A 72,089-nucleotide genomic window follows, 5' to 3' on the forward strand; every position below is an offset into this window, starting at 1 on the left:
CAGTGACACATCTGGGGAGAATGAGCATAACCTTTTACTGAAAACTCCAATTGAGGTGAGGTTTTCGGCATTAGAAATCCAAGATCCAGAGCTACAACTTTCATGTTTACCAATTTTTCAAATTATGAATTAAAAATAGAGTTTCGGAGCGAGCAAGATGAACCATTTGCGCAGGTCAGGCGCGCCCGCGCCTAGAAGTTGAGCGGCCGCGCCTTTCCTTCGAAATTCATGATTTTTTTATGTTATTTTAGGGTCCTAAATTCATGATTATGATCTTCAAAGGCTTATAAAATATATTTAAGAGTTTCTATGCAAAACTTTTCAAGTTTTAAGTCAAGAACGACAAAAACGACTTACGTGGATCGATTACGCTATGTGATGCATGTAATGTCTAAGTTTCATTCATGAAACCTATGTTCAATATGAAAGTATGATTTTTATCATCTATGACATGCATGAAGTTATTGAGTAAAGTTTTATGTTCATGAAATGAAAGTTATGATGGAATTTACGATAAAACAATGATGTTTCATAATGAATGAAATGATATGATAAATGATGTTAAGATGAAGCATGATATGATATGTTGATGCATGAAAATATTTTGATGTCTTATGTGTCTTTGTGGTGGCAAACACGGGATTGGTGCTCCGGTTTGGGCTCCGGAGAGGGCCTTTCCAAACATGGCTCATGAGACAGATAAGTACACGGGACTGGTGCTCCGGGATGAGCTCCGGAGAGGGCCTTTCCAAAGAACGAATGTTATGAGGCTTAGTGTCATATGCTTGTTGATCAACAGGAACTACGAATGTGCCCATTATGAAGGTTGCCACAATTTCACATAATTCATCACCCCAAAATGATAAGTTTTTATGTTATGTTCATGGTTTATGTTCATGAATAATTGTATGCTCAAATTACATGATTTACATTAGATGTTATGTGTAAACGTTCATTTAAGAATGAAATGATAAAGTTTTGAGAATATGCATGAGGTATACTTTCAAGATTTAAAGTTAAGTAAGTTGATGTCCAAGTTTAAGTTTCTTGCATCTTTTAAGAGTTTTGAAGTTCATGTTCAAGATTTTAAGTTTAAAGTTCCATGATGTTTACGTTAAAGTTCCTCAAGTTCAAGGTATCATGTTATGTATGTTCAAGCTATTTTAATTTTAAAATATTTTGAAACAATAATGATATTGATATGAATATTTTAATCTTGCTTAGTCCTTTAGACTCACTATACTTGAATGGTGCAGATGGTTTAGCAGTTTTGATTTAAAAAGCTTTGGTAGCACGGCTGAAGAGTCCAAGAGGCGAAGACATTGCATGACACAATAGTTCAAAAGCTCTGATGTATTTAAAGCAGAAAGATTTACTTATATTTATTTATGTTATGTTGTTACAATATTTTATGTACGATGTTTAAAAGTAATGATTTTATTATTTTCATTGTCAGTCTTTTAAAGACGAGTTTTGAGGATTTCAAATGTTTCGTCTTTCAAATGTTTATTTTAGTTTGATATTTGTTATGAAATTTCCTCGATTATTTTAAATGTATTTGATGTAGTAGTATGTTTATAGTAACTCACATTCCCTTATCCCATTTAAATATTTGAAGTAGGTTTTGACGTGTCGTATTTTAGAAGGTATTTGTGGTAGGGTTGCATCCGTGTTTCAAATATTTTGTGTGTGGTGGAGTCACGAAATTATATTGTTACTAGTTATACTTTAAAATTCATTTTGAGTTAGCGTGATGCACTCCCTACATCATTAAAAAGTTATGAAAAATTTTATCACTCTTTTTCCGCAACTCTTTTATTAAATGTTTTTAAATACGGGACGTCACATTAACTCTACTTGAATTGATTTATTTCAACATGAATGTGTAATTTAATTAACATATGTATGTATATATATATATATATATATATATATATATTAATAACTTTAAAAATCTAATATTTTTTATATTTAAATATGAACTCGTGATATAATTATTTATCTCAATAGGTCCTTACACAAATTAAAATATATAAGATTTTTTAAAATAATACGTTTATTCAGTCTACAAACAAATAAAAATCAAATATCTGGTGTTTCAATCTCTTAGTATTTAATTAAGATTTTTGTTGAATTTTTTTAAAAATATTTGTGTAAAAATATATTCACTTTATCTACAAAAAAATAGAAAATATAGTATTTTGGTATTTCAATTTTTTTGGAAACTGAATCCTTATTATCTAATATGTACATACTTTGTCAATTTTGATCTTATCATTTATCCACAAGAAAATAGAAAATAAAGTATTTTGGTATTTCAATTTTTTTGGAAACTGAATCTTTATCTAATATGCACATACTTTGTCAATTTTAACCTTATCATAATAATCAATTTTACATATAATATAAATATTGTTTTACGTTTATGCCCTAACTAAAATGTTGTTTTTACTTTCATAACCCTATATATTTTTATATGGTTTTTCTTATAGTGTAAATAAAAGGACAAAGTTGTTATTTCACAATTGTAAAAATTAGACCTTTTATTCACACTTTTAAATAGGTATAGATTAAATATGAACTCGTGATATAATTATTTATCTCAATAGGTCCTTACATAAATTAAAATATATAAGATTTTTTAAAATAATACGTTTATCCAGTCTACAAACAAATAAAAATCAAATATATGGTGTTTCAATCTCTTAGTATTTAATTAAGATTTTTGTTGAATTTTTTTAAAAATATTTGTGTAAAAATATATATCACTTTATCTACAAGAAAATAGAAAATAAAGTATTTTGGTATTTCAATTTTTTTGGAAACTGAATCCTTATTATCTAATATGTACATACTTTGTCAATTTTGATCTTATCATTTATCCACAAGAAAATAGAAAATAAAGTATTTTGGTATTTCAATTTTTTTCGAAACTGAATCCTTATCTAATATGCACACACTTTGTCAATTTTAACCTTATCATAATAATCAATTTTACATATAATATAAATATTGATTTACGTTTATGCCTTAACTAAAATTTTGTTTTTACTTTCATAACCCTATATATTTTTATATGGTTTTTCTTATAGTGTAAATAAAAGGAAAAAATTGTTATTTCACAATTGTAAAACTTTGACCTTTTATTCACACTTTTAAATAGGTATAGATTATGATATTATGCATGAACATCTTTCATGAATCTAAACTTAATTATATTAATTTTATTTTCACTCATTCTTTTTGTATTGAAAAAAATCTATAAAATTAGTAAAAAAAATATTTTCTAGAATTTAAATAAAAATTTAAAAGTAAAGCGCAAAATGACCCGAAAAATTAAAGTTTTTATTAAGTTAAAATTTGATTTCGCTAGTAATACCACATCTATGTGGTCATAAAATTTTTTAAAACTTTATTATATATATATATAAACCAAATACAAATTTTTAAGAAATTAAAACACATCTCACAAGTATGTAGCTACGTCACCGTCGCATATTGTCGTCACTTAGTACATGGCCCCCCCAAAATTACGATCCTGGATCCGCCCCTGGATGAAGTGATTATAGGCATGCAGATGGAGCTGATTGTTTCTTCTCTGGAGCTAAAAAAAACTAGAAATCAAACAAGGGCTGTTAATTAAAAAATTATAAAAATAGCTGAAATGGATTCTGAGCCAGCAGCAGTCATGATATCAGTATCAATCAAGAAATATAAAATACAAACAATTGAACTGCGAAAAAAATTCAAAATCAAAACAAAATTATTAATCATGGATGAAGTGATTATAGGCATGCAAATGGAGCTCATTGTTTCTTCTCTGGAGCTTAAAAAACTAAAAATCAAACAAGGGCTGTTAATTAAAAAATTATAAAAATAGCTGAAATGGATTCTGATCCAGCAGCAGTCATGATATCAGTATCAATCAAAAAATATAAAATACAAACAATTGAACTGCGTAAAAAATTCAAAATCGAAACAAAATTATTAATCATAGCATACAGGACGGAACCAGCGGGCATGCCCCCCTCAACTTTTGATCCAATTTCTTTTAATTAAACAATTGAAATCATTGTTTAGCTCGTAGGGCTCTTGCTTTTTGTCGAATTTTGAATATTCTCGTGGACATGGGCGGCTCTATTAAGAGGCAAGTGGTCGAGGCAGCTGCCCCCTATATTTTGATGTGAAAATACTATATACTCGTAGATTTTTAAAATTAATATTATACACCGAAATGAAACCAATGATTTAGAATAAAAATTTTAGCTTTTTATGTGTCAATTAAGCATTGTCTTCATAATCGAATAGGAGATGAATATCCGAATGATAATTATTTACTTATATTGTATCTTGTCTGTGTTGATTATTATATAGGTCATTTTTTATTTTTTATTTTTGGTCTCAAATATATAAGATTATATTATATATTTAATTAGCAATATTGTTTTTGCACTTTAGTTTACTAATATGTAGTATCTCTATTAACTATGTCTTGAAAAACATGTAACTTTCTTTTGATTGAATTAAATAGAGATATATTAGGAAGTTTGTATGTAAAATTGTCTTTTCAATAATTTTTATTAATCTATATTTAAAAAAAATGTCCATATATATAATTGGGATTGAAGGACTATTTGTTTTTTTTTTAATCTTTAGCTCTTTGTCTCCCTCGACAAAATTTCTGGATCTGTGCATGCTCGCAGAACTATCCCATTAATCTTATCCCAAAGGTGTGTGATCCGTCTTCGATGAATGATTTTAGACCGATTAGACTATGCAATACTTGTTACAAAATTGTATCTCGGGCTATTATTAACAGATTTCGGCCTGTTCTCGCACAAGTTATTGATGATTATCAAAGTGCTTTTTTGTTCCGGAGAGATTAATTTTGGATAATATAGTTGTAGGATTTGAGTGTATACATCGGATTAAAAATAATAAGAAGGCTAAAACAGGATATGCTGCACTTAAGATAGATATGAGTAAAGCATATGATCGGGTTGAGTGGAATTACTTAAGGGTTGTTTTGTTAAAATTGGGGTTTGTTGAAAGATGTGTGAACTTAATAATGTGTTGCATCACTTCGGTGTCTTACTCTTTTCGATTAAATCACTCTATTTATGGTACTATTCTTCCTCAGCGGGGCCTTCGACACGGAGATCCTCTATCTCCCTTTTTGTTTGTCTTGTGTGCTCAAGGATTATCATCTATTTTTACAATAGTTGTGGCTGGTAGTCGATTTAAAGGAGAGAAGATTGGAAACTCTTGCCCGATTGTTTCTCACTTATTTTTTGTTGATGACAGTTTAGTTTTTTTCAATGCAAAGAGGGAGGATTGTGTACAAGTTAGGAGGTGTTTACAGATTTATGAGCGAGCGTCGGGGCAAGTGATGAATTATGATAAGTCTGCCATCACTTTTAGTCCGAGTATTCAGCTCAGTCTATGGAGGTGATTCAACAGATTTTATCGGTTAACATAGTGAGTGGGCATGATTTCTATTTGGGGCTGCCAACTTTTTCTCTTCGTAATAAAAGGCTTTAATTTTCTTATCTTCGGGAGAGAGTGTGCCAGAAAATACAGAGATGGAGCTCCAACTTTATATCCATGGGCGATCGAGAGGTCCTTATCAAAGCGGTGTTACAGGCGTTATCATCCTACGCTATGTCTTGCTTTCGTATTCCAGTTTTAGTTTGTTGAGGTATTGAACAAACTTGTGCAAATTTTTGGTGGAATGATCATAGGGAGGGTGAAAGGGGTATGCATTGGATGAAATGGGTAGGGATATGTAAACTGAAGCGGCTGGGTGGGTTGGGGTTTCACAATCAGATAGTTTTTAACGTAGCTTTATTAGCAAAGCAAGTATGACGAATTATCCAATTCCTAATTCTTTTTTGTCTAAGGTTTTAAAGTCGAGATACTTCAAACACACGGATATAATGAAGGCAAAGTTAAGAAATAATCCGTCGTACATTTGGCATTCTATTCTATGGATTCATGAGTTGATTGCGAAGGGAATGTACTTGAGAGTGGGAGACGGGAGCTCAGTTTCTAATCAAGTGGACCCTTGGGTCCCAGGTCTCTATTTATTTATATATAACCCCATTGTAGACATGGAAGCTTCAACAAAAGTGGCTACATTATTGATATAGCAAGGGAATGGGATGAAGCAATGGGGATGTAGTGACCCGCATCGTGATCAACTACTAATCAAAAACTTAAGCTTGCAATAATCTTATTTAAACATGGTCAGAAATTAACAGCAAAAACCTTTAAATTTATACAAACCCAAGCAAAATAAATCCGAATAGTAAAATTATTACAACAAAATCAAACCATGGATTCTTAGTATCAAATTAAAAAGTTCTGATACAACCCTGAGAAGAAACAAAAATCTTCAACAGTTGCCACAACCCTGAAACTAAGTCCGCCCTGAGCCTCCTGCTCCGTCCAACCTAAGATCTGCCCCGTCGAATGGGGTGTACAATAAACACAAAAATATGGGCGTGAGAGACTACGCTCAATACGAGAATATGAGTATACAAATACTATATGAGCATGAATTCAAGTGTACGAGGTAACAAGACTCAAGGTCAAGAAACTCTGATCAAACAGACTCGGCGCCAAGGTATGTAGAACTTTGTGTCGTCGCACCAGGAGGTGGCTCACACACACTACTGTGGATATCGGTGACCTAATCACGAATACACGTGTCCAACCATCCACTAACACATTAGGGTAACCACACAAATACAGGCTATCTCAAGGATAAAATCTCAATATGAATATGCATGAAGCATAATATCGTGACATAATATATGCAGATAAAATCATACCATATAAATAATTCAACACATAATACATGCATACTCAGTCAGGGTATCTCGAACAATACTTTCGTACCTCAATATTATTAAGCAAACTACACCAGCTCTATTGTCCAAGCCTATAATCACGAGATTAATATATCACTAATTATCATCTAAAATCCTTAACTAAGCTAATAGATACTCCCAAACTATTTATAGGAACTCGGATTATACCTTCGTCCGTCGTTAGCCCGTTGTTGTCGAGAGTCCCACCTCGAAGGCCCTACTCTGCTACAACTCCGGTAGCGCCTCCCTATCCCCCGACCCTCGATAACTAAGGCTAGAAAGCCCCTAAACCACTCAAGAAATGAGAGAGATATTTGTAAATTTGCAATTGAAAATAAATCCCTGATGCCCTATTTATAGGCCGAGATCGGATGTTCCAAAATCACGATCGTAAGTTTCGATCTCCACATGCATGATACGTTCCGAACTGACACGATCAAAAGCTCCGATCCTTACTTCGGAAGTTCCGATCTCATGCATGCAGCTACGTGTGCAGACGTCAATGACACGTCACAAGTGCGCATGGCCTAACTCGATCGGAAGTTCCGATCTCACCTTCGGATGTTCTGATCTAGCTTTTGAACACCATCGTTTGATCCGATCACTTCGGATCTTCCAATCTCATTCGGACCTTCCGAACTTTGTCCAAGTTCACTTCGACCCTTTGACCATATCTGACGTCCTAAAGTCGATTTCTTGGTCCGATTAATCAAATTAAAATCACTTAATTAAGTTTAACCATTTAATCTTGTAAAATGAGATTGAGTTACTACATTCTCCCTCACTTAAGAGATTTCGTCCGTGAAATCAACTCTTGAGTAAACGAACTCAAAACTGAACAAAATATCCTTTTATTACCACTAAATATTTTACAAGATACAGTACTTAAAACAAAATTACTATCAAAACAACTCATAATGTTCCAAACGCATGTGACTCTCTAGTTTCCAAGTGGCTTCCTCAGTGCCTCGACACTGCCACTGAACTAGAACGAGATGAATGACCTTGTTCCGCAACACTTTATCCTTATGATCCAGAATACGCAATGGTCTCTCCACATATGTCAAATCTGAATCCAACTATACCTCAGACGGCTATAAAATATGAGACTCATTTGCCACATACCGTCGCAATAGTGATACATGAAACACATCGTGGATGGTAGATAAATATGGTGGCAAAGCAAGTCTGTTGCTAAATCTACAATACTTTCCAAAATCTCGAATGAACCAATGAATCTCGGAGATAGTTTTCCCTTAAGACCAAATCTCAAAATCCAGCGGAACGGTGAAACTTTCAAGAAAAGTTTTTCACCAACCTGGAATTGCAAAGGTCTACGCTTGGCATTAGAATAACTGGCTTGTCGGTCCTGTGCAGTTATAATGCGTCTCTTGATCTGATCAACTATATCAACGGCCTGCTGAATTAGTTTAGGTCCTTCCACCTATCGTTCCCCAACTTCTTTCTAGAATAATGAAGTACGAAATCGTCGCCCGTACAACGCTTCAAATGGTGTCATACAATACTGCGGTGATAATTGTTGTTGTACGCGAATTCAATCAATGATAAATGATCTTGCCAAACTGGACCAAAATCCATAGTACAAGCTCGTAACATATCCTCAAGAATATGGATCGCACGTTTTGTCTGCCCATCTATCTCTGGGTGATACCTTGTACTCAAACTGAGAGTAGTGCTCAATACGCTGAAAACTCCCCCTGAACCTCGAAGTAAACCTGAGGTCTCTATCACTGACAATACTTACAGGTACTCCATGGAATCTTACAATCTCCTAAATGCACAAGCGAGCCATGCGATCAAAAGTTTAATCTCGGTTATAAGGAAGGAAATGCGCTGACTTGGTGATTCGATCCACCACAACCATATAGCATCACCATTCTTCGAAGACACTGGCAAATGGGTCACAAAGTCTATTGTGATAAACTCTCATTTCCACTCAAAGCATCAGCAGTAAGGTTAGCACTCCTGGATGATATTTAATCTCACAATCATAATACTTCAGCAAATCCATCCATCGTCGATGTCTCATGTTCAATTCAGCCTGGGTGAACAAATACTTGAGACTCTTGTGATCAGTGAAGATTTTAAATTTCTCGTCATAAAGATAATGACGCCAAATATTCAGTGCAAAGATGATAGCTACTAGTTCAAGATCATGCATTGGATAATTCCCTTTAGAAGCTTATGCAATCACATGTTCATTCTGAGTCAGAACACAACCTAACCCTTGTAGAGAGGCATCGGTATACACAACATACCCTCCAGAACCAGACGGTAGTCCCAATACAGGCGCAGAAGTCAACCGTCATCGAAGCTCACAAAAATTCTCCTCACACTCTGAGAACCACTCGAAAGTTACGTCTTTCCAAGTAAGTTGCGTAAAAGGTCGAGCTAACAGCAAGAAATTCGCGATGAAACGACGATAATATCCTGCCAGACCCAGAAAACTACAGATCTCAGTCACGGTCTTTGGGCGCAACCAATTCAACACAGCATCAATATTGCTCGGATCAACTGAAACTCTCTGGCTGGATATAACATGGTCAAGAAAAACCACGCTATCAATTCAGAAAACTCCAACTGCACACGTACGTGTCAGCTAGAGCTGAGACATTGACACACGTCATCATTTTTTGGGTGACGTGTGTCAATGTCTAGCTGACACGTATGCAGTTAGACCAAAATCACTGAAAATTAAAACTTAATGTACCAAAATCAAATTTTGAAAAGTTAATGGACCAAAACTAAAACATGGACAATTTAATGGACCGAAAAAAGTATTTTCCCTTATTATTTTGCATACATGTTAATTATTATATTATGTTTTTTAATTACTTGTTTTAAAAAAATTCCGTCACCACTGATGAAAATTTATGACTACGTCCCTGATAGCAAACTTACGTTGTGGATGATTTGGTTAATTTCAAGACATTCATAGTCATTCATCTTCATCCGATGAGAAAAGGAGCTAGGGAATTTAATCGGGCCAACTACTTTCGTGTCCGCATCCCAATTGTCCTGGCAAAACCTTCTGTTTTTTTTATGTACGTAGTTCATTACAGTTAAAGGAATTGATCTAAACATAAAGTAATGTCATGAATTCGGGACGTGGGAACACAACAACAACAATAACAACTACTTGAATTTTTATCTTATTTTCATTTGAAGAGATAAATTGGGGCTCCGATAACAACCCTAGTTTGCCTTCATTCAATTGCTACGTACCAAACATATTGATTAATTGTTGCATGAAAAATTTACACAAAAAATGGTAAAAAGAAAAAAAATATTAATTTTAAGGTTTCACCATTTCTTGGAATTTATCAGTCAATCTTGAAAGTTTAAGCAATCTCTTTTCAAATATATATTATTAGTTAAATATTTTATTTGCATATTAAAAATTGGAGAGGAGAGAATATATTTGAGAATTATGAAGTAGATCTTCAGAAAATTGATTTAAGATTTGCCTTGTGTTTTTATCATTTTATTTTTTACTTGAAAATGTTATAAAAATAAAAGTGATTATTTTTATTTATTAATAGAAGAACGATTCTTAGTTAAAGAATGAGATTTTGTTGAACTATTGGAGTTGGCCAGGAAGGAGAGCAGCGGCAAATAATTTTGAATTATTTAACTAGAACAACTAATTATATTCAAAATTTTGGGAGGTGTGGAGCAGTGGTGAACTGTTGGTCCCAGGTGCGGCATCACGAGATAGAAACTATGAAAATTGAAGAATAAAATAGACACCAAGATTTACGTGAAAAATCCCCAAAAATTATTAGGGTAAAAACCATGGGCAAGACCAAAAGATTCCACTATAATATTTGGATAATTACAACCTCTCTTTGTGTTTTCAAAGAGACACACACTCTCTTAATACAGGAAAAAATCTATCTCTCAAATATTATAGAAACACACTCAAATGTATTGAATGCTATTTAATCTGAAGGAAGAGAACTCGAAAGATGGGATGATCTTCATTCCAAGAGAATGCACATATTTATAGGTGCAATCCCTTGGTTATAAATGAGAAGGAAAATTCTACATTGAATTTTCCTTCCTTTTTGTACGCACAAGTGTAATGCATCAAGCCACTTGCTGCCACCTTCTGCCACATGTTGCCAACACTTTTTTTGTTTATTATTTTATTAATTGCTGACATTTCTCCCACTTGGAAATTTGATTGAGAATCAAACACATCTCAACATATCCTTTCAATCTTGCCTTTCTCTGCTGTTTAAGTTTCTGCTAGGCCACTTGAGGATCTACACCACTCAAACTTCTCTGTGCTCACTGGCTTGGTCAGAATATCAGCAATGTTATCCTTCGTATGGATATTTTGCATATCCACACTTCCTTAATCTACTACTTCTCGTAAAAAGTGAAATTGTCTTCAATGTGTTTAGTCCTGGAATGAAAGGTTGGATTTCTTGCAATGTGCAAGGCACTCCGACTATCACAAAACAGAGGAATCTTTTCTTGTTTGTGCCCAAGCTCCTCCAATAACCTTTTAATCCATAATGTCTCCTTGCAAGCTTGAGTAGCTGCCATGTATTCTGCCTCCGTTGTAGATAATGCCACAACTGTTTGCATTTTTGAAACCCAGCTGACTGCACCTCCTGCAACTGTAAACACATAACCAGTAGTAGATTTTCTCTTATCTGGATCACCTGCGTAATCTAAATCCACATATCCCTTGAGTGTAAAATCTGATCCTCCAAAACATAATGCAGCTTCCGAGGTACCCTTAATATATCTAAGGATCCTCTTAACCGTGTTCCAATGCTCTTGTCCAGGATTCGCCATATATCGACTGATTGCTCCCACTGCTTGAGCAATGTCTGGTCTAGTACAGATCATAGCGAACATTAAACTTCCCACTGCTGATGCATACGGTACTCGAGACATCTCCATCCTCTCTGCTTCACTGCTATGACACATCTCAGAAGATAACTTGAAGTTAATAGGAAGAGGGGTTGAAATTGGCTTACTATCTTGCATGTTGAAGCGCTGCAAGACTTTCTTCAAATAATTTTTCTGGGAAAGCCAAATCTTTCTATTACTTCTATCTCGGTGAACTTGTATCCCTAAAATCTTGTTTGTTGGTCTCAAGTCCTTCATATCAAATTCCCTAGTCAATTGTGCCTTCAATTCTTGGACCCGATCTTTGTTGGGGCCTGCTACCAACATGTCGTCCACTTACAACAGCAAAATGATATAATCATCACCAGACCTCTTGAAATACGTACAAGGGTCTGAACTGAGTCTGTTTTACCCAAGGCTCATGATATATGAATCAAATCTCTTGTACCAACACCTCGGCGCCTGTTTGAGACCGTACAGAGATTTGTTCAACCTGCAAACCAAGTTCTCTTTGCCTTTTTCTGCAAAACCTTCTGGCTGGAGCATATAGATTTCTTCTTCAAGATCGCCATGAAGAAATGCCGTTTTCACATCTAGTTGTTCTAGATGTAGGTCAAACACCGCACACAATGCCAATACTACCCTGACTGTTGAAAGTCGAACCACAAGAGAAAATATCTCATTGAAGTCAATACCTTCTTTCTGAGCGTACCCTTTGACAACCAATCTTGCACGATACCGCTCCACTTGGTTATTGCCATCACGCTTGATCTTATAGACCCGTCTGTTACCGATAGCTTTCCTCCCTCGTGGTAGTGTAACAAGATCCCAAGTTTTGTTCCTGTCCAATGCTTCTAATTCTTCCTGCATCACTGTCATCCACAGGGACACATCCGAGCTTTGAGTAGCCTCATGGAAACTCGATGACTCACCATCCTCTGTTAATAGAAAATATGCAATGTTGCTTTCAGTGGCATAATCTAAAAGCCAACCTGGTAGTCTTCTCTCTCGAGTTGACTGCCTCACTTTGGAAACCTCTGACTCAACTTGTTCTTGTTCCTCATGCTCTAGTACTGCTTCACAAGAAACTTGATCTTCGTCATTTTCCACTTGAATTATAGTAGTTTCTGAATTCAGTGTGTCTTTGTCTCCCTTCACTTTATCTTCCTCGAAGATAACATCTCTGCTTATGATAAGCTTGTGGACAGTAGGATCCCACAAGCGAAACCTCTTTACTCCATCAATATAGCCCAAGAAGATACACTTTCTGGATTTGGAATCCAACTTCGATCTTTCTTGCTTATTGTACAAAAAGTACACCGGACTTCCAAATGTATGTAGCCAAGAATAATCAGCTGGCTTGCCAGTCCACACCTCCATCGGAGTCTTCAAATCAATCGCCACTGAAGGAGAACGATTGATGATATAAGAAGCGGTTTTGACTGCTTCTGCCCAAAATTACTTGGCTAGACCCGCAGTACTCAACATGGCCCTTGTTCTGTCCAACAAAGTTCTGTTCATCCGCTCTGCCACTCCATTCTGCTGAGGCGTGTAAGCTGTCGTGAACTGTCTTTTGATGCCCTCGTGCTGACAAAATGCATCAAATTCATCACTGGTATATTCTCCTCCATTTTCAGTCCTCAAACACTTGATTTTCTTGTAAGAATCAAGTTCAACCCGCTCTTTGAAAACTTTGAAGACTTCGAAAACATCTGACTTCTTCTTGATTGGATATACCCAACATCTCCTAGAGAAATCATCAATAAACGAGACAAAGTATCTCGCTCCTCCTAGGGACACCACCGGTGCTTGCCAAACATCAGAATGAATCAGCTCCAATATGCCTTTGCTTTTGGCAGTATATGTGTCAAACTTTAATCTGTGTTGTTTACTGGTAACACAATGCTCACAAAAGGGTAGAGTCACTTTTGTAAGCCCCGACAACAGCTTCCGTTCTGAGAGAATCTTCATTCCTCGTTCTGACATATGTCCGAGCTTTCTATGCCACAACACTGTTGATTTTTTCCCCAAACCAATTGATGCAACAGCTAGTTCCACCTCTTTGTGTGTTTCCCCCAACAATACATACAGATTTGCAGCAACCTTTTTCGCCTTCATAACCACAAGCGCGCCTTTCACAATCTTCATGATTCCTTTTTTGATACGGGTTTTGTACCCAATATAATCCAATTGCCCCAAAGACAAAAGATTTTTTTTCAGGCCCTTCACATGTCGTACCTCTTGTATGGTGCAAATAGTACCATCAAACATTTTGATTTTAATGGTACCAACCCCAGCGATTTCCAAGGCAGGATCATTTCCCATGAATACAGATCCTCCCGAGACTGGTTCATACTGATCGAACCATTCTCTCCTTGACGTCATATGCCATGTCGCTCCTGAATCCATAATCCATGCATCACAAAATCTGTGTCTGCCTTCCGCAACTGTTGCTGCTTCGCTGAATAATATTTTACCACTGCCTAAAGTACTGGCCACATTTCCTTGAGATCTCTTTTCGATGCTCTTCGTACACTCTCTCTTGAAGTGCCCTTTACCGCCATATTTAAAGCAGTAAATATTTTTCTTCTTATTTCTTGACTTTGATCTACCATATCTGTGGCTCCCACTGGAGCCACGCTCCGTCAATCTTCCTCTCGTCATCGGTAAAGCCTCTGCTTGCTTCGACGTTGCCAACCTATCTTTCTTGTTCCTTCGACGACTCTCTTCTCCAAGAACCGCAGTTAAGACGTCGTTAAAATTTAAATTATCCGAAAGAACATTGTTGGTAACGTTGATGATGAGCTGATCGTATGAAACCAGTAAACTTTGAAGTAGAAGCTCCGCATGTTCTTTTTCCTCTATCTTATGCCCCATAGAGTTGAGCCGGGAAAATAGAGTATTCAGTGTGTTGATATAGTTGATCATCGATGAGGATTCCGCCATCTGAAGAGTATAAAGTTTTCTCTTTAGGAAAATTTTGTTGTGTAGTGACTTGACCTCGTACAGTTTTGCCAAAGTATCCCAAATAACTTTTGCGTTTTTTATTTCAAAAATACTTGACAAAACTTCATTCGCTATAGTCAAGTGCAAATTGGCAACAGCATTGTGATTCATCTCATTTCACTTTTGATCATCTGTGATCTCCGCCGGTCTATCTCCAATAGCTTCCAAGCAACGCTCCTTTGTTAGAATTGTTTGTACCTTCAATTTTCACAGCAAAAAATTGCTCTCATTGAACTTTTCTATCTCGTATTTTACCGCCATCTTGACTACAAGAATCCTGCCTTATAAAATTTTCAAAAAATATTTTCTGATGTGAAAGATCAGTCACAGCTGCAACCACAGAGCATACTCTGAATTTTAAGAATTTTATGCCAAGGCTCTGATACCACTTGTTGGTCCCAGGTGCGGCATCACGAGATAAAAATCATGAAAATTGAAGAATAAAATAGACACCAAGATTTACGTGAAAAACACCCCAAAAATTATTAGGGTAAAAACCACGGGCAAGACCAAAAGATTTCACTATAATATTTGGAGAACTACAACCTCTCTCTGTGTTTCCAAAGAGACACACACTCTCTTAATACAGGAGAAAACATATCTCTCAAATATTATAGAAACATACTCAAATGTATTGAATGATATTTAATCTGAAGGAAGAGAACTCGGAAGATGGGATGATCTTCATTCCAAGAGAATGCACATATTTATAGGTGCAATCCCTCGGTTATAAATGAGGAGAAAAATTCTACATTGAATTTTCCTTCTTTTTTGTACGCACAAGTGTAATGCATCAAGCCACTTGCTGCCACCTTCTGCCACATGCTGCCGACACTTCTTTTGTTTATTATTTTATTAATTGCTGACATGGACAAAGTTAAAGCTAGGAATGGCAAATGAACAAAATCGAGTCGAAGAATAGTAAATTTGATTTCAGTTCAAATTAAGTATATTCAAGTTCGAGCTCGATTTGATGTTCGAAAATTTTAAATATTTTGGTTCGAACTCAGATCGAAATGAAGTTCGAGTTCGGCTAGAAATATTCGAACTTATATGTGAACTATTCGAACTATTGCTCGGATATTAATGCTCGAAAACTTCATTTGAAAGCTCAAAATGTGTATATATTTATTATATTAATAAAATATTAAAGCTCACGAGGAGCTGGCGAACAATTGAATAAAATAATTTTAGCTCGAATTCAGCTCGAAAAATATTTATCATGCTGGCTCGAAAAGCTCGCGGGTCGGCTCGATTCGTATACACTCCTAAGTTATGCGAGGAATTTATAGAATAATTGACACACGTGTGTATACATGTATATATACATACATAAATTAATTAATTAATGTCAGTGTAATTAAATTAACTTTTTAATAATTAATTTTTTTAAAACATAAACGCATGATTTCGACGGAATAGTTTAATGGAATGCAACATTCAGTTTCTTTGATCATTTGACTTGTTTTTCCAGCTCTAGTCAAAACAACACATGGAGGTATGATAATAATATAATAATAATAATAATTCACATGCATGCATGCATGCAAATAATAAATATATAAAAGTATGTACCTTATCAATCGTATATTAATATTTGTGTGATGATCAAGAGTTCCATTTTCTGTACCAATATTTTTTTTGAACGAATTTGTCATATAAAGTTTGTCCAGTATGATTTATATACCTAGATTATACCTTTAATTAGAAATGTGTAGTTTTTTACTTAAAAAAAAGTGTAGTTTCTTGATATTTAGGTAGTATTTGGGAGATCTTCTAGGAAGTATTTTTTCAACTTTTCATTCAGAAAATTTGGAACTTTTGTAAAATTTTGTGAAAAAAAATAATTGAAAAGTGCTTTCTAAAACATCTCTCAAACACTGCCTTAAAGTTGCTCCCTGTAAGTAGACTTTGGTTTTCTTTATTGAAAGTGAAAGTGACGAGGGGCCTCAATATCATGACTGCTTGAACAGGAAGAAATTGGTACCTTATATTTTTATTATTTTATACTTTTGTCATTGTCTCATTGAAGTTGAATATAATGTATAATTAATTGATTCTTGGTTCCATTTTCTGTGATTTTTTTTAATATTGCCATCTTATTTCGAGAATTTTGGTAATTTGGGTATGCTTTCTACTAATCCACCATTCCTAGTTAAATAATATCTATATCAAGGTAATATTTGTAAATATTTAAAAAAGTGATTATGGACTTTTTTTTTTTTACTAAATTTCTCAATTTATAAAGAAAAGTTCATAAATACTTTTTCAAACACTATCTAAATTAAATATAAATACGACTTAATCGAACCCATTAGAGGGGGAGGGCAGAAAAGAAGTTATACCAATAGATATATACTCCCTTCCATCGGCAATACTCGAACTCGATATTTTGCTCGAATCCGACCAAAACGCAACAGGGACGAAGTCGAACCACGACTTTAGGAGGAAAATATATCTTAAAACCATGTACCTAATTTTCCAGAATTGAAAGTTTTTTGAAAAATTTCAAGTAAATTTTTTTTAACCAGACGTAGCAAATCGGTCTCATGCATGAAAGTGGAGATGGCTCCATCATCGAAACAAGAGTTGGCTTGGGTGCTATTAATTACTGGGTGTTTATAAAATGAGGTGAGTCTATTTTTGGTAGGGATGTAAACGAGTCGAGCCGAGCTTTTGAATGTTCAAGCTCGGTTCATTTATAAACGAGCCGAGCCCGAGCTTATTTAACGAATATGTTCATGGCTCACGAGTTTATTCGAGCTTTTATCGAGCCTAAACGAGGTTAATATATTTAAACTATAAATTTAAATATTCATTAAATTAATTAAAAACTAAATTATATATTTGAAAAAAATATAATAATATTATTAAAATTTTTAATTTTATTCTAATAAATTAATTTTTATAAAATTTTCAATATTTTTCATAAGTAAAGTGTAAATTTAAAAATTAAATATCAATACTATTATGTTTTCGTCTAAGAGATGATTTACGATCTTGTTAACGAGCCTGTTAACGAGCATCTTCACGAGCTAACGAGCCGAATATTGTAAAGCTCGAGCTTGGTTCGTTTGCCTTAACGAACCTCATTAAACGAGCTCGAACGAGCTTTTAACGAGCCGAGACTCAAACAGTTCGCGAACCGTTTGTCTCATTTACATCCCTAATTTTTGGCTTTATCACCTAGATCGAACCCAAACCTATCTATCCCCAGTTAAGAGAAGCTTATGACACTGCATCGATTAGTTTATCAATTCTAGCTTATGTTGTTTATATAACTCAAAAGGTTCAAAAAAATATAGTAAGAAGGCAATCATACATTTGTGTTTTTTTAAAAATATATATATATATATTGAAGGTGGTTACTAATAGTACATTTAACATACCAATTATGTTAATGAAGAAACTGTCTCTTAATATATATAAGGGGTGGAAACAACAAATTAAAAGTATACAAATCCATTCACATGTCCAAAGCAATAGACAATTTCCGTTTTGTAAATTACATTCAGTTCAAGAAATCTAATCACTAATGATCAAGCCAAACATTGCCTCTCAAGGCGAATTCGTGTACATAGAGTTGGCTTCCTCAGCAGAGCTCACCAGACTGGACTGAAAGAACATTTTTAACTGAAGGTAATGGGCTGAACACGTGCTTAATTCTCAGGAGAAGATGCAACACTAATTCCGCAGAAAAGTGAAGATGGTAAAAACGACTCAACTAGGTTTCTATAATGGGCGATAGACCAAGTATTCCGAACTGGTGATAAGATAAGTAAGTTTTAACATACATCAAGGGGGAAAGAACATTCATTTCCCTGATTTTTCCGGGCACAGGCAGTTGTACCGATGCAAATCATACCTTCCAGTGTCCATTTGGGTTATAATCCTTTACGGCTTTACATGTTCCCTTATAAACCGCTCTAGCTGGGCGACATCACCCGTTAGACCAGATGCTTCTGAAACTATGACTTTGTTGACGCACTGAGAAAAAGTGAAGGTTTCTCCAGGTACTCCAAGGGAATGTTCACTAATAATATCTGCTGAAGATAGTGCAGTTCTTGATGCACGAAGCTTGTCACTGAATTAATTTTTAAAAAAAAAAAGTAAATTGATAATCCACTATGCAGGGTGAAAGAGAAGTCTAGCTGGTAATTATTGATGCTAATATGTAATGATGGCATTATTTATCCTGAAAACTTGTCAATTCTGAAGGGATTTTCCAATCTTTTAACAGTCAAGTATCTAGTTTGGTTTCATCAATCATTTTATGTCTCTATATGATGCATCACCTCTCTCCTCCAATTTAATTTAATTGATAAAATGTATAAGTTTTGTGTACAAGAAACACATCATTGAACGTGACGTGTAAAATTTTGGTGATTGAAAGCCTTTTGGTATACAAATAATCTTACATTTCCTTCTCCAGCTGTTTTCTGATGAAATCCTTTGTGTGGGCAGTAACTTTATCGACCTTGTTGCACAGTAATAGTAATGGAGTCTTTTTCTTGACAACAGTTGTCTTGGTCAAAATCTCATATAGATACCTTTAGCGAAACAGATAATAACTTTAGATGCTAAGATTCAATCTTTCAAGCGGTTCACACTCACAAGGTTGTGTATGCATGTGTATACACAGACAAATTAAGCTGTTGCATACTCTGAAGCAGAACGGATGTTTGGCAAGAAATCGACAGCATCCACCACAAATACTACACTGGCTGCCTGAGGCAAGAACTCATCTAATTTGGGTCGAAGCCGTGAATGGCCAGGAACATCAACAATGTGAATAGGCTTTATTTTTCCTTTCTGCCAAGTAGCCAAAACAAGTTTTAGACAGATTAATTAAATTTCTCAGTTACTTGTTTCAGGAGACAATATGATAACAAATCAATACTCCAAACCAAATGATCCAAACAGTCAGTTCACAGAACATTAATATAACCTTATTTCATATTAAGATTCAAAAATTTACTATATATTCAAACTCCTCATATTTGCAGATATTAAACAGCATTACCTTAGTCACCTCAGAGTGTAGAACAAAAGTTCCTTCATTTGGTTCCAGTGAAGTCACAGTACCCTGATGAGTGGATCCATCTTGGAGCTAATGGGAGCAAAAAATAACCGATAGGCCATAAGAGACATAAATTTCAGAAAAGCACTTCACCCCAAATATTTGAGCGTAGTGATCCAAAACAAAGTTTTATGCTTTTACCTGATAAAACAGAACAGTTTTGCCGCTTCCACTAAGCCCAGTCAGCACAATAGTGTTAGATGATATACGCTTGACCAGACGAACTAGAAATCAACAATATAATAGTTAAGCAAATCACATTAAACCATAAGTGGTGGAGCAACTGTAACAGATGATGTGTATAGAAAATGAAGCGGAGTAAGGCATAACCACTTATGTGAGCATAATACTGATGTAAACAAATGCCTCTAAGTAATGGAATGCAGTTCCAGAGAAAATATTCCTAATACGATTTTGTTTAAGTGATAAGGAAGGAAGAAAAATACGAAAAAAGAACAAACTGTATGTTAATATTGAAACAACAGAGTACTCTCTGCAAGCAGAAATTATATCGTTAAATCGCAAAGCTCAATTGAGAAAGAACACTGCAATTAATGGCTAAACAGCGTGTACAGAAAGTCCTACGAACAAAAACAGACCACCCTCCCCACCCATAAATGAAAATTTTCCTAAAAACTCAAAATTTTCACTAGGTTGCAACAAAATTAGGTTTTCGTTATGGCACTGAAACGGGGCAGGCTTACTGATTACTAGCAACAGAGTCGTTAGTAAGATTGCTCCAATTGTGGCGTACAACTGAGTTGGCGGAACTTTGTGAACAAATTCCTGGGTTTCATTCAAAAACCGCTGAAATTGGATCTTCAGTTCCACCATCTTCTCTTTATCCATCTTTATGCCTCTGTCAATAAGCACAAAAATCAAGACACTTTTTGGAAAATTCAATGAAATTAACGTAAACTAATCGAGCATAAACAAGAAATTCAAACCGAAATCCGCCTGATCAATGCTACGACCAGAGATCGGAATATTCTTGCAGAGGATAAAAAAACCTTAATTCTGTATTTCCCTCGACACACCTAAAATCCTAATGAACTCATTTGTCCTAGGTGCACTTTAATCGTATCCTCATCTAAAAACATTTGATTTTCACATTTTTTACGATTACACGGACAAAGAAGTTCTCCTTCGGACATACATTCTGGATATATTTTCGCAAAATTTATAATTGATTCGACACCCCTAAAGAATTCAATTGTTATAAAACCATTCTCAAACAGATGATACATCCAATTTCATTAAGTATCCATGACGTAAAGACAACCTATAGGCTATATATAAGATGTACAGAGAAATAGAATATTCAACACAAGTTACCACTATTTTGCTAATAATACAGTTAAATGAAAATATTAAAAATCCCTACAAAATGAATTTAATTAACAATAAATTCCTAGTTGTCGACGCGTACACGTTGCGTGTGTAACGTAATATATCGAACTTATGCATTGGTTATTTGTAATATAATGCATGAATGAATTGATAACATATATATTTAGCACGTGTAACGATGAAAAGAAATATTAAATTTAATAAAAATTTTGTAAGTATTAATGCATGTTAATATGAGTTTGTATTAGGATTTACCAAATGAATGTAAGGATGAGTCGATCTACAAATATTGGCAATATTGAATATGCTATGTATCAAAGTAATTGTAACATAAGCAAACTAAGTTGAAATGTATCATTATATTTATATTTTAAGTTAACAAAATGCATAGAGAAATTTCCAATAGACATATTTAGAAGCTAGAAACTATAATTTTGTAAACAGTTCACCTAAAATTTAATTCAAGTTTTGTTGGATTCAAGAGAGAAATCCCGAGTGTCACATTGCAATGCTGAAATCCATATTATCCATCAAATCAAGAGACAAAGGAAGATGATTTCAAAAACGTAATAGCTTCACTTAACGCAAAAAACAGAGCAGTGGCCCAACTCTTTTTTTCATTTTGAGGTAATGCGAGATTTGATAACCGGATAAAATAGCTTCACTCAACGCACAGAAAGCGGCTGCCCAACTGTTTTTCTTCTTTTTGAGGCAAAGCAAAATTTATAGGATAAAACTTCTTTATTACATTTTTAACACAAAAACTCAAACATTGTCAAATTGAAGTTTGAATATTGGAAAAGCAGTTTTTATATCATATTAACAGCATCTTACATTAAAAATTCTGTTTTGAAGCATTTAATTCAAATTAACAGTGATGAAAACTATTAAAAAATAAATGACTTCAACTTCATAATAAGACATCAATTGTCACAAATATGCACCATTTGCAACCATGCCAGCTGCTAATCAATCCACACGAACAAAACAAACGAGACAAAGAAAATACACATTAGAACACAAAAAAATCTGAGGAGCTTCCGAATGTGTGGGAAACGGTTGGAAAAGAAACAGGAGTTGCGTTTGGAAATTAATAATAAGAAAATGGTAAACATAATGAAACCCATAATCAAGATAACACTTTTACAAATACCATGGGTCAATTTTAACATACTTTTTGAGGGACAAACAATTAGCAAAGGATTGGTAAAGGGATCGGACCACACACAATCAAATTAAACCAGCAGAAGCAAATTCCAACCACGTACCTCATACATAAAATAATAAAAAAAATGGGAAAAAATATAGCATAGAGTTGAGGAACCATTCGGAACTCACTGAAGGTGGCGCCTCCAACCGATGAGCAATAGACTCCGGGATTTCAAATAAGTTGTAATTATTGTGATTTTTTGCTCGTTAAACCCTAGAGAGGGATTGAATTCAAAAACTTTTGGGGAATGTCAACTATAATTTGGGAGAAGATTATGGACGATGCTTTCTTGGGAGTGAAAAACAAGGGCGTATTGTTATATGGAACGTACCCTTCCTTTTTTCCTGCAAAATTACATGATATATAGATCATATGGATGATTTGTAAATGATTGATTTGATTGTAATTTTTTTTAAAATTAATTTCTTGTTTAGTTCATTGTACATTCATATTTTTTTATTATATTTTTCTATTTTTTTTTTAGTTTCTTCCTTTTTTTTCATTAAATTCATAACACGTTATCAGCACGAGTGTTGTGTTCAAGGTAGAACTCATAAATAATTTACATTTGTAGTCTTTGTGTGGATGCTTTCGATAAAACACAAAATGTGACTTTCATATTGATGCTCTTGAAATAGCACAAATATTATTATTATTATTTTGCCAATAGTTTCAGTATTATATTAATGCTCCAGTAATAGCACAATATTTAAATTTAATATTGATGCTCTCAAAGTATTACATATTTTATGTTCATATTACTCCTGAAGAAGCATTAATTTTAATTTTATGTTGATGTTCTTGAAGTGATACAACATATTTTTATTGGCTATCTCGATAGATCTTTGGATACAATATAAATACCTAATATTTTCAATATTCCTGAAGAATATTATCCAATATCTTAAGTTTATCAATATTTTCGAAGAATATTGACTTCTATACACTTTTATGCTTGTGTATTATGTTGCGATATTAATTGTTTTTTTAATGCATTTATTTGTTTCTATCCTCAACATTAATCGATGTTATGTTTATGTGAAAATTTATTCTTTTTAGGAAAGTTAATATATATGATTCCATGATTGTGTGTTGATTTACTTGTTAACATAATTATCTATATTGCACGTATATATAATTATTTGTTAATTAAATTTATAACATTGTTTAATAAATAAATTAATAACATAATTATTTATTTCATGCGAATATTCTGCACGTATACATTCAACATTGTTTCATATAGATATATACTAGTATCTCACCCGTGCGATGCACGGTGTGTTATTTTATATATTTAACGATTAAATATATAGGTAATAAGTATAATCGTTTGAATAATTTTTTTAAAATATTGATACAATATAATGATAATATTTAAAAATTTAATAATATCACATATTTATAACTTTTTAAAAATATTTAAAAAAATTTGTATAAAGTTGTATATACCGATCAATACGTATCGAAATCTCAGTATATCGTAAAATTTTGGTATAATCGGTATGCTAATTATATGTACCGAAATTTTCGATACACCGATTTCGGTATATCAAAATGTTTGGTACGGTATCAGTATAAAAAAAATTTATTTCGTATTTTTCGATATGACATACATTTTTGGTACGATACGGTTTGCTGCCATAAGTATATATAGATCATTTCGACGATGGACGACCAAATTATGGTATCTTCAATATAATTTCGGATCTTCTATTTCTCTCTAGCGTCATTATATACTATAACTTTTTAGTATTTTAAAACGCAATGTCCCACAAAATCTTATAATTCCAGAAAATATTGTTTCATACTTTTATTAACACATTTTTAACAATATATAAAAGGAAAATATTTAAATTTATTTTTTAATAAACCGAAATAATAATTTACAAATCATATTTAAACGTTTTTATTATTTTAATTTAATATAGTGGGTAAAATTTTCATATAGATAAATTTATTGAATTTGGTAAGATTATAAAAAAATTTAGGTCCCGTTTGGTTTCAAAAGTCAGGCCAAAAAAGCACTTTTTTAAGTGCTTTTCAGTTAACAAGGTGTTTGGTTGACCAAATAAGCACTTTTTTTAGTCAAAATTAGAGCTTTTTTAAAAGCAAAAAATTGTAGCTTTTAAAAGCACTTATTTTAAAAAATCTCTACAAAATCCAAACGGACTCTTAAGTGTATATACACAAAAACCAAATATAAAAGTTTTTTACAATAACTTTTTGCAAAAATAAAAAAATATTACAATTTGTTCGGATTTTAAAAATTATAAATGGTTTAAAATTTTAAATTTTAACTAAAAAGATAGAATATTATACTTTTCTTCAAATTTAAAGAACAAATTATGTTCATTAATAAATTATCTTTTTTTAATCTATCATGTTTTCCTCTTATATGTGTGTTTTAACTGCAAATATTTTTTATTATATTTGTTTTTAATTTCCATAAAGAGCGAAATTAGATAATTGGTAGGGAAAAATTTTATAATGAATATTTAAATTTTAAAAAAAAACTAATTATCTTGTTAAAAAATCTATGGTAAAAAATTATGAACTGTATTTTATTATTGTTTTTTAGTGTTTTGTGTAGTTATCTTTCAGAAGTATATACTCTCATAAAACTCGACAAATATTATTTTTATTATAATAAAAAGTAATTTAAATTTATTATTAAGTTTTCTTCTATTATTTTTATTTTCAATGCAGACAAAATTAAAAATATTTTATTTTAACATCAAAAAGCTAGTAAGGCGAAACAATTGTATTTTATGTGTGTTAGATTATAAATATTTCTAATTTCATCAATTATTTGATGAAATATTTTTTAAAAGCTAAATTACAACATGCGATCTCTCTTGTTGAAAAACGTTAAATTACAATATACGATCTACATCGTATATTTTTATGTGTACATAAATATTTTTAATTTTATGTGATTGATCACCAATTATTTTCAATATGCTTAATCACCAATTGTAATAAAAAATGTCATCGTTTCATCCATGAAATTTCCCCACAAAGTGCATGGTAACTTGTGGTGCCTAAAAACTGTAAAAAGTTATAAATATACATGGAATATATCTGAATTAAAATTCATAATCACCATAAAAATAAGATATTAAAATAACAATATTTACCTCAATGACATCTAGAAAAAAAAAGACGGTGATAAATTAACACAAATTAAAATATAATAATATATTCTAAGATCATTTAATTACACGACACTTCGAGAGTAAACATAACAAAAATTTCTGATTCGTCGATGACTTCTGCGCTCGTCAAATCTTTGAATTTATTGAATTCAAATATCTTTGACGGAAAATTATGATCTTCTATTTCGAGCACATTTGTTTTATTGATGAGATTAATCTTGTATTCGTTCGTTGTGATTTTGATTTTCATTTTATTTTGCGCAACGATCATGTTTTTGATAGCATAAAGACGTCTTTCTTTGAGTATTGACTTCAATTTGTCAATGACATTATCTTTGATGGTTGCATGTACGCGCGTTCCCTGTAATTGAGAAAAAAAATTAATCGAAGTGAGATTGAAGATAAAAATAAATATGAAAAAGTTAGCAAGAAAAAGCATAACTGGAATTTTAATAGAAATATAAATCACATAGAGTTCGTGTACCTCAATATCTTGAAATATACATTCCATTGTGGTTTTTTTTTCTTGTTTTGATATGGAGGTAGATCGTAACATCATGTTAATCTTAATTTCAGTGTCCAATGCGAGTCTGGAAGATTTATTTCATGAAGAACTCTAAACAATGGTGTCATTTTGTCTGTGCTGACTGGTGACTGACTATGTGGTGACTATTTGATTGAAGTTTAAATGTTAAATATATTTATACAGTAATTGTGATCAAATCAAAATTGGAAATGTTCTATAATTTTGTTATTTTTTTTTAATTTTATTGTTTTCAATTATGGGCAGAAATATAAGTATGCAAATAAATATATTTAAATATGGTAAATATTGCAAAAGAATCAAATTAATATAAGGATTATCTAAAATGATATATAAGTGTTTGTCATAAATATGGTTAATATTCTCAACGAATCAAATTTTACTGCAAATAATGTTATATTTCCATTCGTTTAAAATCTTTCATACTTTTAAGTATTATATTATATATTGTATTCTATTTTAGTAAATTGAATCTCTTAAATTCTATATTTTTGTTATTTTTTTCATCTTGTTTTTTTTAATCGAAGAACGAAAAATAATTATAGGTTTTGTATAGTTTATGATTACGTAATTATATATTATATATATAAATATATGCAAATATTATGGAAATATATGTAGGTATATAAATATATGTAAATATTTATACGGTTTTGAATCTTAATAAATCTATATTATGTATCTTAATATTTATTTTTAAAAAATGTAGATAGAAAAAAATTATATTATTTTTTTATATGAAAAAAAGTTTTCATGTGAATTTAGCTCTATATAAAATTGTTTATTAAGCAAATTTGAAATAATAAACAAAAAAAAATGTTATATAATACATTTGTTCATTGTTATTTATATTATATAAAGAGATTTGAAATATATACGGACTCATATAATTAAATAAATTTGTATAAAGTGATTAAGCAAATTTTAAAATGAGAATTGATTTATTATTATATTTGTAGTATTTATTTAATACGTTATAAATTATGTAAATTTGAAGTGTGTTTCGTCGAATTTAACATATAAATAGAAATAAGTAAAGTTTTTTTTTCCTTTTTTAGCTTAAAATTTTTGGCGGGATTTTACTAAAATGGCAAAAACTTCACTTTTATATATAATGAATCTGTAACACCCGGTATTTTTAAATACGTAAATCCGCATGCATAATTAGGATAATTAATTATTTAAATTTTAGATTTATGGGTTAAATAATTATGTGAATAATTTGTGCATGATTTAATTTATTTTTAAGCATTTAACCCATAATTAGTGATTTTTATGATTTTTTTTTAGTATTTTAATTATTTTATCGCGTAGACGGGACCGTGGACGGACGAGATAACAACTTTCCATCCAAATTATTTTATGAGCCTTTTTAGAGCCCTAAAATATTATTTTGAGTTTTATTATCTCAAAAATTTAAGTATTTAATTTTATATAATTTTAGGAGTCCATTTTATTCAAAATTAGCCAAAATATTGACTTTTTAGTATTTTTAAAATTCCCTTAAATTGTAATTTCGAGATTTTAAATTTAGTTATCAGATTTTAACTTTTAATTAGCAGTTTAAGTTGTATATTTTATATTTAAAACCTTTTATCTATATTTAATTAACCTATATTTTTAATTAACACAAAAATCAAAACCTAAGCTACCCAAAACCCTCTCAACCGATCATTCACCCCCATCAGCCGCCACCCTCACTAATCTTCATCTTCTTCGACCGAGCAAGCTCCAAGAAGAACACCATAGCCACACTTTTGAAGGTCCAAAGCTTGTCGTCGTCCCGTCGTCCCGGAGTCGTCTCACGCCCGTTTTTCTTTGAATTCATCGGTGAAAGGCATGTGTTTCTTTCTCTTTTCTCGTGCTATATCAGTGTATACGTGTGTGTAATTTGTGCATCGAAATCCTTTAAAGAATTTTCAGAAGATGATCGGTTTTTTTTGTGAGTTATGTTCGTGTGCTTTGTTGGATCTTGTTTCTCACGTTTTCTTAGCCATGGTTTGTTCCACTGCTGGCCGAAGGGTTGTAGGACGTGTGGTAGTGCCTAGGCTCGAATGGCTCGAGTGGCTCGAGCCAAACGAGCCCAGAAATCCAGCTGATGCGGTTCGGCCCCTGTGCGTGCAGATCTAGGGTTTGGGAGAAAGGGGTTTCGGCTTAGTGGCTTGGGCTTCATGGGGTCGGGTCTTTGGGTAGGTTAGGTCCGCCCAGACGTGGGCTACGTCTGGGCGGCGGCGCTCCGGCCAGGGGCGGCCGGAGCAGGCCGGCAGCAGCCAAGGAGTGGCTGCTGCTCTCGGCCGCGGCAGAAACGGGAGATGGGTGGGGGTTTCGGGCTAGGGTTGCAGATGGGTTCAGGCCGGGTTCGGTGGTCCGGGTCGAGTCCTTGGGTCATGGGTCAAGTTAGTTGGGTCCGGGTCCGGGTTAAGTTAGTTGGGCTCGGGTATTTTTATTTTTAAAGTTTTAAGTTTAATTAAAGGTTTAATGGGCCTAATTAAATCTTAAAATTTTATTGGGCTCAAGTTAATTATTTTGGGTTAAGTTTAATTTTAATTGGGCTTAAATTAATTTAATTAAGTGAGTCCAATAATTTTTATGGGCTTTAGGGCCCGTGAAAGTTATTGGGCCAGTCTTTGGGCTTTTGGGCCCATTGGGCCAATTTAAGTTGTTATTGGGCCTAGAGTGTTTTAATGGGCTTTATTAATTTAATTGGGCTTAGAACAATTTTATTGGGCTTAAGTATATTAATGGGCCAGTCTCAGTGTTAATGGGCCAGATTTAAGTAATTGGGCTTGAGAGTTAGGGCCAGCAGTCCAGTACAATCCATGAGAAATTTGCATGTGTCCTGAATATATATTTAATTAATTTTATGCATTGAAGTTATTTTAATATTTATATGTTAGTAAGAAATTAAATTAAATATATATGAAGGACACACATTTTTATTTAAGTACATGCACTCATGAAATAATTTTATGCATAATTGAATGTTTAAGGTTGAGCAATAATAAAATATTTTATGTTGGAAGTTGAAGTAGTGTGACAATTTAAGGGGGATTCGTCCCCATATGTGACCTATTGAAGGGCAGTTTACTGCCAATTTAAGAGGTGATTCGTCACCGCCACGTACGTTGGTTTCCACGCTGATCAGTATTTAATGTATGATTTAAGGTTACACTACGGATACAACCATGCAATGTTAGAAAATTAATTGCTCAACAATGTTATGTATTATGTTATTTAAGTTTATTTAAGTTAAGTTATGTTATGTAATTTTTAAGCATGCTCATTCATGTATATGTATGTATTAGTATTTAATTGTTTTAAATTATTTTAAAACCCTTGTTATGTTAGCATGTTGGGCCTCTAGGCTCACTACACTGGTATGGTGCAGGTGAGTACGTTGAGGATGATGTTTTACCCACCGGAGGCGAGGATGTATGAGCGGACATGCAGTGACCCCGTGACCGTGATAGATGTTCTGAGTCACATGCATGTTTTATTTATGTCAGCATGTTACACATTTTATATTATTTTTCAGTAGTTGTGAGTTTTGAATATTTTATTGAATATTGTCAGTGCATGCAAATTTTAATCATTTTATTCATGCAGTATTTTTTTTTAATTAAATGTTTGACTCAGATGTTTATTTTATTTTAAAGAATGCATTTTTATTTAAGTATTTAATTGTTTATTTATTTATTTATTTATTTTAAATCTTTTTATTCTGTGCATATATGTATGGGCATATATGTATATATTTTATTTAGTAAGTATATAAAAAAAAAAAATTTCCGCATATTTATTTATTAATATTAGAGTTAGGGTCGTTTCAGTTGGTATCAAAGCACGGTCCTTGGAGGGGTCATTACTGCTATGCGAGCTCAGAAATCCACGCTACCGGTCTGTAAGTTTTAAGTGTTTATAGCATGATTTAATTTTTTTTAGAATTTAAGTTAGCATTAATTTGAAACAACTTAGTTATGCATGGCGATTTACGTAAATAAATATGTGGTGGTGCAGAATGCCTCCGAGACCAGTTAACAGACGTGGGGGACCTCCACCTCCACCTCCACCTCCGCAGAACCCTATTGCAGCATTGGAGCAGGCCAATGCAAATATGATGGCAGGGATTACTGCTCTGTTAGAGCAGCAGGCTACTCGTCCCAGGTTGTCCCACGAGGAGGACGTTGCTGAGAGGTTCCAGAAGAAGGGACCCAAGGAGTTTGTTGGTACCACCGATCCTTTGGTGGCGGAGGGATGGATTCGCTCTCTGGAGTCCATCTTTTCTTATATGGGGATCACAGACACCGACAGGGTGAACTGTGCGATGTACATGCTGCGGGGTGATGCAGCGCTCTGGTGGGAGGGTGCAGCCAGGGGAGTTCACCTTCCTACACTGACATGGGCAGAGTTTAGGCGTATCTTCTACGTCAAGTACTTCACTGAGGATGTGCGCAGTCGCATGATCCGTGAGTTTATGAGTCTCCGTCAGGGGGACAAGACCGTGGTTGAGTATGTGAGGCAGTTCGAGAGGGGCTGTCACTTTGTGCCCTTGATTTCGGATAGTCCGCAGGAGAAGTTGAGACAGTTTGTGGAGGGCCTGAAGGCTGATATCAGGCATGATGTTCGTATGGCAGACGTCCTTACTTATGAGTCTGCAGTCAGTAGAGCCTTGCGTTCCGAGGAGGGTCGGAGAGAGATCCAGAGGGAGCAGCAGGGGAAGAGGCAGTTTCAGGCTGGGTACCAGCGACCATCTTCGCAGCCTCCTGCGAAGAAGCAGTATACAGGGCCGGCTAAGGGCCCGAATCAGCAGCAGAGGCCACAGCAGCAGAGGCCGCAGCAGCAGAGGGGCGGGGCCCCTAATGCCATAGCTTATCCTACTTGCCCGAAGTGCCAGAAGATGCATTCGGGACCTTGTCTATTGGGAGCAGGAGTTTGCTACCACTGTAGGGAGCCAGGGCATCAGATAGCTAACTGCCCCAGGAAGAAGAACACCGCTGGTAGGGTGTTTGTGATGCAGGCTGAGGAGGTAGATCCAGACACCTCCTTGATCACCGGTATATCTTATCCCTAGCATTTTAATAATTTTCCTTTGGTTAAAAATTTAGTCTTTAATTTGGAATTATTGTTATTTGGGTTATTTAACTGCATGTTAGAATAGGAAGCATGTTTTACTTGTGATTAGAATTAAGAATTTGTAGTGACTCGTTGGGGAAAATTTAGTAGTGGTATGAAACTGTTGGGAATTTTCTGCGTGCAGGGAGAATCCTAGTTGGAGGCAACTCCACGTTTGCGTTGCTAGATTCAGGGGCTACGCATTCGTTTATCTCCCTGGAGTTTATCAGGCGGGTAGGCATCACACCTGAGAGTAGTGACAGTGGGTATGATGTTACTATGCCGTCAGGGCAGATTATTTCTACCTCGAAGATTATTCGAGGACTGGAGTTGAAGCTGCAGGGACACTCCATTCGAGCAGATGTAGTAGTTTTGCCTTTGAGTGGATTCGATTTGATTTTGGGCATGGACTGGTTGATAGTCAATGGAGCTTCGATTGATTTTCGTCGGAGATCAGTGTCAGTGAGACCTACAGTAGGCGACCCGTTCACTTTTCATGCATCTCAGAGCAGTGATATTCCTCAGGTGATATCTCATATTCAGGCAAGAAAGTTGTTGAGACGGGGTTGCCAGGGGTTTCTAGCGAGTATTGTCACGACTTCAGAGCCATCTAGCAGATCATTATCAGAGATAGAGGTGGTTCGTGACTTTCCGGATGTCTTTTCGGAGGATGTTTCCGGAATTCCACCAGTGAGAGAGGTGGAGTTCAGCATCGACTTAGTGCCAGACACCGTGCCTATCTCTAAGGCACCTTACAGACTTGCTCCTACCGAGATGAAAGAGTTGAAGGAGCAGATTCAGGAGTTGTTAGAGAAAGGCTTTGTTCGTCCTAGCTTTTCTCCGTGGGGAGCTCCGGTGTTATTTGTGAAGAAGAATGATGGCAGTATGAGACTGTGCATCGATTACCGAGAGCTCAACAGGGTCACAGTGAAGAACAAGTATCCACTGCCGAGGATAGAGGATTTATTTGACCAGTTGCAGGGAGCTTCAGTGTTCTCCAAGATCGATCTGCGATCTGGTTATCATCAGTTGCGTGTGAGAGATGCAGATGTGTCCAAGACTGCTTTCAGGACACGATATGGGCATTACGAGTTCTTAGTGATGCCATTTGGGATGACCAATGCTCCAGCGGTTTTCATGGATCTCATGAACCGAGTCTTTCAGCCGTATTTAGATCAGTTCATCATAGTCTTTATTGATGATATTTTGATCTATTCTAGGAGCATCGAGGAGCATAGACAGCATCTTCAGACGGCCTTGCAGACTTTGAGGGAGCATCGATTGTATGCCAAGTTTAGCAAGTGCGAGTTTTGGTTTGAGCAGGTGGCATTTCTTGGCCACATTATTTCGAGGGATGGGATTGCAGTTGATCAGTCTAAGGTTGAGGCAGTGCAGAATTGGGGTATTCCGAAGAATGCTTCAGATATTCGCAGTTTCTTGGGTTTGGCAGGATATTATAGGAAGTTTATCAAGGGTTTTTCCTCTATTGCAGTACCCTTGACTTCCTTGACCAAGAAGAATGCGAAGTTTATCTGGAGTTCAGACTGTCAAAGGAGCTTCGATCAGCTGAAGGAAGCACTCACTACTGCACCAGTGTTAGCGATGACAGTACCACACGAGGAGTTAGTGGTGTACACCGACGCGTCTAAACTAGGTTTAGGCGCAGTGCTTATGCAGTGTGGTAAGGTTATTGCATATGCGTCGAGACAGCTGAAGATTCATGAGCAGAATTATCCGACGCATGACTTGGAGTTGGCAGCAGTGGTTTTCGCTTTGAAAATCTGGAGGCACTATCTGTATGGAGAGAAGTGCAAGATTTTCACAGACTACAAGAGCCTCAAGTACTTCTTCACACAGAAGGAGTTGAACATGAGACAGCGTAGATGGTTGGAGTTGGTGAAGGACTATGATTGTGACATTATCTACCATCCGGGTAAAGCTAATGTAGTGGCCGATGCTTTGAGTCGGAAGTCGTCAGTGGTATCATGTTTGACCGTACAGTTACCACTACAGAGCGAGATTCAGAGATTTGGCTTGAAGTGTTATCCGAGTGGCCATGCACCGAGTTTGTCAGTGTTGACGGTGCAGCCAGTTCTGCGAGATCGGATTAGAGAGGGACAGTCTACTGATGAGGAGTTACAGCGATGGAGACAGAGAGATGAGGCTAGAGGTAATCTCTTGTATACAGTGGAGGATGGTATCGTTCAGTACCGTGGTAGGATGTGGGTACCGAACGTCGATCAGTTGAGAGCTGAGATTTTAGCAGAGGCTCACACATCTCCGTACTCCATACACCCCGGAAGTACGAAGATGTACAAAGACTTGCAGCTATTGTATTGGTGGCCCGGGATGAAGAGTGACATCGGGTGTAACACCCGGTATTTTTAATTACATAAATCCGCCTGCATAATTAGGATATTTAATTAATTAAATTTATGATTTATGGGTTAAATAATTATGTGAATTATTTATGCATGATTTAATTTATTTCTAAGCATTTAACCCATAATTAGTGATTTTTATGATTTTTAGTATTTTTATTATTTAATCGCGTAGACGGGACCGTGGACGGACGAGATGACAACTTTCTAGCCAAATTATTTTATGAGCCTTTTTGGAGCCTTAAAATATTATTTTGAGTTTTATTATCTCAAAATTTTAAGTATTTAATTTTATTTAATTTTAGGCGTCATTTTTATCCAAAAATTAGTCAAAATATTGACTTTTTAGTATTTTTAAAATTCCCCTAAATTATTATTTCGAGATTTATTTTATGTTATCGGATTTCTAAAGTTTAATTAAGAGTTTAAGTTGTATATTAATTATTTAAAACCTTTTTATTTAATTATTTAACCTATATTCTATTTAACACAAAAATAAATCAACCCTAATCTACCAAACCCTTCTAGCCAATTGTTTTCTCCCCCATCAGCCATCACTTTCATCCCATTTTCTTCTTCATCGATCTTCAACCCTAGGAACTCCATAGAAGGTCGGTTTCAAGGTTCCAAGCAACCCAAGGTCGCCCCGTCGTCCTGAAGTCCTTCCTACGCGTGTTAAATCCATATTTACGGTGAAAGGCATGATTCTTCATTCTCTTTTCTTCTCCATATTAGTATATGCATGTGTGGTCGTGTATACATCAGATTTTCCAAGAATATTTTTCAGAAAGTTTCAATTTTGAATGTTGCACCTTGTTCTTGCATTGTTTGGGTTTCATACTCACGTTTTCTTGCATGGATGGATCATGGCTGCTGCTCCTTAGTTGGATACATGTATCAAGGTCCCTTGGGTCGAGTCAGGTCGGGGCTTGAGGCTAAGGAAGAAAGGAAACGAAGCCTTTCCTTTCTGAAGCTTCTGTCGCGCAGGTTTAGGGTTCTGGGGAAGAAGGCTGAGATATTTTTCCTCAGGCCACTATTTTGGGTAAGGTCAGTTGGGTTAGAACCCCCTTTGAGTTTTCTAAGTTTTTGCAGAAGGTTTCATGGGCTTTCGTGGTCGGAGCTTCGAGGAAGAATGGTTTTCCCGCAGCTGCTCGGGTCTGCGCGACAGTGCAGAAGGGCCGGGTTGCAGAGCTTCGTTCTCACTCCATAGTCGACGGTTTGGGCTGGTTCTTGGCTTGTTGGAAAGGTCTGGATGTGAGCTAAGTCCTAGGGGTGGCCCTCCGGCCGGTGGGTGGTCGGAGCAAGGCGGCCGCCGGGATTTTCGGTGGCTGCTCACTGTGGTCGAACAGTTTTGGGAAAGGGGGGATCGGGCTAGGGTTTTGGCATGTTCCGGGTCGGGTCAGGGGCTCGGGTCGGGTCAGTAAGTTAGTGGGTCGGGTTAAGTGGGTCCGGGTCCGGGTTTGGTGGGCCGGGCTCGAGTCTTTTTATTTTTAAAATATTTTATGAATTAATGGGTTATTGAGTCAACTAAATTAAAATAAAATTATTTGGACTCCCAAATAATTTTATTTGAACTTTTAAAATTTTAATTAAGTTAGTCCATTAATTTTATGGGCTTTTGGGCCCATAAAATTTAATGGGCCAGTCTTTGGGTTTTTGGGCCCAATGGGCCAGTTTAAGTGTTATTGAGCTTAGTGTAATTTTAATGGGCTTAATTAATTTAATTGGGCTTAGATTAATTAATTGGGCTTAAAGTTTAAGTTACTGGGCTTAAGTATGTTAATGGGCCAGATTTAAGTTAATGGGCTTGAGTGTAGGGCCAGCAGTCCAGAACCATCCATGAGAAAATTGCATGTGTCCTGATTATATATTTAATTATTTTTATGCATTTAAGTTATTTTAATATTTATATGTTAGTAAGAAAATTAAATTAAATATATATGAAGGACACACAATTTATTTAAGTGCATGCATTCATGAAATCAATTTTTATGCTATGATTTAATTTCTATGGTTGAGCAAATAAAATATTTTAGGTGGAAATTGAAGTAGTGTGGCCATTTATGTATGGGCAGTTTCTGCCATTTATGTATGGGCAGTTTTCTGCCATTTATGTATGGGTGGTTCGCCACCAGCCTCGTACGATGGTTTCTTAGACTGATCAGTCGCACTATGGGTCACACTTACGGATAGGACCATTCGATGTTAAGAAAATAAATGCTCAACAACTCAAGTATGTATGTTATGTATTATGTATTTATGTTTATTTAAGTAAGTTATGTTATGTAATTTTTAAGCATGCTCATTCATGTATATGTATGTATTAGTATTAAATTGTTTTAAATTATTTTGAATGTTAGTATGCATGTTGGGCCTCTAGGCTCACTACACTGATATGGTGCAGGTGAGTACGTAGAGGAGCAGGTTACTCCTACCGGTGGTGAGGACGTATGAGCAGCGCTGCAGTAGCCCCGTGACCGTGACAGCTTCTGAGTCACCGTGCATGATGTCATGTGAAACATTTTATTATATTTTTAGTGGTTGAGGTTTATGGGAATATTTTATTAAATGTTTTAGTGCATGCACATATTTTAATTATTTTTATTTTATTTATGCAGTATATTTTTAATTCTAGGGTTGACTCAGATGTTTAATTATTTTAAAGAATGCATTTTTTCTTAAGTATTTAATTGTTTATTTATTTAGTCATGTATTTATTTTAAATATTTTATCCTGTGCCTATATGTATGGGCATATATGTACATATTTTATTTAGTAATATATATATAAAAAAAAAAAAAAAATTTCCGCATATTTATTTATTATAGAGTTAGGGTCGTTTCAGTTGGTATCAGAGCGCGGTCCTTGGAGGGGTCACTACTGCTTTGCGAGCTCAGAAATCCACGCTACCGGTCTGTAAGTTTTAAATGTTTATAGTATGATTTAATTTCTATAATTTAAGTTAGCCTTAAATTTTAAACACTTAGTTATGCAAGGCGATTTACGTAAATAAATATGTGGTGGTGCAGAATGCCTCCCAGACAGGTGAATCGACGTGGGAGACCTCCACATCCACCTCCACCGCCACCTCAGCAGCACCCCATGACAGCACTGGAGCAGGCCAGTGCCACGATGATGGCGGGTATTACTGCCTTGCTGGAGCAGCAGGCTGCCCGTCCCAAACTGTCCCACGAGGAGGACGTCGCAGAGAGGTTCCAGAAGAAGGGGCCTAAGGAGTTTGTGGGGACCACCGATCCGTTGGTGGCTGAGGGATGGATTCGCTCTCTTGAGTCCATTTTCGACTATATGGGGATCACAGACGCCGACAGGGTGAGCTGTGCTACGTATATGATGCGAGGCGATGCAGCCCTTTGGTGGGAGGGTGCAGTCAGAGGAGTCCATCTACCTACACTGACGTGGGCTGAGTTCAGGCGTATCTTCTACGCCAAATATTTCACTGAGGATGTGCGCAGTCGCATGATCCGAGAGTTCATGAGTCTCCGTCAGGGGGACAGATCTGTGGTGGAGTACGTGAGCCAGTATGAGAGGGGCTGTCATTTTGTGCCCATGATTGCTGATAGTCCGCAGGAGAAGCTGCGACAGTTTGTTGAGGGCTTGAGGGCTGAGATCAGGCATGACGTACGTATGGCAGACGTCTTTACATATGAGTCTGCAGTCAGCAGGGCCTTGCGTTCCGAGGAGGGACGGAGGGAGATACAGAGAGAGCAGCAGGGTAAGAGGCAGTTTGTGCAGACAGGGTATCAGCGACCATCTTCGCAGCCACCTGCGAAGAAACAGTCTACAGGGCCATCTAAGGGCCCGAATCAGCAGAGGCCTCAGGGGAAGCCACAGCAGCAGACTAGGGGCGGGGCCCCTACTCCAGGGAGATATCCAGTGTGTCCGAAGTGTCAGAAGATGCATTCCGGGCAGTGTCTATTGGGAGCAGGAGTCTGCTATCGTTGCAAGGAGCCAGGGCATCAGATTGCCAACTGCCCGCAGAGGCAGAATGTCAGTGGGCGAGTTTATGTGATGCAGGCTGAGGAGGCAGACCCAGATACCTCCTTGATCACCGGTATACCTAACCCCTAGAACTTTTTCAATTCTTTGCTTTTGTTTAATTGCGATTATATCTTAATGCCTGTTACATGAGTTTAATTATCAGCATGCTAGAATAAGAATTTTGTTTCTTTGTGATTAGAATTAAGGATTTTAGTGTTTTAACCTTGGGAGCATAGTGGTATGAATTGTTGGGAATCTTCTGCGTGCAGGGAGAATTCTAGTTGGAGGCAACTCCACGTTTGCGTTGCTAGATTCAGGAGCCACGCATTCGTTTATCTCCCGAGATTTTATCAGACGGATAGGCATTTCACCGGAGGTTGTAGACAGTGGTTACGATGTTACCATGCCATCCGGTCAGATTATCACTACCACTAGTGTCATCAGGGATCTGGCATTGGAGTTGCAGGGACACTCCATTCGAGCAGATCTAGTGGTTCTTCCATTGACTGGGTTTGACTTGATTTTGGGTATGGACTGGCTATCAGTTAATGGAGCTTCGATTGATTTCCGACGTAGGACAGTGTCAGTGAAGCCAGCAGGAGGTGAGATGTTTACTTTCTTTGCATCTCAGTCTAGCAGTATTCCTCAGATGATATCACTTGTTCGTGCGAGGAAACTGTTGCGCAATGGATGTCAGGGTTTTCTTGCTAGTGTGGTCACTACCTCAGACGTTTCTAGCAGATCTTTATCAGATATAGAGGTGGTACGTGACTATCCAGATGTTTTTCCTGACGATGTTGCAGGAGTTCCACCAGTGAGGGAGGTGGAGTTCAGTATTGAGTTGTTGCCGGATACTGTGCCTATCTCTAAGGCACCGTATCGACTTGCTCCTACAGAGATGAGAGAGTTGAAGGAGCAGATTCAGGAGCTGTTGGAGAAGGGCTTTGTTCGTCCTAGCTTTTCTCCATGGGGAGCTCCAGTGTTGTTTGTGAAGAAGAAGGACGGCAGCATGAGATTGTGCATTGACTACCGAGAGCTCAACAGAGTCACAGTGAAGAATAAGTATCCGCTACCGAGGATAGAGGATTTATTCGATCAGTTGCAGGGAGCTTCGGTATTCTCCAAGATCGATCTGCGATCTGGTTACCATCAGCTGAGAGTCAGAGATTCAGACGTGTCTAAGACTGCCTTTAGGACACGATATGGGCACTATGAGTTCTTGGTGATGCCCTTTGGGTTGACCAATGCTCCAGCAGTTTTTATGGATCTCATGCATCGTGTCTTCCAGCCGTATCTAGATCAGTTTGTCATTGTATTCATTGATGACATATTGATCTACTCGAGGAGCATTGAGGAGCATACACAGCATTTGCATACAGCCTTGCAGACTTTGAGGGAGCATCGACTGTTTGCAAAGTTCAGTAAGTGTGAGTTTTGGTTGGAGCAGGTGGCGTTTCTAGGCCACATTATTTCTAGGGATGGGATTGCAGTGGATCAGTCCAAGGTGCAGGCAGTGAGAGATTGGGGGATTCCAAAGAATGCTTCGGAGATTCGTAGCTTCTTGGGTTTAGCAGGATACTATAGGAAGTTCATCAAGGGTTTTTTCTCTATTGCAGTACCCTTGACTTCCTTGACCAAGAAGAACGCGAAGTATAGTTGGAGTCCAGATTGTCAGAGGAGCTTTGATCAGCTGAAGGATGCACTTACTTCAACACCGGTGTTATCTATGACAGTGCCACATGAGGAGTTAGTGGTGTACACCGACGCGTCTAAGTTTGGTTTGGGCACAGTACTTATGCAGAGTGGCAGAGTCATCGCTTATGCGTCGCGACAGTTGAAGATTCATGAGCAGAACTATCCGACGCATGATTTGGAGCTTGCAGCAGTGGTTTTTGCGTTGAAAATCTGGAGGCACTATCTTTACGGCGAGAAGTGCAAGATTTTCACCGACCACAAGAGCCTCAAGTACTTCTTCACCCAGAAGGAGTTGAACATGAGGCAGCGCAGATGGCTTGAGCTTGTTAAGGACTATGACTGTGACATTAGCTACCATCCGGGTAAGGCTAATGTAGTGGCAGATGCTTTGAGTCGAAAGTCGTCAGTGGTATCATGTTTGACTGTACAGTTACCACTACAGACCGAGATTCAGAGGTTTGGGTTGGAGTGCTATCCGAGCGGCCATGCACCGAGCTTGTCAGTGTTGACGGTGCAGCCCGTTTTGAGAGATCGGATTAGAGAGGGACAGTCCACTGATGAGGAGCTACAGCGATGGAGACAGAGAGATGAGGCCAGAGGTAGTCTCTTGTATACAGTGGAGGATGGCATCGTTCAGTACCGTGGGAGGATGTGGGTACCGAACGTTGATCAGTTGAGAGCCGAGATTCTAGCAGAGGCTCATGCATCCCCGTACTCCATTCACCCCGGAAGTACGAAGATGTACCGAGACTTACAGTTATTGTATTGGTGGCCTGGGATGAAGAGCGACATCGGGAGAGTGGTGTCAGAGTGCTTGACTTGTCAGCAAGTCAAAGCAGAGCATCAGCGTCCAGCAGGACTTCTTAGACCTCTCCCTATTCTGGAATGGAAGTGGGAGAATATTACGATGGACTTTGTGGTTGTCTTACCGAGGAGTACCAGAGGGTGTACAGCGATTTGGGTGATTGTGGATAGACTCACCAAGTCAGCTCATTTCTTGCCGGTAAGGACTACTTACACCTTGACACAGTATGCAGAGCTTTACATCAGAGAGATTGTTAGACTGCATGGCATACCAGTGTCTATTGTATCAGACAGAGATCCTAGGTTCACCTCAGCGTTTTGGAAGAGTCTGCACACAGCTTTGGGGACTAGACTCTTGTTCAGTACAGCTTTTCATCCACAGACAGATGGTCAGTCCGAGAGAGTGATCCAGGTTCTCGAGGATCTTTTGAGAGCTTGTATCATCGATTTTCGAGGATCTTGGGAGACTAGACTGCCATTAATGGAGTTTACCTATAACAACAGCTTTCAGTCGTCTATAGGTATGGCTCCATATGCAGCACTGTATGGGAGGAGATTCAGATCTCCGGTGCATTGGGATGAGGTTGGTGAGCGGATTTTGTTGGGTCCAGAGATTGTGCAGCAGACAGCTGACATTGTGACGCAGATTCGAGACAGGATGAGGACAGCGCAGAGTCGGCAGAAGAGTTATGCGGATGCCAGACGACGCGATTTGGAGTTCGCGGTAGGTGATCACGTATTCTTGAAGGTGTCACCTATGAAGGGAGTAGCGCGTTTTGGGCGGAGAGGCAAGCTTAATCCGAGATACATAGGGCCATTCGAGATCTTGGAGCGAGTTGGCACGTTGGCCTATCGTTTAGCTCTACCACCAGGGCTAGCGGCAGTGCACAACGTTTTCCATGTATCCATGCTTCGGAGATATGTCTCCAATCCGTCGCATGTATTGGATTTCGAGCCCTTACAGTTGCCACCAGATCTTGTTTACGAGGAGAGACCAGTGCGGATCTTGGCTAGAGAGGAGCTGAGGCTTAGGACGCGGGTCATACCGATGGTCAGAGTCCAGTGGCTGAATCACTCGGAGGAGGAAGCTACTTGGGAGACCGAGGAGGATATGAGGACTCGCTACCCGGAGTTGTTCGGGTAAGTACTTTAATTTCGAGGACGAAATTCAATTTAAGGGGGGGAGAATTGTAACACCCGGTATTTTTAATTACATAAATCCGCCTGCATAATTAGGATATTTAATTAATTAAATTTATGATTTATGGGTTAAATAATTATGTGAATTATTTATGCATGATTTAATTTATTTCTAAGCATTTAACCCATAATTAGTGATTTTTATGATTTTTAGTATTTTTATTATTTAATCGCGTAGACGGGACCGTGGACGGACGAGATGACAACTTTCTAGCCAAATTATTTTATGAGCCTTTTTGGAGCCTTAAAATATTATTTTGAGTTTTATTATCTCAAAATTTTAAGTATTTAATTTTATTTAATTTTAGGCGTCATTTTTATCCAAAAATTAGTCAAAATATTGACTTTTTAGTATTTTTAAAATTCCCCTAAATTATTATTTCGAGATTTATTTTATGTTATCGGATTTCTAAAGTTTAATTAAGAGTTTAAGTTGTATATTAATTATTTAAAACCTTTTTATTTAATTATTTAACCTATATTCTATTTAACACAAAAATAAATCAACCCTAATCTACCAAACCCTTCTAGCCAATTGTTTTCTCCCCCATCAGCCATCACTTTCATCCCATTTTCTTCTTCATCGATCTTCAACCCTAGGAACTCCATAGAAGGTCGGTTTCAAGGTTCCAAGCAACCCAAGGTCGCCCCGTCGTCCTGAAGTCCTTCCTACGCGTGTTAAATCCATATTTACGGTGAAAGGCATGATTCTTCATTCTCTTTTCTTCTCCATATTAGTATATGCATGTGTGGTCGTGTATACATCAGATTTTCCAAGAATATTTTTCAGAAAGTTTCAATTTTGAATGTTGCACCTTGTTCTTGCATTGTTTGGGTTTCATACTCACGTTTTCTTGCATGGATGGATCATGGCTGCTGCTCCTTAGTTGGATACATGTATCAAGGTCCCTTGGGTCGAGTCAGGTCGGGGCTTGAGGCTAAGGAAGAAAGGAAACGAAGCCTTTCCTTTCTGAAGCTTCTGTCGCGCAGGTTTAGGGTTCTGGGGAAGAAGGCTGAGATATTTTTCCTCAGGCCACTATTTTGGGTAAGGTCAGTTGGGTTAGAACCCCCTTTGAGTTTTCTAAGTTTTTGCAGAAGGTTTCATGGGCTTTCGTGGTCGGAGCTTCGAGGACGAATGGTTTTCCCGCAGCTGCTCGGGTCTGCGCGACAGTGCAGAAGGGCCGGGTTGCAGAGCTTCGTTCTCACTCCATAGTCGACGGTTTGGGCTGGTTCTTGGCTTGTTGGAAAGGTCTGGATGTGAGCTAAGTCCTAGGGGTGGCCCTCCGGCCGGTGGGTGGTCGGAGCAAGGCGGCCGCCAGGATTTTCGGTGGCTGCTCACTGTGGCCGAACAGTTTTGGGAAAGGGGGGATCGGGCTAGGGTTTTGGCATGTTCCGGGTCGGGTCAGGGGCTCGGGTCGGGTCAGTAAGTTAGTGGGTCGGGTTAAGTGGGTCCGGGTCCGGGTTTGGTGGGCCGGGCTCGAGTCTTTTTATTTTTAAAATATTTTATGAATTAATGGGTTATTGAGTCAACTAAATTAAAATAAAATTATTTGGACTCCCAAATAATTTTATTTGAACTTTTAAAATTTTAATTAAGTTAGTCCATTAATTTTATGGGCTTTTGGGCCCATAAAATTTAATGGGCCAGTCTTTGGGTTTTTGGGCCCAATGGGCCAGTTTAAGTGTTATTGAGCTTAGTGTAATTTTAATGGGCTTAATTAATTTAATTGGGCTTAGATTAATTAATTGGGCTTAAAGTTTAAGTTACTGGGCTTAAGTATGTTAATGGGCCAGATTTAAGTTAATGGGCTTGAGTGTAGGGCCAGCAGTCCAGAACCATCCATGAGAAAATTGCATGTGTCCTGATTATATATTTAATTATTTTTATGCATTTAAGTTATTTTAATATTTATATGTTAGTAAGAAAATTAAATTAAATATATATGAAGGACACACAATTTATTTAAGTACATGCATTCATGAAATCAATTTTTATGCTATGATTTAATTTCTATGGTTGAGCAAATAAAATATTTTAGGTGGAAATTGAAGTAGTGTGGCCATTTATGTATGGGCAGTTTCTGCCATTTATGTATGGGCAGTTTTCTGCCATTTATGCATGGGTGGTTCGCCACCAGCCTCGTACGATGGTTTCTTAGACTGATCAGTCGCACTATGGGTCACACTTACGGATAGGACCATTCGATGTTAAGAAAATAAATGCTCAACAACTCAAGTATGTATGTTATGTATTATGTATTTATGTTTATTTAAGTAAGTTATGTTATGTAATTTTTAAGCATGCTCATTCATGTATATGTATGTATTAGTATTAAATTGTTTTAAATTATTTTGAACCCTTGTTAGTATGCATGTTGGGCCTCTAGGCTCACTACACTGATATGGTGCAGGTGAGTACGTAGAGGAGCAGGTTACTCCTACCGGTGGTGAGGACGTATGAGCAGCGCTGCAGTAGCCCCGTGACCGTGACAGCTTCTGAGTCACCGTGCATGATGTCATGTGAAACATTTTATTATATTTTTAGTGGTTGAGGTTTATGGGAATATTTTATTAAATGTTTTAGTGCATGCACATATTTTAATTATTTTTATTTTATTTATGCAGTATATTTTTAATTCTAGGGTTGACTCAGATGTTTAATTATTTTAAAGAATGCATTTTTTCTTAAGTATTTAATTGTTTATTTATTTAGTCATGTATTTATTTTAAATATTTTATCCTGTGCATATATGTATGGGCATATATGTACATATTTTATTTAGTAGTATATAAAAAAAAAAAAAAATTCCGCATATTTATTTATTATAGAGTTAGGGTCGTTTCATCGGGAGAGTGGTGTCAGAGTGCTTGACTTGTCAGCAAGTCAAGGCAGAGCATCAGCGTCCAGCAGGACTTCTTAGACCTCTTCCCATTCCGAAATGGAAATGGGAGAATATTACGATGGACTTTGTGGTTGGCTTACCGAGGAGTGCCAGAGGTTGCACAGCGATTTGGGTGATTGTAGATAGACTCACTCACCAAGTCAGCTCATTTCTTGCCGGTAAGGACTACTTATACTTTGACACAGTATGCAGAGCTTTACATCAGAGAGATTGTTAGACTGCATGGCATACCAGTGTCTATTGTGTCAGACAGAGATCCGAGATTCACATCTGCGTTTTGGAAGAGTCTGCACACAGCTTTGGGGACGAGGCTTTTGTTCAGTACAGCATTTCATCCCCAGACAGATGGTCAGTCTGAGAGAGTGATCCAGGTTCTCGAGGATCTTCTGAGAGCTTGTGAAATTGATTTTCGGGGCTCTTGGGAGACTAGACTGCCATTAGTGGATTTTACCTATAACAACAGTTTTCAGTCGTCTATAGGTATGGCTCCTTATGCAGCATTGTATGGGAGGAGATGTAGATCTCCTGTGCATTGGGATAAGGTTGGTGAGCGGATTTTGCTGGGTCCTGAGATTGTGCAGCAGACAGCTGACATAGTGACCCAGATTCGAGATCGGATGAGGACTGCTCAGAGTCGGCAGAAGAGTTATGCAGATGCCAGACGACGAGATTTGGAGTTCGCTGTAGGTGATCACGTATTCCTGAAGGTGTCACCTATGAAGGGAGTAGTGCGTTTTGGCCGGAGAGGCAAGCTTAATCCGAGGTATATAGGGTCATTCGAGATCTTGGAGAGAGTTGGCACGTTGGCCTACCGTTTAGCTCTACCACCAGGGCTAGCGGCAGTGCACAACATTTTCCATGTATCCATGCTTCGGAGATATGTCTCTAACCCGTCGCATGTGTTGGATTTCGAGCCCTTACAGTTGCCACCAGATCTAGTGTATGAGGAGAGGCCAGTACGGATCTTGGCAAGGGAGGAGCGGAGGCTTAGGACGCGGGTCATACCGATGGTCAGAGTCCAGTGGATGAATCACTCGGAGGAGGAAGCTACTTGGGAGACCGAGGCAGACATGAGGACTCGCTACCCGGAGTTGTTCGGGTAAGTAATTTAATTTCGAGGACGAAATTCAATTTAAGGGGGGGAGAATTGTAACACCCGGTATTTTTAAATACGTAAATCCGCATGCATAATTAGGATAATTAATTATTTAAATTTTAGATTTATGGGTTAAATAATTATGTGAATAATTTGTGCATGATTTAATTTATTTTTAAGCATTTAACCCATAATTAGTGATTTTTATGATTTTTTTTAGTATTTTAATTATTTTATCGCGTAGACGGGACCGTGGACGGACGAGATGACAACTTTCCACCCAAATTATTTTATGAGCCTTTTTAGAGCCCTAAAATATTATTTTGAGTTTTATTATCTCAAAATTTTAAGTATTTAATTTTATATAATTTTAGGAGTCCATTTTATTCAAAATTAGCCAAAATATTGACTTTTTAGTATTTTTAAAATTCCCTTAAATTGTAATTTCGAGATTTTAAATTTAGTTATCAGATTTTAACTTTTAATTAGGAGTTTAAGTTGTATATTTTATATTTAAAACCTTTTATCTATATTTAATTAACCTATATTTTTAATTAACACAAAAATCAAAACCTAAGCTACCCAAAACCCTCTCAACCGATCACTCACCCCCATCAGCCGCCACCCTCACTAATCTTCATCTTCTTCGACCGAGCAAGCTCCAAGAAGAACACCATAGCCACACTTTTGAAGGTCCAAAGCTTGTCGTCGTCCCGTCGTCCCGGAGTCATCTCACGCCCGTTTTTCTTTGAATTCATCGGTGAAAGGCATGCGTTTCTTTCTCTTTTCTTGTGCTATATCAGTGTATACGTGTGTGTAATTTGTGCATCGAAATCCTTTAAAGAATTTTCAGAAGATGATCGGTTTTTTTTGTGAGTTATGTTCGTGTGCTTTGTTGGATCTTGTTTCTCACGTTTTCTTAGCCATGGTTCGTTCCACTGCTGGCCGAAGGGTTGTAGGACGTGTGGTAGTGCCTAGGCTCGAATGGCTCGAGTGGCTCAAGCCAAACGAGCCCAGAAATCCAGCTGATGCGGTTCGGCCCCTGTGCGTGCAGATCTAGGGTTTGGGAGAAAGGGGTTTCGGCTTAGTGGCTTGGGCTGCATGGGGTCGGGTCTTTGGGCAGGTTAGGTCCGCCCAGACGTGGGCTACGTCTGGGCGGCGGCGCTCCGGCCAGGGGCGGCCGGAGCAGGCCGGCAGCAGCCAAGGAGTGGCTGCTGCTCTCGGCCGCGGCAGAAACGGGAGATGGGTGGGGGTTTCGGGCTAGGGTTGCAGATGGGTTCAGGCCGGGTTCGGTGGTCCGGGTCGAGTCCTTGGGTCATGGGTCAAGTTAGTTGGGTCCGGGTCCGGGTTAAGTTAGTTGGGCTCGGGTATTTTTATTTTTAAAGTTTTAAGTTTAATTAAAGGTTTAATGGGCCTAATTAAATCTTAAAATTTTATTGGGCTCAAGTTAAATATTTTGGGTTAAGTTTAATTTTAATTGGGCTTAAATTAATTTAATTAAGTGAGTCCAATAATTTTTATGGGCTTTAGGGCCCGTGAAAGTTATTGGGCCAGTCTTTGGGCTTTTGGGCTCATTGGGCCAATTTAAGTTGTTATTGGGCCTAGAGTGTTTTAATGGGCTTTATTAATTTAATTGGGCTTAGAACAATTTTATTGGGCTTAAGTATATTAATGGGCCAGTCTCAGTGTTAATGAGCCAGATTTAAGTAATTGGGCTTGAGAGTTAGGGCCAGCAGTCCAGTACAATCCATGAGAAATTTGCATGTGTCCTGAATATATATTTAATTAATTTTATGCATTGAAGTTATTTTAATATTTATATGTTAGTAAGAAATTAAATTAAATATATATGAAGGACACATATTTTTATTTAAGTACATGCACTCATGAAATAATTTTATGCATAATTGAATGTTTAAGGTTGAGCAATAATAAAATATTTTATGTTGGAAGTTGAAGTAGTGTGACAATTTAAGGGGGATTCGTCCCCATATGTGACCTATTGAAGGGCAGTTTACTGCCAATTTAAGAGGTGATTCGTCACCGCCACGTACGTTGGTTTCCATGCTGATCAGTATTTAATGTATGATTTAAGGTTACACTACGGATACAACCATGCGATGTTAGAAAATTAATTGCTCAACAATGTTATGTATTATGTTATTTAAGTTTATTTAAGTTAAGTTATGTTATGTAATTTTTAAGCATGCTCATTCATGTATATGTATGTATTAGTATTTAATTGTTTTAAATTATTTTAAAACCCTTGTTATGTTAGCATGTTGGGCCTCTAGGCTCACTACACTGGTATGGTGCAGGTGAGTACGTTGAGGATGATGTTGTACCCACCGGAGGCGAGGATGTATGAGCGGACATGCAGTGACCCCGTGACCGTGATAGATGTTCTGAGTCACATGCATGTTTTATTTATGTCAGCATGTTACACATTTTATATTATTTTTCAGTAGTTGTGAGTTTTGAATATTTTATTGAATATTGTCAGTGCATGCAAATTTTAATCATTTTATTCATGCAGTATTTTTTTTTAATTAAATGTTTGACTCAGATGTTTATTTTATTTTAAAGAATGCATTTTTATTTAAGTATTTAATTGTTTATTTATTTATTTATTTATTTTAAATCTTTTTATTCTGTGCATATATGTATGGGCATATATGTATATATTTTATTTAGTAAGTATATAAAAAAAAAAAAAATTCCGCATATTTATTTATTAATATTAGAGTTAGGGTCGTTTCAGAATCTTAGGTTGGAATGTTTTATTAAAAATTTGATTTCATGATTTTTAATTTTTTTGGAAAACAATATTAAAAATGATGTAAATATTATGGGATTTTTTGTAATATATTCCTTCGTAATCCAATTTTTTTTAATAGTTTGTTTACAAAAATTACGTTTTATGAATAAAAATATTAATTAATGATTTTTAAATTTCTTGGAAAACAATTATTATAAATGGAATGTTGAAATCTACCTAATTTTTAATGGATATATATATATGTAAAAATTATTATCAGATTTTTGTAATATATTCCTTCTTAATCGAGATATGTCTAAATAAGTCAAATATTAGGTAATTGATTAAATAATTTGAAAAAAATAAATTTTTTTTGAAACAATCTTTTAAGCCAGCTTTTTTTCACATAATTCCGTTTTTAGTAATAATGTTTTGGCGTGAATTTGCCAAAAATGGCAAAAACTCAGTTATTATTATATATATAGATTTATATATATATATATATATATATATATTCATTTGTTATTATCTTTAAATTTGGTTTTCTTTTTCTCTTTAACAGTCGCAATGGCAAACATTACGAAACTTGAATTTGAAACACTTGACATCGGTATAGAAAAAAATTATTTGTCATGGATTTTGGATGCTGAGGTTCACATTGTTTATAAGGATCTCGAAAACACAATAAAATAAAGAAATAATGAATCCCCGCAGGATCTTGCAAAATCACTTATTTTCCTTCGCCACCATCTCGATAATGGATTGAAAGCTGAGTATCACACTGTGAAGAACCCACAAGAACTTTGGAAAAATCTTAAAGAAAGGTTTGACCATCAAATGAGTGTAGTTCTCCCAAGAGCCCGTTATGAGTGGATCCACCTTCGCCTACAAGATTTCAAATCTGTAAGCGATTATAACTCCGCATTATTCTAGATTTGTTCCAAGCTCAAACTTTGTGGAGAAAATATTTCTGATCAAAATCTACTTGAAAAAACATTCTCCATTTTCCAAATGTGCTCCTGCAGCAGCAATATCGTGAGCGTGGATTTAAAAAGTACTCCGATCTTATTTCCTGTCTACTAGTTGCTGAACAGAACAATGAACTACTATTAAAAAATAATCAATTGCGCTCAACTGGCTCTACACCATTTCCTGAAGCAAATGAAATATCATTCCCTGAAGTGAATGTCAACTCAACTCAAAATCCTCATAATAGAAGAGGACGTGGGCGTGGTCATGGGTATGGGCATGGACGTGGTCATGGTCAAAGCAAAAAATATCAGCAACATAATGAAAAGAGACAGAAAACAAACCACCAGCAGTGGAAACCGAATAATGAAGCATAAAAAGGGAGAAACATGAAAGAGTATGAAGATAAGTGTTTCAAGTGCGGAACGGAGGGGCATTGGTCCCGTACCTATCGTACTCCAAAACATCTTGTAGATCTCTACCAAAATTCAATCAAAGGAAAGGGAAAAATATAGACAAATTTTGCTGATGATGATGGCCCTGTTGACATAACTCACTTGGATGTCTTTAATTTCTTTGCACAACCAGACATGACTATGATCATTTTATTGGGGGTGGTGTGCTAGAAAAAAATAGAGTGATCAAATTTTATCTTCAATGTTTTCGTGTCCCTAAGATTAATGCTTTTGATTATCTATGTTTTTTTTATATAATATCTAGATTTGTCTTTTGGTTTCAGTATTCTTTAGTACAATTTTATTTTCAGTTGTAATAATGGTTAATGATTTGAGAAATTTATTTAATATAATTTATTTCTTTTATGAATTTTGAAGTTGTAACTTAATCTATTATGCATTTCTTTTTAGATTAATGGGATAATATCAAGACATATGTCTAGCCGATAGTGGTACAACACACACCATTATTCAAAGTAAAAGGTATTTTTTGAAATTAACATTAGGTGAAAATAATGTTATAACAATATCGGGTGCATCAAAAATTATTGAAGGTCATGAAAAGGCAAAAATCATTATGCCAAATCAGACAAGCCTTTATATTGAAAATGCACTATATGCTAGCGAATCCAGTAGAAATTTGCTTAGCTTTAAAGATATCCATAGAAATGGATATCATATTGAAACATTGAATGCAAACAATGCTGAATACTTTTGTATTACATCTATCATATGTGGTCAGAAACATATAAAAAAAAAGATTGCGTGCACTATCTTCTGGGATGTATCGCACAGTAATAAAGAAAATTGAGGCAAATACAGTCACAAACAAGAAGTTTGTTAACAAGAAAAACTTCATATTATGGCACGACAGACTTGGTCACCATGGGAGTTCAATGATACGAAGAATAATAGATAATTCGCGTGGACATCCCTTAAAAAATCAAATGGTTCTTTTAAATTGTGACTTTTCATGTGTGGCTCGTTCACAAGGTAAACTAATTATAAGATCTTCCTCAACAAAGATTGATGTTGAAATTTCAACATTCTTGGAAAGAATTCATGGGAATATTTATGGACATATACACCCATCATGTTGACCATTTCGATACTTTATGGTATTGATTGACGCAAACTAGGTGGTCACATCTTAGTTTACTTGCAACTCGAAATATAGCTTTTGCAAGGCTACTTGGGCAAATTATTAAATAACGAGCTCAATTCCCTGACCACTCAATTAAGGCAATTCGCCTTGATAATGCTGCTGAATTTAAATCACAAGCATTTAATGACTTTTGTATGTCAATCGGGACTTTAGTCGAGCATTCAGTAGCCCATGTTTATACACAAAATGGTCTTGCAGAATCCTTTATTAAACTATTGCAATTAATTGCATCGTTGATTCGTGTAAGACCAACTAATTACCACCAATATTCACCGCTGCAACTTGTATATGGTCAAGAACCTGAAGTTTCTCACATTAAGATATTTGGTTGTGCGCTACAATTACCTATCCTATCTACACAACGAACCAAAATGGGTCCCCAAAGTAGACTTGGAATTTATGTGGGATATGAGTCATCGTCTATCATTAGATATTTGGAACCCTTAACAGTCGACTTGTTTACTACAAGATTTGCAGATTGCTATTTTGATGAAACAAAATTTTTCAATATTGGGTGGAGCAAAATTGTATCCTGAAAGACAACGAAAAATCTTTTGGAATGAGAAAACATTATCTCATTACAATACTAAAAACAATCAATGTGAAAAAGAATTTGAAAGAATCATTCACTTGCAAAAAATTGCAAATCAATTACCCAATGCTTTTGTTAATACAAAAAATGTAACAAAGTCACACATACAAGTAGAGAATACCCCAGTGAAGATCAATGTCCCTGCAGGACCATATGATACTTTACCCACAAATGAATCTAAAATACGCCAGAAGCGTGGTCGACCGATTGGTTCAAAGGATACAGTACCCAGAAAAAAAAGGTACAAGACAAACAAGGTTTGAGAACTCTAGAAGAAGAAAACTTACATCGTCCTCGAACATATTGTCATGTTATTTGTCATAAACCAGTGGAATGGACGCCAAACCTGTCCTATGAGGAGATGTTTGTTCAAATATTGGACAGACAAGTTCGTAGGTTGAGGAACAGAGAGATTCCGATGGTGAAAGTTCTATGGCGCAACCAATTGGTTGAGAAAGCTACATGGGAAATCGAGCAGGATATGCGATCACGCTATCCTGAACTGTTTGGTAAGTTGAATTTTGAGGACGAAATCCTTTTAAGGAGGGTAGAGTTGTAAGGTCCGAAAATTCCATTAGCTTAATCACGAAAAATTAATTAAATTATATGATTTAATTCATGTTATTTAGAATAATTAATTGTTATGTTTAATTATGTGAAATTTTTTAATGTTTGAAATTTTATGTGATGTGATGTGATTTTTAAAGTTTTCAGGTTGGTATTTAATTTTGTTCGTAGGGATGAGTCTAACCTTGGACGAGTTAAGAAAAATATTTTTATTTAAATAAGTTTACAATAGATGCAATGTAATTATTATTGGGAGAGAGAAAATATTTCAAAAACTTTTAATTAACTAATGGGCCGCGTTGAAAACCCATTAGTCACAAATCAAATTAAACGTTTCATTATTTTATTCCTCTCATTTTGAAACGCTCACTTTCTCTTCTCCCAATCTCTCAATCTCCCACTCTCGTTCAAACGCTGCATCAAGGCTAGGGTTCTTCGATTTCCCAAGGCTAGATCATCTCTTCATCCAGGTTAATCCTAACCAAATAAATCAGGCAATTTTTTACTGTTTTGGAACTCATTCAAAAATATAGATATTTTCAAGGTAAAACCCTATGTGTTTGATTGATGATCTATGCCTGTTTTCTTGAAAAATTTATGAGTGTGTTTCTTGATTGTGATACGTGAAGCATTCCTGATGTGTTCGATTCAAGTAATTTGAGTTTTGAACGATTTGAAGGCAAGAAATCAGATTATTGGGAAAAAGTTTGAAGGAAGGTTTTGATTCAAAATCTTTGAAGTTGTTAAGTGTTTTTGGTATGAATTATTTTGAAGTTTTTATGGTGTTGAATGGTACTTTTGATGAAAAAGTGTTCCAAAACATTGTAGGATTTGAAAAAGTCAGAAAAGAAGAGAAATTTTGGGAAAAAAAAAGTCACGACGGCGCGTCCGCGCATGGGCCGCGCCTGCGTACAAGCCGTGTGCTCGCGCTACCAAGGCCGCGCGCCCGCGCAGGACTTGTTGGTCCTGCACTCGGGCGGCCCGGTCGTCCTTCTTCCAGTGTATGTGTTTTGAGTCCTAAAAATCATGTTTTTAATATTTTAATGTATTTTAATTATTTTTAAGAATGTTTCTGAAAAAGTTTTAAGTTTTCAAGGTCCGGGACGGACAGAATGCCTCACGTGGATCGGTCAAGTTATGTATTGCATGTTTATGTGACTTTCTATTGAAAACTAAATTCTCATGAAATGTTTTGAAGTTTTTAAACATGTTAGCATCACGAGAATTTTTATGATCATGATTTTACGATGAAACGAAATAATATGATAAAATGAATGCTATGATACATGAAAAATATTTTGATGATTTATGAGTCTTGTGGTGATTATACGGGGTCTGCACTTCGGTATGAGCTCCGGAGCGGCTATCCAAACATGGCTCAAGGAATGGTTATACGGGGTATGGACTTCGGGATGAGTTTCGGAGCGGCTATCCAAATAATGAAAGTTACGGACATAATGTCATATACTTGTTGTACAACAAGAAACTATGAATGACTCTTTATGATGGTTACCATAATTCACATACTTCATCGCCCCGTATATGTTTATGTTATGGCTTTATTAAGATGTATTTATGTTACGTTTAGCAATAAAATTTTATGATAATGTTTTCTCTTTTAAGATGAGCATTTATATACTCCCACATTTCATAAATTTAATTTAATTAGCCTTGTGTGTTTTTTTTACATATGTTAAGAAAGTTATTTGAAAAAATAGATTTGAGAAATAAATTTTCTACCTTTATTTAATAAATGGTTTATTAAGATAAAAAAAATTGTTAAAAGTAGTTAATGTATCTATTACTAATATTATGTAAGAAACCTTTATTTGGTCTCTTGGTATGCTAACAAAATTATAAAATAAATATAAAAAACAAAACACACACCATAAACCGCTTCACTCCACTATCTCAATTTCTTTTATTTTTTTCATTTGACTATTTCTCTCATTTTTCCTCCCAATTTTTGTATTAATATATAGTACAATTATTTTTTGATAATTTTAATTGGAATATAATTTTATTATAAAAAACGGATTATTTTGCATGCAACAAGACGCTAGTTTAAGAATGATGGTAGATTGGTAAAATAATATATATAAAATAATATTAAATATGAAAAGTATAGTAATATTTTGAACGGATAAAAAATGAATGCAACATTTATATTTGGGTAGAATAGAGTATATATTTTTGATTCTGCATTTATATAATTAATTTTAACTTCTTGTTGGGAAGGTATTACTGTTGTACAGATATATCTGGAAACAATGAATTCTATAAAGTTTGGAAATATATGTGTGTGTGAAATTGTAATACTGAAAGACAAAATAATAGATATATCCAAATAAAGGTGAGATAGCAGTACTCTTGGGGGTATAATTAAAATCAGTATGAATATTTTGGAGAATAAAATTTGGTTGGATGAAGGTGAAATATTTTTCTTCTTTCTATATTAATGGAGATGTGGTTTTCTGGCTTTATTTTAGAGATGTGGGTTTTGGCTTAATTTTCTTTAATAAGTAATTTCGATATTTGTTATTAATAAAATATATCATAAAATGTAATCTGTATTGATTTAATTAAGCTAAAATTTTATAGGCTTCATCATAATCTTATTAGAATATAATATAAGATTATGAGACAAATATAAAATCATAATTGTAAAAATTTTAGCCTAAATAAATATCTTAACGGGGGTTTGAATAATTAATCCAACAAATATATATTATTTATTCGAATAAAAAGTTCCCGATCAGTTCGATAAAAAGTTAAATTATAATCAAAATTTAATCGAGCAGCTTGCAAATAGAAGAAAACAACGATAGAAAGTTATAAACAGCGCCAAAATCTTGTGAATTTTAAAATCTTTTTGCACCACTACTTTACCTCGGAAATTGTTTCAATAATTAAAACCTTCGATTAGAAATGGTCAAATTATGGTTCAAAAAGAAAAACTTGTCGAATGCATATAGATAAAAAAACTCTCGCAACTTATTAATTCGATGCTAGCGCTAGCGCTGGCACAAGAGTTTGATCTTTCATTAAATTTAATTTTTAATTTCTTAAGCATGCACAACTTCTTGTCCCAATCCCAATCCTTGTATTCATTCATGTTCTAAAAAACGTGAAGAGAAAAAGTTGAATTCATTGAATTCCCTCGATCGGGAGGACTGAAAGGTTGGAAAATGTCTTTAATTTCGAAGTTGAGAAGATGAGACTCTGCGAATTCAAAACAGAAAACAAAAAGAAATTAATTAGTTAGTGTTCATTAAATATGGTAAGCTAGCAGGCACCCTTTGGATTCTCGGAATTAAGCTAGCTAGCTAGCACTTCTCTTTATAAACTCCTTTTCAATTGGATTTTTAAGCAACATAATAAACATTAACATCAAAATATATATATAGTCACAATTAAACATGACAGGAGGGAGTCGACGTGGTAATAATGTTTTCAAGAGCAAGACAACCTCATTCAACTCTGTCGACGGGGAGGAAAATATCTTCTCACCAGAGGAAAAATCCAAAGCGATGGTTGTGGTATCGGCGCCGATCGTTTCTTCCTACAACGATCGGATTCGGCCTCTCCTCGATGCTGTGGACAGGCTGCGACACCTTAAAATCATGCAAGAAGGCATCCAACTGCCCACCATCGTGGTGGTCGGAGACCAGTCTTCTGGCAAGTCAAGTGTTCTTGAGTCCCTCGCAGGCATCAGCCTCCCCAGAGGCCAAGGGATTTGCACCAGGGTTCCTCTTATAATGAGGCTAGAGAATCATCTCCATCCTCAGCCCGAGATTTACTTGGAGTTCGATGGAAGAGTCGTTCCTACCGATGAACAACACATTTCTAATGCTATTATTGCTGCCACCGATGAGATTGCTGGAAACGGAAAGGGGATTTCCAATACTCCCTTGACTCTGATCGTCAAGAAGAATGGGGTCCCTGATCTCACCATGGTTGATTTGCCTGGGATAACTCGTGTTCCTGTTCACGGGCAGCCAGAAGACATCTACGAACAGATTTCCAAAATAATCATGGAGTTCATCACTCCAGAAGAGAGCGTGATATTGAATGTTCTTTCAGCCAGTGTGGATTTCACCACTTGTGAGTCCATCCGAATGTCTCAGAAAGTGGACAAGAACGGAGATAGGACTCTGGCTGTTGTCACCAAAGCTGACAAATCCCCTGAAGGCCTGCTGGAGAAGGTAACTGCGGATGATGTCAACATAGGCCTTGGATATGTCTGTGTCAGGAATCGTATCGGAGACGAGTCTTACGACGAAGCTCGAGCCAAAGAAGCCAAGCTTTTCGAAACGCATCCCCTTCTCTCCAGCATAAGCAAGGCTATGGTGGGGATTCCCGTCTTGGCACAAAAACTTGTTCAAATCCAGGCATCCATCATCGTTAAATGCTTGCCCGATATCGTTCGGAAGATCAACGATAAGCTCTCGACCAACATGGAGGAAATCAACAGGCTGCCTAAAACCATGGAGTCCGTTGCTGAAGCTATGACAGCCTTCATGCATGTTCTCGGATGTGCCAAGGAATCGCTCTGGAAGATTCTGATAAGAGGCGAGTTCGACGAATACCCTGATGTATCTGAGATGCATTGTACTGCGCGACTTGCTGAGATGTTGAACCAGTATTCGGATCAGCTACAGGCGAACAGTACCAGAGAAACTGATCCCAAACACAGTTTCCTACTGGACGAGATCAAGGACTTGGAGGAAACAAAAGCTATTGGGCTCCCAAATTTCCTCCCTAGAACGGCATTTCTCACGCAGCTGCAGAAAAAGGTTAAGGGGATTTATCAAACACCCTTTGAATTTGTCGATAAGATATGGAACTATATCGAAAACGTAGTGGTCAGAGTCTTGATGCATCACTCTGATAACTACCCTCAAGTTTTATCTTCCATTCGAAGAGCGGCCCAGAATCTTGTTGCAAAGAAGAAGAAACAGTCCACTGACTGGGTGATGGACATTGTGGAAATGGAGAAATTGACGGACTATACATGTAATCCGGAGTACGTCGCTACATGGAATCAACTGATGTCTCGTCAGGGAGAGCTTATGAAAATCGTCAGAGATCACTCGAAGCCCCCGCAGTTGCATATAGACGGTTTTGGGGATGTTGATGTTTCTCACCTGAGGAGCAATGTTGAAATAGTGCAAGAAGCATTTGATTTGAAGATGAGGATGACGGCTTACTGGAAAATCGTGCTGAGGAGAATGGTGGATTGCATGGCTCTTCATTTGTTGTTTAGCCTGCAAAATCTTGTGAACAAGGATTTGGAAGCAGAGATCATTCATGAGCTGATGGGGCCGCAAGGAAATGGATTGCAGCGGATGCTGGACGTGTCGCCCGCGGTGGCGGAGAAGCGTTCGAGGCTGAAGAACAGCATAAAACTACTCAAGGAGTCCAAGGATGTTGTGGGAAATCTCATGGACCGAATCTCCGGTAATTACGATTAGGATTGATTTGGCTTAAATATTTACTGTTTGAATGAATTTGCTTGTTTTAAGTTTGGTTTTGTGTTTGCTGTTAGTGCTTGTTTCAATTCTTCATCTATGTCATGCGAAGTTTGAAGTTCATAAGTCCCTCCTAGTGATTATTAATTATGAAATTATAATTGATTAATTATCCATCCTTATTAATTACTATCTCATTATAACTCATATATATCTCATCTTCTTTTCATGTTAATCAAATTAATTTTATTACTTTTTAAGTCCCAATAATAAAAAAGGACTAAATATTCTATGAGGAAAATCAAATTAACGCCTGAATATTCTCCATATTTTATTTCCTTTTTCTATTTCAAGTACAAAAAATATAATTTTTACTGCCAATATATTACATGCATGATATAATTACTATTATCAAATTAATATTAAAGTTATTAGGAGTAAATAGACTTGATTAAAATGAGAGTCAGTGGGCGTTAGAAGAGAGGTTAATCCCTACTGTCCATTTTTTTTTATTTTTTTTTACATTTATACATTTATGAATATTTTGATTTTTACGTTTATATTCATGTCATTCGCCGGTAATTATCATGACGTGATGTTTAATTTAATAAATGTTTTGATTCTGCAGCGAAAAATGTGATCTTGAAATTTATTACTGACAACCCGAAATTTCTTTTCAAAAGATACTTATTATTGTTTTATAATATCCCAATAGAATGCCATATAAGTAGACCTGGTCATGGTTCGGGTTGGCATTTAGCCAACCCTTAACCGGCCCGCCAATGGCTGGTTCCGGTCCGGGTCGGTGAACCGACGGTTCCGGTCCGAGTCCGGATCCGGTTAACCGCCGGTTCAGGGTCCGGGCTAAACCGTCCCATTTAAAAAAAAAATAAAAATTTTGCGCCCCAGCGCTTCATTTTAAGCGCTGGGGCGCTATACCTTCGAATTGAAGCGCTGGGGCGCTATACCTTCGAATTCAATTCGAAGGGGCAGCGCTGCTGGGGCACTGAACCTTCTAAATTTTATTTTTTTAAAATTTTTAAACAAATTTTTAATAAAACATATTTTTTAAATAACCTCAATCAAATATTTCATATCTCCATAATAAAAATCTATTACATTTATTAAATAAACAATATATTAGAATTTCAACATCTTAATATCTTATGACTTAATATTACAAATCTATTACATTTTATTCTATTTCACTCGTATTTCCTCCCGTCGTAGTTCCGGATGTTCCTTCGGTATCATCTTGGTCTTCTTCATCATTTTGAATATGTTGTGTTCGAGTAGCGGCTTTTGACCAATCATTGAGCAAACATTGGGCTTCCAAGTTTTTCGGCCTTAAGCTAGAACGTCTTTCATCCAATATATTTCCTCCAATACTAAATGTTTGCTCCACTGCAACTGTTGAAACTGGACAAGCTAGAATTTCTTTTGCCATTATAGCCAAAATTGGATATATTTGTGTTTTTTGCGACCACCATCTCAAAATGTCGAAGTTTTCTTCGTCTGTATCACTAAAATCAAAAGTAGTGGTAAAATAATTCTCAAGTTCCTGACTGGAACTTGAGGATCCTCGTGGACGTTTCGTCCGTTCCCTTAATAAAAGTTGCGCTTTAGTAAGTTTAGAAGAAACATTACTAGTTGCAGTGGATTGTGTTTCATGTGAAACAATTTGTCCACCATATTTGATGTTATATTCATTATAAATATCAAGTAAATGAGTTTTAATATTAAACAAAATCAATGAGATAGAAGGAATCGTTTCCGCAATAGGCTCCAAAGATTCATAATATAATGTTAACATGTCGTTTAAGCCATCTAATTTAAGTCTAGGATCTAAAACAAAAGCACATAAAAAAATTTCAGGAATGAGCAAAAAATATTTTTTCCATTTTGCTTTCATGACGAGAATACATTGAGCTAAAGCACTATCATTAGAATTAACATGTTCATAAAAAATACAAGCAATGTTGCAACAATGTGTTAAAACTAAATGTGAAGTAGGGTAATAAACACCGGATAATTGGTCACTAGCATCATTAAAAACTTTTAAAATTTCACAAATACTAGTGCATATGTTCCATTGATTTGAAAACAAATAAATATCACGAGCTTGAACAAATTGATGAAAAAATGTACATAATAAATCTTTATATTCAAAAGAGGATAATAACAATTTATATGTTGAATTCCAACGAGTTGGAACATCTCGTGCAAACCGCTTAGGCTTCATACCATTTACTCTACAAAATTTTTCCCATTGCTTCATAACTTGAGGATGTGTCCATAAATAATGAATAGCGTTCCTAATTGGTTGAATATATATGCCTAAACCTTTTAGTCCATCTTGAACACACAAATTTAAAATATGACATGTGCATCTAATATGAAAAAATTTACCACCTAGTGATGGTTTACATATTTCAATAAGCTCACTAATACTAGAAGTATTTGCACTAGCATTATCAAAAGACATTGAAAAAACTTTGGTAGTTAGACCATATTCTTCTAAAATAACAAATATAAGTTGCGAAATATTTTGTGTCGTGTGTGATTCGTTGAAACATCTATATGCAAGCAACCTTTTTTGAATGTTCCAATTATTATCAATCCAATGACATGTAATACCCATATATGAACAACTTTACCAATGATCACTCCAAATATCGGAACACAAAGAAACTTTATTATTCAAACTATAAAATTCCTTAATTAATTCTTTCTTTTGATCAACGACTAACTTTTTCATTGTGCGTTTGAGACTATTTCTTGGAATACGTCTAATAGAAGGATTTGCACTTGTAGAAAGCCAATTTTTAAAAGATAATTTATCGCTAAAACTAAAAGAAAGTTGTTCAACCGCACAAAATTTAGCCGTTTCTTCTCTAAATCTAGCTTCGTTATATTTAAATAGTTGAGATTCATTAACCGATTAAGAAGAGAATGCCGGAATTTGAGTTTGAGCACGATCAATCCCAATTTCCACCGGATGATTTTTCTCGATATGTCGCGTCAAAATTCCATATCCACCTCCTTGTTTAAATTTGTAACATTTTGAACAATATTTGCATTTGGCTTGCAAATCACCGGAGGGAAGCGTAATCTTCTCGAAGTGTTTGGTGAAGATATCGGATGTCGGGCGAGGCACCGCTCGAGTTTGTCTTTGAGAGGCCGCCGGATCGTTCATACTTTATTGACTTGCATGATGACGTGGTGGTGGTTGTTATTGTTCAACTTGTTGTCTTTGTTGCGCCTCTTGTCGAATTTCTTGAATTTCATCATCGGAATATTCAAGATCAAATCCATCGACATTGAATTGAAGATACTCGACCTCGGGTGATATGATGCTCTTTTCCTTTCCTTTTCCTTTGTCACCCCTACGACTTGATCCCGCTCCGGACATTTGTAATTGTATAAATATGAAAATAAATTAACAATTGACAATATACCAATAATCGAAACTTGATATTTTTGATAATTCAAAAAATTGAAATGAATTGAGAATAGAGAGAATGAAGAGTAAATTGTATAAACAAAATGAAAGGGGTTGGGGGTATTTATAGATAAAGAATAAAAAATAGATTTTAAAAAAAAATAAATCGACCGACCCGGCGGGTCGGTCGGGTCTACAACGGCCACGAAATCGTGGCCGTTGATCTCAACGGCCACGAAATCCTGGCCGTTGAATGATCCAACGGCCACTTGGTAGTGGCCGTTGGATCATGTGGCGCCCGGATGGGCGCACGTGTCCAACCCGGCGGGTCGGACCCGTTCAACCCGGCGGGTTGGACCGCCGGGTTCCCGGTTTTCCTAAGAGAAAACCGCAACCGGACCGCCTATGGGCCGGTCCGGTTCCGGTTCCGGGTCGGACCCGTTGACCCGGTTAACCGGCCCGTTGACCACGGGCCGGTTCCGGTCCGGGTCCGGGCCCAACCCGGCCCTTGGCCAGGTCTACATATAAGTCATATGAGTCGAGACATAATTCACACAATTTTCAACATCGATAATATATTATGGAAAATAAGTTTTTTGTCGAGTAATTTTATCTTTTTTTGGGTTTTGGTTCATTAACTTTTTTTATGTGGGTTTTGGTACATTAACTTTGCATTTTTAGTGTTTTTTTTGTCCAACTGCATACGTGTCAGCTTTTGATTGGTCCACGTCATCAGCCATGGACCAATCAAAAATTGACATGTATGCAGTTGAACCAAAAAAACACTGAAAATGTAAAGTTAGTATACCAAAATCCATATCGAAAAATTTAATGGACCAAAACCAAAACATGGACAAATTATTGGACCAAAAAACTTATTTTTCCTAATATATTATCTTTTCCGAATAAAATAATTTAAACAACAATAGACAAATTTCTAGTTTTAAAAGAATTCGATCCATAATATTTTTGATCATATTACTCTCTCTCACACACACACATAGTATGTATCTGGGATGTCATTTGAACTTCAAACATCTCTGGTAACTACGAATCTACGATTAGGGCTTTGCTGATTTTAAGTTCTTTTTTTTGTTTTTTTGTTTTTGTTTTTTTGCATTCGGGGTCGGTGTTTCAATTCTTCATCTTTTAAGTTCACTACTTTTGTTGCGAATATCACTAGTTTTTTTTAAAATTATATATTTAATATATTAATTAATGAATTTGATCTGGGAAAAATATAATAAATATTAAATTTATCAATAAATTAAAAGGTTGATATAGAAAAGAGGTGCTTTCTGTTTTTTTTTTTTTTTGTAAAAAAAAAGATAACGACCGCTAGTTCAAAAAGAAAAGGAAAAAAAAACAGAAAAAAGAAAGACATACTACAGTGACAATCAAAAATAGGAAATAAATACAAAATATGATATTTAGATAAAGGTAATAACAAAAAAGAGCCCGTACAATAACTAATATCTTAAGCTTCCAATTTTGGTTTCTAAAATTACAATTAAATGAAAATCGAAAATTAAAAAAATTAAGTCAAAAGAAAATAGTTCACTTTGATGTATAAATAATCATTTCCTAACAAGAGTTGCATAATTTTGACCAGTTTGAAAATTTTCAGTAAATTATAATATCTGCTGACCTAATTATGAAAGAGTAAAACAGAGAAGAATTTATAATAAAAATATAATGCCACAAGAAGCATATATGTGCAGAATCAAGTCCAATAAATATTATAATTAATTATGTCATGCATGCGAAGTTTGAAGTTATTAAATTATAATTAATTAATTATCCATTCTTATTAATTACTATCTCATTATAACTCATATCTCATCATTTTTTAATGTAAAATAAATTTTATTACATTTTAAGTCCCAAGAAAAAAAAAGACTTGATATTTGATGAGGAAAATCGAACATCCGACTATTCTCCATATTTAAAATCGAAAAAGTGATCAGTTTCTTTCCCTATTTCATGTACAAAAAATATAATTTTTACTATAACTTTCAATATCAATATATTACATATAATTACTATTACCAAATTAATACTTCATCCATCCCAATTATATTGTCCATGTTTTCTTTTTTGTTTGTCCCAAATATATAGTCATATATCATATTTAGTAATATTATTTTACTTCTTTACTAATATACCCATATTAAATACACACTGAAAATTGTGTAATTATTTTTTAATACATTAAATAGGGATAACATAGGAAGTTTATATAAAATTTACTTTCTCAATAAATTTTTTTTAATCTGTGTGAAAAATAAAATAGTACAATGTAATTGAGCGGAGAAAGTATTAAATTTATTAGGAGTAAATAGAATTGATTAAAATAAGAGTTAGTGGGAGTCAGAAGAGAGTTAGTAGGGGTGGGCACGTGTCGATTAAATACCCGATCTACTCGATTTTTGCACTCGATCAGGTTCGGGTCAGGTCGGGACCCGAACTACCCGATCCAATTTCCCACCTCTAAGCAAATCCACCGATGGATTTTTACGCGGGTTGGGTTTAACAATGTGGCATGTTAGATCATGTCCGGGTCCTAATTTTTTTTGACGAGATAGATTCCGAGTATAGCCAAATATGTTCCGTCGTAATTCCTAAGTAGGCTTTGAATTTCAGCCATAAATTAAAGCTAAAAAAAACCTTCAAAATTAATAAAAGAATTTAACAGGAGTGTTATTTAAACATTTTTTTAAATTAAAAAAAATCAATAAAACTGGTTTACAATAAGTTATACATATAAATTGATATACAAAAAAATATTTAATATCAGTTTTTGTAAAAGTACTCTTTGAAGTTAACCTATATAGAAGTGTTTAATGGCATCGGTTCACTTGAAACAATGCTCAAAGTGTCCAATATGAGTGTTTTTATGAGATTTTTTAAAAGTTAAGGCAATACAAATGATAGTAGAAATCGATTCTATTGCCTGAACTTGTACGAATGGTTTAGAGAAAGAATTGTTTAAACCGCACCTAAAAGTATTTTATAGGAGTGATAAAAATCGATCTTACAAAATAACGCAATAGAAACGGTATATATCAACAACTGAATAAATCGTTGCTAAAAGTACTCATTAGAAGCGGGCTCAAAATTGTTCATAAAGGTTAGCACAATAAGAGCGAATGATAACAACAGTTTACAAATAATTATTGCTATAACTATTCAGTAAGACCAGGATCAGGAGTGCTCCTAAATATTATATCAATATAAACGGTTCATAGCAGTTGTTTGTACAAACCGATGCTACACGCACTCTGTAGTAGCGGTTTCAGAAAAGCTCTTAAAAGGTCGGACAACACAAACGGTTCGCTCAAAACCAATCCTACTATGCAACTTTCAAGAGCGGTTTTGTAGCCGCTCTTAAAAAAATACTTCTAAAAGAGGTGTTTTTGTAGTGTTGTGGAGATCTGGATAACCCGATTAATACTAGAACTGTTCCAAAGACCAAACTTTGTGGGTTGTTACCTACATCACAAATCAAAGTGAGTGGCGCTGGGGGTTGCCCGGAGAAGACACTCAGACGCTCAAGTCATTATTTTTCCAATAAAAGTTCTAGAGAATTAGAACATGTGAATATAGAGAGCGTACTTTAATAATGAGAGGACTTGAGGTATTTATAGATAGTCGGAGAGTTTTATCGGTTTGAGCCTCTTATGAGCTTTTTGGAATTTATGAGGCTTGATAAAGTGTCCCAATAAATATATAATATGATATACAAATGAATTGAATCATTGTGATTGAATGGGGAGAAAATCAAATTAAGTCATAACCTATGAATATGTAACCGGCCGGGAAATTTTAATTATTATTTTTAAAATAGTAAGCCAGCTATTTTATTGTTTTGATAGCTAGGTTTGTGTGATAGTGTCAGGTAAAAAAAAGAAGTGGGGGCCCACATTTATGCCTAACAATGGCACGACGGGGAAAAAGAACACAAGATATAATAAATACGTAATAGCATGCAATAGGATGGTGGGAAGTTAATGTTTGGTAACTCACCACGGCTGTGCTCCAGAAAGCGAAGGCCTTAACGTTGGGCGCCACATATATGTCCTCTGACAACTAAGGTGTTAATATTCAACCCAATCTGTCAATCCGATACGAATCGATTCAAAAAATATCGGATTAGGGTTAGGGATTTTTGAATTTGGGTCAAATCGGGTTGACCTGTAAGCTAACTCGAAAATATTAATCGGGTTAGGGTTAGGTTCGGGTCAACCCAAGTTGATCCGAGATGATCCGAATAATTTTAATATTATTTCATTTATATAAAAGTAAGAAATATTTGCTATATTTTTATATATTGTATGTTTGAAATCTTTTTATTGTGTATTAATATAATAGATTTTAGTAATTTAATGTTTATTTTGTATAATTTTTATTATTTTTAGTAAATATACTTTAAATATTCTACAACCATACTTTCAAATTTAAATTATATATAAGCTTATATTTTTTTATTATGTGATTAAATTAAATATTATTATTATTATTGTGTGTTTTGAATTTTTATTTAATTATTTTGTTAAAAAAATATAAAAAATCCGATTGGTTCGGGTTGATCGGGTTGGCCGAATTCGAGTTTGGGTTGATTATTTTCGGGTTGGTTCGGGTTTGGATTGGTTTCGGGTTGGTTCGGATTGGGGTAAGCGACAAGTGCGGAAAAAATATAAACATATTTTGGTGTATTATTTTATTTATTTTATGATAGTTAATGTTTTTATTACTGTAACATTGAGACAAGTGGAGATTATTATTATTTTTTTTTGCTTTTATATAAATTTGAACATGTGTTTCTTTCTCATAGAAAATATACTCGCTTTCCTTCACTTCGTGTCAGTATATTTTTGTTTTTATGGATTGATAGTATATGTCACACCAGAGACGGAACTATAGTGTGACAGAGTCTCCTGAATTATTATTATTATTATATAAGTATTTTTTTGTTTAATTTATATATATCTATACTACATATAACGGGAGAGAGTCTGACAAAAACATTAATTTCCTGAAGTTTTTTTTCAAATCCCAAAAATGCCTTTTCACCCTTCAACTTTTAATTTTCAAGTATTTGGCTAAAAAAATAATATACATAAGCACGCATTGCACGCATAAATTAGTTAATATATTTGAGTCTCTCTCCCTGTTTACGTCCGTAGCCCAGTTGGTAAGGTAGTTGGTTTTTTCAAAAGGTTGCTGGTTCGAGTTTTTAAAACCCACAAATTCACTCGACTTTTGTTTTTTGTTTTTATTTTTTTTATTTTTTATGATAACTCTTAATAGATAATTATATAAAGGACAAACTTTGAATAACTCCCTAATCTTGAACTTGAGTTGTGCTTAATTTTTTATTTACCAAAAGTTTGAACTCCCGTTGTTTAAATTGTTCCGAAAATGTCCTTGAATTAATTTGAATCATTATTTTTTCTTGAATAATTAATTCGAAATCTGATTAACTTGATTTATCAAGGTAATAAATATTTTATCGTCGGATAAAAATTCAATTGTTTCTACTGGATAGAATCCAATAGTATATAATTTTTCAAAAAGTTTAAATTTGTTTTCTTTTCATTGCGTTTTGGACATTAATTTGCATATTGTCCTTCTTCGTTGCACAACCAGCATGTACAATTCTTTCTTTTACTCTTTGGGCAAGGTGGTTTCTTATTATCAATTTTTTTTATAGAATTTTCTTGTATAAGGTTTTCTGAAGAAATTCTTTTTGAATTTATTTTTCTTATAAGAAACGATTTTTTTAAAAATGATTTATAAGGCTTATTAGTTTTAGTTTGTTTGTGTCGTTTTATATATTCGTGTGGCCTGTTTATTTTACAGCCTTATTTTTTTACTGTAAATTCCATTTTATCACAGCAAAGCTTATTGTTTTGTTTGTAGGATTTGAAAATCCTTTTATTCAGTCTCACTTCATGATATTTCTTTGTTATTATATCTTTGATAAATTTAATAGCTCCTCCTAATGTATTTGACATAGGGACTAGTTAAAAATTTGTATTTACTGTATATTGGTATATTGGGTATCTTATTAAAGATACTTAGTGTTTGGGAAAGCTTCTAAGAAGGACTTTTCAGCTTTTTCTTCACAAAATTTTACAAAATTTCAAAATTTTGTTAAAGAAAGCTGAAAAATGCTTTCTAGAAGCTCTCCCAAACACTACATAATGTTCCTTTTTATCAGCATCTATTAACTGATAATAGTTTGTTTCATAATCAAAGATAAATTCTTTTAGATAACATAAATTGCATAGTTTGATATTATCTAGAATAAAAATTGATCTATTTTGCTCTATGTTTTTAGCTACTAAATTGGCATCATTATTTGATATTCCTAAAAATTCTTGGTATATGGTATCAATTAATATAAACATATTCCGGTGTATTAAATCTATCATACTGGGAAAAAAGTATTTTTTTTGTTTTGTTTATTTAATTAACTAGATATGGGGAAAACAAATTTATGTTGGGAAAAATTATCGAAATAAATAATGTAAATCATGTTTGGAGAATTTGCCATAAATTCCCGTAACAGATGTTGCTTATGTAATGATCAAGTCAGAATATATTTTAATTTAAGAAATAAAAGTGATAAAACAAGAGTTACGTGTGATCCAAATTGAATTAAGAAAATGAAACAAGCCCCTCAAATTAAAGTAGTCATGAAAAAGGAAGATTCAGTAAAAATATATAAGATACATGTTGACAAAATAAACCTCCTGAACTAATCCATAAATTGAATTCAAAGACTCGTGAGCCATATATGCATGCATGCTTAACAATTAATGATCATGAATTAATTAATCAGAAAAAATGGGTAAATGATAGTGGCCGGGATAAGATAATGAAAGCATGCAAATATTGATTAAATTTGCGAATTAATGCATGGGGTGATTCCCCTAAATATGGCAATTATACGTGCATCAACCATTCCCCAGAACACATGATCAAACCACCACACGGCATTTTGCTGTAATTTACAAGCTAATTTGAAGGGTAGGAGAATATAATTTGATATATATCCCCGGCCAGAACACAAACCATATATTAATTCCAACTAAATTTTTTTTCTTGGTTTATAATGGAAATCAGGTTTTTGGTTTTAATAACATCAATACTAGTGATCATCTTCAGTAGTTCCGGATGTAAGTAGTTGTTTTAATTAATTTTCTGCTTAAAATATTTATGGGATTTAATAATACGTACCCCTTGTGTTCTTGATGATGTTGAATTTTCGGTAATTGGAATGCAGATGCTTACGATCCAGTCGATCCATACGGAAATATTACAATCAGGTGGGATGTTGTCCGGGACGTGGGATATGGAAAACAATTTGTAAGCAATTCACCAGATGTCCAAGAATTTTTAAATTTTTTAATTTTTTTTAATTGTGTTCGTGCATGCATATATGTTTGACTCGAATTAAGCAAATGGTTTTGTTTTAATTTCTCCGGCCATGCCTGCAGGTGAAGGTATGGATGATAAATAATCAATTATACCGACACATAGAGTTGCCAGGATGGAAGGTGAGCTGGGTATGGGTGGGGGATGAGGTTATATGGGAAATACAAGGAGCTGAAGCCACTGAACAAGGGAATTGTTCAGGCGCATTTAAACATCTGCTGCCTCACAGTTGTGAAAAGCAACCGGTTATTGTCGATCTCTTGCCTGGTGCCCCATTCAGCAAACAAACACTTGATTGTTGCAAAGGAGGTCTTCTTTCTTCCATCATCCAAGCTGATACTCAAACTAGTTATAATAATAATATTGCAGCATTTCTGATGCTAATCGGAACTATTAATGCTTCTAATGCGCCGCCTCAAGTGCCACACAACTTTTTGTTGGAAAACGCGGCTCTCTGATCAATCACGATTGATACCCGGTGCAGCGGAAGTTTAAAAATTTTATCATGGAACAATTCCATGGTGTGGGTATCAACTGTTCAACGATTAAATTATTGTGTGTGTAAAATTCAAATAACAATTAATTAAATTTTACCTTCAATCTCGAAGCGAGATTAATGGACACCACACAGATTTCTCTGCGCTTCTTGTATCTCCCAGGAACTGATGAACTCTTTCAATCAGGTCCACGAATGAGGTTTAAATCCCTCTGACAGATTGCACTAGAAAATCTGTCAGAAGTTTTCTGCGAAGAGATTAAACGAATCTGATTCGTTATTCCTGACTGCGATTCAAAATCACAGACCGAAATTTTCTCACGCAGAGAAGGGAGGGGGCGGCCGAATACTGAGAGAGGGAGACTAGGGTTTTCGATTTTTTTTCTCTCAAATTATGACCTGTTGTTTTTAATTTCTGTACTGCAATAACTTATTTATAATGCAGGCCACTAACACCTTAGGGCCCATTAGTCATAAGTTGAGGCCCGACAAGCAAAGCCCACACGTTCAGAAATTAATATAAAATTCATCGTGACTCCGATTGATAAACCGATTTTACCAATGTGCACAGAAACCATTTCTGCACATTTTATAGTCAAGATAAATTTTCCTGAATCCGAATTCAGTGGTTTCCAAAAATGTACATCCCTATGTCATTTTAGGAAATCCTACTCCCTTACTCTTATTTAAGAAGTCCAACTTCTTTATTCATTAAATTTAACTCTTTAAATTTAACTATCTCAACGGGGATTAAAACTCCATTACACTGTGTGACCCTCAATGGTTCAGGGATACAGCTAGCCGTGGGCTCACAACTCCTTGTGACTCGGAACAACGATTTCCGACTTGCCCAACGAATCATGGTAAAGCGCCTAGCAACATCGCCCCATGATTCCCTAGGTATCACTGATAGTGCCTACAAGAACCAGTAGATTTTGGTTAGCGTACAGTACGGTCCCTTCATCCATATATCCCGATCGAATCAACAACCATTGGTATATCGAGAGTCGCTCAAGATTCGATAACTATACAATACATCTTGAAGATCCAATTAGTGACATCGCATGTGCTACTAAGAAACCATTTCTTAAATCACATCAAGTACTCTGACCAGAGATTCGTCACACTAATATCTCCTCAGATCGCATAGGATATCCACACTCGCAAGTATGTGGTGAATCCTTGACAACAATGCATCGACTCCTATATGTGTTGTAACTGTACCCAATCCCGACACCTGATGACCCCCATAGAGTCGGTAAACGAGTCAAAGCACAGTACTAGCATACAGAGTCTCCATGATGTTTCAAGTAGTAAGGACTAATGGTGTACAACCAAAACCGCGGACTTTATCCACTCGATAAGTGATAACCACTTGGAAAGTCCGGATAGGGTAGTTCGATTATTCATCCTATGAATATCCATTTGCATGCTTCGAACATCTCCATGTTCCCTACCAATGAAACGTGGTACTCCGCATCGCAAATGCTAGTCTCACACTCGAGCGATCCTTATCCTTATTCTCGGACGGCTCAATCGACTAGGAACAGTTTAGAATATACAGTGACTATAAGATGTATTTCATGATAGACATCCCCATGTTCTACCACATCTTACATACACTATAGTATATTCAAGGTCTTTATCAAAACAACAATAGTATATCACAATATAACAATATGAAGAAAGATAAAGTCATTGCCATTAATAAAAGTGTAAATTTACATTAAACAAAAGATTGTTTGTACAAAGAGTCATCAAAGCCCATAGCCACAAGTTGGCTCACTGGGCACCCACTCTTTCAATTTTCTCTTGGCATTTCTGGATATACCTGTTCAGATCCGGTCCTGGTTCAACCCACAAAATCTTTTGAAGATCAAGGGCGTAGGAGGACACAAGCCATCGGTAAATTAATTAAGTGATATAATTATAATTTGTTCCTAGCTCTCATATTCTTTGATCGACTATATATATATATATTATATCGTGCAGCTTGTGTAATCCTCTTTCTTGAAGAAATTTAATTTGAAAATGCGTACATTAATATAATTTATCTTGCAGCTACATATAACGTGACCTGCTCTTACTCCCAGTTCCGAGCTGCAGCTGCCCCGACTTGTTGCGTTTCTATGTCGGCATTCTATAGCAAGACCATCGTCCCATGCTCACAATGTAGCTGTGCTTGCCAATTACCACAAAATGGATCGTCATGCCTCAGGTATTCTAATTATAAATTAAAACATCGACTACGTATCCTCGTTGTAAATTTATTTATTCAACTAAAAAATTAAAGCACAATTTATAATATCCTTTAATTTCTTGATCTGTAGGCCAGCGGACTTACCTCCGCCTCTGCAAGTAGAAGCCAACGAAGAACCAAGGCCAGTGCTGCAATGTTCTCATCATATGTGCCCCATTCAAGTGCATTGGCATGTCAAACAGAGTTACAAACAGTATTGCAGAGTCAAAATCACGCTTTCTAATTTCAACTATGTCAAAAATTACAGCGAGTGGAATTTGGTGGTGCTGCACCCTAATCTTCAAAATCTTACACAAGTTTTCAGTTTCAACTACAGGCCTCTCAACCAATATGGCAACACAAGTAAGTTATATATACTTGCGTCGGGACAAAGATTCTTGTTCGTTGTCGCTCAAAATTTGTCATTTAGTTTCGTGGGAATTATGTAGCCTATGTTGATATAATAATAATAATAATAATAAATACTTATAACATGTTGATTACTTATGCGCGCATGCAGATGACACGGGAATGTTTTATGGGATAGAGCATTACAACGATATACTGCTACAGGCCGGTGAAAAAGGATATGTGCAAACAGAGATGTTGCTGTACAAGGATCCTAAAGATTTCACGTTTAGGGAAGGGTGGGCATTTCCAAGGAAAATTTCATTCAACGGCCAGGATTGTGTTTTGCCCCCACCAGATGTTTATCCAAGGCTCCCAAATTCATCTCATTTTAGTGCACTATTGTCAACCTTCTCTATGTTTCTGTCATTTTTGTTGTTTCTACTGATAATATAATTCTGTCATGATCAATTATATCAGTTTATATAATGGATGCTTATTTACTTATGTATTTGAACTATGAGGCTTACATATATAAAATTTACAAGTTATGTATATGAATTTTATCTCAGTTGTTCGTTCACAACGAAAAGTTGACAATTAACACACTTGAAAACCACGTGACTAAAAATTGAACAATCCACTTCCATAATCATCTCACTCTACAAGTTTTCGTCTCACTCTACAAGTCTAGACCTTGATTTCAAGGTTTTATTTATGAGTAAAATTAGGGATTATGAATGTATCATTCGATTTGGAGACGAATAATGAAATCGCCTAGTATGCTAAACTAATGAATGAGACGAAAACAGTTTTAAGATGGAATAAATGAAATTACTTATTCCAT

At 35.6% G+C, this 72,089-nt stretch overlaps 4 protein-coding genes across 5 annotated transcripts; 3 read left to right on the top strand and 1 right to left on the bottom strand.

Moving 5' to 3' along the window:
• Positions 1 to 18,405: 18,405 nt before the first annotated feature.
• On the bottom strand, positions 18,406 to 22,718 carry LOC140865675 (uncharacterized). Of its 2 annotated transcripts, none has more exons than XM_073270393.1 (7): positions 22,534 to 22,718; positions 20,550 to 20,704; positions 19,987 to 20,069; positions 19,789 to 19,875; positions 19,429 to 19,577; positions 19,184 to 19,315; positions 18,406 to 18,849 (listed from the first exon to the last, which is right to left on the bottom strand). In XM_073270393.1, exons 2-7 carry the CDS (start codon positions 20,692 to 20,694, stop codon positions 18,660 to 18,662), a joined length of 786 nt encoding a protein of 261 aa, XP_073126494.1. In that variant the 5' UTR covers positions 20,695 to 20,704; positions 22,534 to 22,718; the 3' UTR covers positions 18,406 to 18,659. The 2 variants fall into 2 exon arrangements, with proteins under 2 accessions (XP_073126494.1, XP_073126493.1); XM_073270392.1 differs by lacking the exon at positions 22,534 to 22,718 and adding an exon at positions 20,793 to 21,084.
• Positions 22,719 to 30,693: 7,975 nt separating this feature from the next.
• On the top strand, positions 30,694 to 49,401 carry LOC140860626 (uncharacterized). The gene is made up of 5 exons (XM_073263627.1): positions 30,694 to 31,161; positions 31,365 to 31,622; positions 48,618 to 48,706; positions 48,770 to 48,958; positions 49,081 to 49,401. Exons 1-5 carry the CDS (start codon positions 30,735 to 30,737, stop codon positions 49,399 to 49,401), a joined length of 1,284 nt encoding a protein of 427 aa, XP_073119728.1. The 5' UTR covers positions 30,694 to 30,734.
• A 5,932-nt stretch (positions 49,402 to 55,333) lies between these two features.
• LOC140867222 (dynamin-related protein 4C) lies at positions 55,334 to 57,277 on the top strand. The gene has a single exon (XM_073272299.1). It carries the CDS (start codon positions 55,334 to 55,336, stop codon positions 57,275 to 57,277), a length of 1,944 nt encoding a protein of 647 aa, XP_073128400.1.
• A 10,559-nt stretch (positions 57,278 to 67,836) lies between these two features.
• On the top strand, positions 67,837 to 71,737 carry LOC140860627 (COBRA-like protein 6). Its single transcript, XM_073263629.1, has 7 exons — positions 67,837 to 67,900; positions 68,008 to 68,090; positions 68,222 to 68,590; positions 70,461 to 70,560; positions 70,717 to 70,873; positions 70,986 to 71,257; positions 71,415 to 71,737. The coding sequence occupies exons 1-7, from the start codon at positions 67,837 to 67,839 to the stop codon at positions 71,696 to 71,698; spliced, it is 1,329 nt and encodes a 442-aa protein (XP_073119730.1). The 3' UTR covers positions 71,699 to 71,737.
• The last annotated feature ends 352 nt before the right edge of the window (positions 71,738 to 72,089 follow it).

Source organism: Henckelia pumila, chromosome 4 (genome assembly GCF_033568475.1).
Source record: "Henckelia pumila isolate YLH828 chromosome 4, ASM3356847v2, whole genome shotgun sequence".
Classification (NCBI taxonomy): Eukaryota; Viridiplantae; Streptophyta; class Magnoliopsida; order Lamiales; family Gesneriaceae; genus Henckelia; species Henckelia pumila.

Bases quoted from the DNA above. Each gene is read 5' to 3' on its own strand.
- LOC140865675 (XM_073270393.1), bottom strand. From the start codon at position 20,694: ATGGATAAAGAGAAGATGGTGGAACTGAAGATCCAATTTCAGCGGTTT. The intron at 19,578-19,788 runs GTAATGCTGTTT...GCTACTTGGCAG, and splicing joins TACACTCTGAGGTGACTAAG to AAAGGAAAAATAAAGCCTAT. The intron at 19,316-19,428 runs GTATGCAACAGC...GTTTCGCTAAAG, and splicing joins AACATCCGTTCTGCTTCAGA to GTATCTATATGAGATTTTGA.
- LOC140860626 (XM_073263627.1), top strand. From the start codon at position 30,735: ATGGCAGACGTCCTTACTTATGAGTCTGCAGTCAGTAGAGCCTTGCGT. The intron at 31,162-31,364 runs GTATATCTTATC...TTCTGCGTGCAG, and splicing joins AGACACCTCCTTGATCACCG to GGAGAATCCTAGTTGGAGGC. The intron at 31,623-48,617 runs GCATGGACTGGT...TCTCTTTAACAG, and splicing joins TGGATTCGATTTGATTTTGG to TCGCAATGGCAAACATTACG.
- LOC140867222 (XM_073272299.1), top strand. From the start codon at position 55,334: ATGGTTGTGGTATCGGCGCCGATCGTTTCTTCCTACAACGATCGGATT.
- LOC140860627 (XM_073263629.1), top strand. From the start codon at position 67,837: ATGGAAATCAGGTTTTTGGTTTTAATAACATCAATACTAGTGATCATC. The intron at 67,901-68,007 runs GTAAGTAGTTGT...ATTGGAATGCAG, and splicing joins CATCTTCAGTAGTTCCGGAT to ATGCTTACGATCCAGTCGAT. The intron at 70,874-70,985 runs GTATTCTAATTA...CTTGATCTGTAG, and splicing joins AATGGATCGTCATGCCTCAG to GCCAGCGGACTTACCTCCGC.